This window comes from Clytia hemisphaerica, unplaced genomic scaffold (assembly GCF_902728285.1).
Source record: "Clytia hemisphaerica strain Z4C2 unplaced genomic scaffold, Clytia hemisphaerica genome assembly, whole genome shotgun sequence".
In the NCBI taxonomy this organism is placed as follows: domain Eukaryota; kingdom Metazoa; phylum Cnidaria; class Hydrozoa; order Leptothecata; family Clytiidae; genus Clytia; species Clytia hemisphaerica.
This window is the reverse complement of record NW_027104189.1, coordinates 587,667-655,891: the sequence shown is the minus strand read 5'-3', so window position 1 is coordinate 655,891 and position 68,225 is coordinate 587,667. Positions and strand designations below refer to the sequence as shown.

Here is a 68,225-nt window from a genome sequence, read left to right as displayed (position 1 = left end):
GGATTTGATTTGGCGATAAATCAATTTCGTAAAATTTGGGTGGATTTAATTTGGAATTGGAAATTTTGTCACACGGAAATGGGTGAAAATTACTCAAATACTAAAAAGTTGTGATTTTTCACATAATTCTCTTTTTTTAATTGGCGGGATTTATTTGGCGAAGCCGAATTTGGAATTTTGGCGAGAATTTAATTTGGCATTTATCCACTTAAGGTAATATCTCACTTTGGCTGCTGCGTCATCGTCATCGTATTCAGATTCCCTTTGTTAAAAGTGATTATTGGTCGTAAAAAAAGAGTTTCTCAAAATCTGATGCGTGGATGGAAATCTCTTTATAAGGGTATGTTTGCACGGTATTTTTTTCAGTTACGAAATTTTTAGTTTTGGAAAACGATTGATATTTACAAATCTATTTTAGCTTACAATCTGGAATTTTAGGAGCTGAAATTTAGTGATTCCATCGATTATAACTCCTAAAATTAAAAAATCAATTTTAGTCTATAAGGGAAAATAACTTTTAGGTGAAAACTTGACACCCAAATTTCTTTTCTTAGAAGTGCGTTTTCAAATAGTTTTCAACACTGGTGAATCTATAAAATGAGCTGATTTCAAATATGTAACTCTTTTTGCATTGAGGGGACCGAAGTGCCCGAAATTTCCAGTTGACAATAATCAAATTATGTGCATAATATTTTGAGATTTCAAATGAATCCAATCAAGCATGAGAAAATATGCAATTAAAATACGATAAGATCAAAGAAATGACATTATTATTGCACACGTGCAATTGAATTGCCATTGCCAGACACGCTTCATTTTGAGGGAAAAAGCATGAATTCATTCTATCTGATAATAATTCTATGATCCAAATACTCAAAATTTGCTATGGACCTGGAGGAGTTGGAGAGGAAAAATTTTTAGATTGGATTCCAAATAACTTTCACACTTACAGTTTGCGATGAAAAAGTAATAATAAGTGAAAGTGATCATTTTTGGCTTGCTTCCTGTATTTGTCAGGAACAAAGAAGTCTTGCGAAAAATGGTAAGTGTTTTAATATTTTAGATAGTCACCTTGCACGAATGAACAAAATAACCCAGTTTTTTTATCTTGAAGAACTTCTATGAGCCCCATTTTCGCAGGGAATAAAATTCTCAATAAACGTCCCATAGGAAAACTACCAAAGAGTTTGTTTGGCGATGGTTGTTTCAATTTGACTCATCTATAAAACATATAAAGACAAGGTGAAGCGTGACGTTGCAGATCAAATTTGTGTTTTGACTGAACTCACCAACTAAACCTTTTAAAGGTACAGTCTGTTTATCGCAACAACTCTTGCTAAATTCAAAATCCAATGAGTGTGTTATTTTTTCCATCTTACTTCATGTAAAATTGTCCCTTCAAACTTTTGCTGTTCATTTTTGAAAATGAAAAGTAGGGATGGCATCTTCATTCTTGAAAGATTATCTACAAATACAATTTTATGAAGAGAAAAGAGCATATTGTTTTCTCTTTTGTCGTTTGAAAGGGCCAGGCATCTCGGGGTGTTTTGTCTAAAGTATTAAGTATGAAAATGTTATCAAAAGGGACGAAAAGTTCCTCATGATCTGTTCGTACGTCGTTCGGCAAAGTTGCAACGAAAATCTAGTTGAGTTAGCAAGCTTTCGCAAGTTCCCTACTGACAAAATCGGCGTTCCACCTTTCATTTTCTCGAAATTTTTCTGAAAAAGCAAATCAGACATGATCTGCAACCTCATCTAAGCCAAAAACTAAAATATATCTAAAGTACTTTGTGAGTGTTTAATACAAGATCTTGTATTTAAAAAAACCTATCTTCACAGCTCGATATTCACAGGAAAAAATTTTCGATTTCCAAGGTTGGAAATTCAATATTTTTGGGTTGGAAATTTTGGTTTTATAATTGAAGGTTGGAAATTTGAGCGATTACTTTAAGCTGATTTGGAAAACGTAAATTACCCATAGGTTTTGTAGAATAAACAATGCCTTGAAAAATCAGTGAAAAACCATTGAAATGACATTTTCCAAGCTGGTGAAAACTGACTTTTTGGGTGGGATTTTTATTTCCAAACAGTTGGAATTGAAAAAAAAGGTCATAACGATCTGAAAATACATGTTTTTGTAATTGATACCGTCAGTTGAAAACTAGACTTTTTCGGTTGGAAATTTGTTTTCTCGAAACAGAGTTGAAAACGTTAAATCCTGTGGAAAATACATTTGTGAATGAACGCTTTTGATTGGAAACGAGACTTTTGTTGAAATTGTGTTTCTCCAACAGTTTGGAAACGTTAAAATCCATGTGGAAAATACATTTTTGAAATTGAAACTCTTTCGATTGGAAAACTAGACTTTTTGGGTTGGAAATTTGTGTTTTTTCCAAACAGTTTGGCAAACGTTAAAATCCATGTGGAAATTACGTTTTTTCTAACCATTTTCTGCATGTCCTGGGAAAACCACAAGCGATTTTTCGCTCAAAACTGTTTTGATGTATAGCTAGCCTAGATACTAGGCTATAATGTGAGCAGTCAAGCTGTAAGTTTCCGTCAGGTGAGGCGTCTCTTCGGAGCGGCCTCGGTCAATCGAAGTGAGTTCGCACAGTGAAGCACATAGGGTACTTGTGTCATAGTTTCAAATAGCGCCCTGCTGAGCTGTGTGAGTGATCGAAGATCAACCACGTATATGTGCGAACAATAACGAGAGATTGACCGGGAGCCATCGAGCCTAGGCTAGCGAGTGACTGTTCACAAAAACAAAACCTTGTTTAAGATCTTCAACCTGAATTTTCGAAATTTCCAACCTTGTTTAGCTTGGATTTTGGCTTTTTTCAAACTGAATTTTAAAAAATTCCAACCTTGTTAAAGTTGGATTTTGGCTTTTTTCAACCTCGATTTTGGAAAGTTCCAACCTTCTTTAAGCTTGGATTTTGGCTTTTTTCCAACTGAATTTTCGAAAATTCCAACCTTGTTAAATTTGGATTTTGGCTTTTTTCCAACTGAATTTTCGAAAATTCCAACCTTGTTAAAGTTGGATTTTGGCTTTTTTCAACCGCGATTTTCGAAAATTCCAAGCCATGGAAAATGCAACATTTCCAACCTTGGACAATGTCCCACATTTTCAGGGTGGATTTTCCATTGGATTTTATGTTTTTTCCAACTAAGAAAACTTGAAATTTCCAACCTTGGAAATCGAAAATTTTTTCCTGTGATTATATCGAGGTTAAGCATACCAGGATAATCACGACGACGGACGAAAAATGTAATAGACTAGTGAAAATACGAAATTTGATTGGTTGAAACTCACTAGCTTGTTAGATTTTCCTTCGTCGTCGTGATTTTACCGATTTACCTAACTTCACTATTAACGAGATTTGTATGTAAATTCGAATCATATAGCGCTAAGGCGAGTGACGACGTCACGAAAGCACGATCCAAAGGTCACATTGAGTCCTCGAGTAAGCGCGATGTTGTTTTTGCCGTCTGTGTTTTCTAGTGCTAGTGCTAGTGCTAGGGTTTGTTTATTTCAAGTTCAAGTGTTACCAATGTCAAAAGAATAAAGAATTCCTCTAAGCTTCTTAAGACTTTATTCTTTCGACATTGAAAGCAGTAAGTCAAAAGTTTTGATTCGTTTTAATTGTTATCATGGTTGGAAGAGATGTTGGCACTGAACTGGCGAATGCCTATGTCAATGGAGTTGTTTCTGATGAAAATGCGTGATGCGCTGGCTGATGTTACAGGGGTAAATTTTGTAGGTGCAGTTGGTAATGGCTATTGTGCTAGGTGGGGAAACTTCAATTTCGACTTGTGGAGTGTTAAAGAATGCTTGGTGGACTGCAGATTCCGAAAGAGGGATGTGCTGAGGATTGCTGCCATGTTGGGGCTTGCCAATGATATTACACACGTTACCTACATTCACACTTATAGTGTTGAATCTCTTTTGCCTGTTGTGTCGAAGACTTGCATTTCCATGCAGGTACTCCGATCTGTTACCAAAGTTTGGCAGGTCAGAGCTTCACCTTTGTAACATGTTTAATTTCATACTGAGTCATTTTTACGATCGCTACAGTTGGCTGCTTCAATCATTTGAGCAACCATGGTTGTCCAGGGAAAAAAAGCAATTTATAAAGACAATTATTTTTTTAAAAGTGTTAAAGAACCTAAAACAAAATTTTTATGCTCAAATACTAAAATCAATTTTTCGACTATGGTCAGAGCCCTTAAGCAATTTATATATTGTAACGTTTAAAAATAAAAACAAAAAAAAACTCTGGAACCCGTGTATGGGGCTTGAAATGCTACAAAAGAGAATTGACGTCAATGCATTATGATGTCCTTGCATTGGGTTTATATTTAGCAATGCGAACAGTAGAATTTGTCACAAACTTTTTTCTTTGACCTTCTTCTCCATCATGCAGGGCAGATCTTCAACAATATGATCCTAGAAAGGTAATAAAAACATGTTTTTTGTTCGTGTTCTTTCATATTCCCGGGTTCAAGGGCTGTTGGACGCATTCATACCTACACCCCCTTATCACAGACCCACTGAGACTCATTCCCACTGGAAAATTGGCCAAAATATCGTGCTTGATCGTCCCCAGTGGAAAATTATACTCCGATTTTTATCCCTGCTGAACATAATCAGATAAGCAAATCCTGCGAAATGTCATGCTAATTTTTCCATCCCCACTTAATTTTCTGGCTTGAAAACAATGCTATAAAAAACATGGGGCTATCAATTCCAATCAAGTTTTTGTCCGGGTCTGTTAGAGTGGGTGTATACTTTATTAAGAAAGTGTCTTTCAGTAGATTCATAAATTTTAAAAATCTAAAAAGGTGGCAATTTATTGCAAGAAAAATTCTCTCCCTTTACTGTATATATTGGAAACAAGTTTGTCACAGTAAAATCTTCTTCACATAATATTGATTAAAATGTAAGTTTACTAAAATGTACTTTTAACATATCGACCCCTGCTAGGTATCTTTGGTTTGTTGATTTGGGGTTATACTTTCTCTTATCAGTGATCATTTCTCAATGTCACCTTAGTTCTTTCCCAAATGTTAAGTCCATTTTTAACATTCCCCAACCCTAGTTCCCCGGGATAATACCGTGAAGGATAAATGAAAATCTGGAGACTTCATTTTTGTATTCCTTATAGGCGCTGATTTATCCAGCAACCTATAAGCTGACAAACGATGGCACACCTGCTAACCCTTTTGTTGTTGAAAGTTGCATTGTGGGAATCCTCATTTGCCATATTTTGTAATTCTGATCTAGGTGGTCTTCTGGATTGCGAAGGTAACGAAAATCAACTTGTGTAATTCCTTTATTGGGCCAGCAGTGGTTCGCGTGAATGCATGAATGGGCTTTTTTACTTGTACGTGAATGAGTGCAAACTGGAAAAAAAAGCTGCGTGAATGCGTGAATTTAAGGTTCACTGGTGGGGGGGGGGGGAGCACTTTTTATGTCAGCCTCTTTTTCAAAGGTTTGGACCCTACCATGAGTATAAAATAAAGTGTATGAGTATTATCAATAATCTGATTTCAGAGAAAGGTAAACTATGGTGCTCACAATATTTAAACCCCTCTGTCCGTATGCATGCAGTTTAAATTATAAAGCCCTTTCATTAGATACAACTCGAAATCTAACACTTTCTATGAATTTGATTTGTTTGGATAAAAGTGTTTCAAGGAAAAGCAGATAAGAATTTATACAGCGGAGTTTCCATAACTCGAACACACACGGGGAACATAAATTTGTTTGAGTTATGGAGTAAGGTTTATAAGGTATTGTTAACTGAAGGGACAATAAAATTCGTTCAAACTATTGAGTCTTTCGAGGTTCAAGTTAAGGAGACTCCACATGATAAACCAATTCTCATAGTTGCTCGATTTTTTATTTTGAAAATCAATATCTTCAACTTGAGAATTTAACTTCTTCCTTCAGACAAAGATTTTGGTGATTACCGTCAGAAATGTATGGTCACAATAGTGAAATATAGTGGAGGGACAATCACCACTCCACAATGCATGCCTAATTCAGCATCATTAGAAAGATGCGGAACAAGTTTCACCAGATTCGGTAATACCACAACGGTAATAATTTTTTTCTTTTTACAGTTACGCAAAAAAATTTATCAAAATTTGCCAGATTGCTGTGGTAGATATGCTCCAGCAAATGATGGTCAAACAATACTTATAAACGAGAGGCAAATCCTAGCACTCCTAGCGGCACCCCTATCACGCCACCGCGCAAGAAAATATTTTATGATTACGTTCGCCAATATTTGTTCATCCCACATTTTCAGTGAATGCTAGCCTGATTCAAACGGGAAAAAATACGGCAAGAAAACAAAGCCTATGAAGCCATACAGTAGACTTTCGCTAATTTGAACTTCTATCATTCAAATCTTTCTATAATTCCAAGTATATCGTTAGCCCCATCAAGAACACCCCCTTCTCACAGACTCGGTAGGAATTTTTCAGCCATGGGGGGGGGGTAAAAATAATGCTTTGAAACTCGATGCGGATTGATATTGTCATAATCTTTATGGCTGAGAATTTAAATTCCATTGTTTTAAAGTCAGCATTCATTGGGGATGGGACAAACAGCATTATATTTTGCAGTGAGGATTCTTTTATTTGATTATTTTCAGTGGGGGGCAAATATTGGAGTATAAGTTTCCACTGGGGAGGATATTTTGGCCAATTTTTCTAGTGGGATGGGGTCCCAGTCAGTCTGTGCCACTAACTCGATCATGAGTGGAAATTCCCGAAATGGGAAGATTCATCCGAAATGGAAAGAACCTTCCCGAACGGGAAATTAACTTGACACCCAAACGGGTAAGAGTTAAAAAAACGGGAAGAAGCGGGAAAACAAGGAAAACTCGATTGGGTTGGAACTTCCCGCTTGGGAAGTTTACGCAGTTTTTTCACAATTTAACAAGAATTCTACACGGTAAAGTTTACTTTTCTTTCGGTGAAAAACCTTAAAATTTGATGCTTTTTCACATCCAAAAAGTTTCAACTTTCGCCGGTCATCGTACAGCTTCGCCGAAGATTCAGTCAATTTTCAACTTCCCAAAGAGGAAGAATCTTCCCAAACGGGCAGAAAAAGTTAGAGTAAGTTCTTCCCGTTCGGAAAGGTTCTTCCCATTTCGGAAGAATCTTCCCGATCGAGTTAGTGTTGGTTAGTGGCACAGACTGCCAGTGGATCTGTGATTATTTTCCCCCGTTTGAGTTCAAATTAGCGAGAGTCATGGCGTTCCAAAGTTAGATTTAGAACGCCATGACGAGAGTCAAATGTATCTTACGTTTTGAGTACTGCTAATTTGTTTTATCGCTTTAGACGTGTTGTTGTGATACAGACAGTTGCAACAGCCCTGACTTCATTACGAACTGTGGATTTGAAGAGTATGTGGAGCAAGGCTTTAAATGTTTTCAAAATGTAACAACGAACGGGGTGGAAGAACTATCTTCAAAACAAACATGCAGCAGTAAGTTTATTGTTTGGATAGCCTTTTTCATAACTTTAAAGTCACGAACAACCGAGCTGGGGACCTCGTTTTCAAAATATTGCTATGGTAATTGATTCCCAGAGGAGCTCGTAAGCAGTTTACTCTACAGGGTGTCCCTAATAAAAGTATCGAGTTTGAACATGCGATTGAGTAAAAAAGTTTGTGTGTGTTATCGCTAAAATATAAGAACGTTCTCCATCACATAGGCTCATTACAAAAGGTAGTTACAACGTATAAATTAATCAATAGCCCTTTTTACTATTCCCCTGTTGCATAAATGTACGTCTTTAAAAATCAAAATTAATAAATTTCTACCGCTGCCTAGTTTTACTTTTTTATTGTTCCATACATTCCATTTTTATTATTTTCATAGTTTTACATACGATTCTTTACAAACATGTTTTAATTGTTGCGTTTTTCTCATGATCGTAATTTCGTTGCATTTGTAAACAGGCAGAGTATGTTTTTATTGTTACGTAATGACAAAGAAGAGGGAGAGCTTAAAATACAATTTTGTGAATACACACTTAAAACTTTCTACTCAATCGCATGTTCAAACTCGATACTTTTATTAGGGACACCCTGTATTTATAAAAGTAACATTTCAAGACTCAAGGGATATAATCATTTAAGTGGCTGCGTTTAGACCATTGAGTTTAAAGCCCAAAGGGCTAGAGTTCAATCTCTAACCTTTCCCAGGCAAGAAAAAGTGAAGCCTTAAAAAATGCGCCGCATTTTTGACAACAGATTGAATCTAGCAATTCCTTTGTTTACGATTGATATTTTTTTCGAAATTTAGCGGTAAATTTTAGTTTCAATCTGTCATTTGTGTAAAAACCAGGCGAGCCGCTCAAGGCCCCGCAACTTTGGTAGGATTTGTTGGCTTCAAATCCTCCCAAGGAGATTGACTTCTAGCCCTTCGGGCTTATATTTCATTGGTTTAGACAAGCCTGGCATTTGTAATTGCTTGCAGTATTCTTTCAAATTCTATTGTTCCGCGCAATTGTTCGGTTTGTCAAATGTCTAATGATGCCAGCGTGTTGGCATTTCGTTGGCATTTGAAATGCCATTTTGAGCAAAGGAATCCCCTTTTCTGGCATTTCAAATCAAACAAAGGAACCAAAACAAAGAGAAAAAATGACATTTTTTGATTTTTTAAGTATTTGCACGTTTTTTATTCAGTTCTTTCTATAGATTGTAAAGATTTGCAATAGCCTAGCCCTACGGCAAAAAGTTTCAGTCTTAATGACTGCAGTTTTTGAGAAATTCCATGTTTTTCATTGTTTGATCTGTCAAAGTCGAACTTGAGGGAATCACCTTTTCAGTAATGACTCTAAAAAGACGATTCCTTAAATGCCATGACATAAAATACAATGGAAAAGCTATTAAAATCGAATCCCTCATGAGCAAATGCCAAATTACAAATGCCAGATGGTCTAAACGCATCCAGTAATGGTTTCAAAACGAGGCAATCGTTTGCACTCAAAATAATTTATGAAAAGGCCTACTGTATAGTTTGAAAAACAGCTGCGGGCCGACTGGCGGATCAGGTTGTATTTCGGTGGTTAGAAGAAAATATCGGATTTTCTATTTTAGCTAGCCTTGACGTTACGGTGAATGGACTTTCATAGTGTCCTCCCCCCCTCTTTTAAAAGGAGGGGGAATTTTTTTTTCAGAAAATAGGAAAAGGGGGGGGGGGCAAAATGGTTTTCAAAAATCTAGGGGGGGTAATCAAAAGGGGGGGGGAGAAAAAATGGCCCCAAAAAGTCTAGGGGGGGGGGGAGAAAAAATCTGGGGACATTATTTTTTTCTACTGTGGAAATCTTTCTGGTGTGGCCTATCGCTTTGTAAATAAATCGATTAGAAGTTATCTTTCACTAGCAGTTCATTTTTAACTTTTCATTTCACTCTGTGGAAACTTTTTTTTCAATTCTTCATTGTATATATAACAGAGATAACGTGAATAGAAGCATCAAGAACAAATTGAAAAAAAAAATTTCTAGGGGGGGGGGATTTTTTTTCAAATCTCAGGGGGGGATTTAAAAGGGGGGGGAGAGGGATTTTTTTCCATTTTCTAGGGGGGGGACCAACCTACTAGGACACTATGACTTTTTTACTTTTTTTCGGACTTTTTTGTAAGAAATATCTACTGCTAATTCAGTGTTTGATGGCGAGTGTTAGGAGCCTCGTACGCCCCTGTAACAATCGGCGAATTAGTTCGATCCGTCTAGGTCATTAGATGGCCAAATTTACCTCGCCAAGGATAAATGAAGTAACTTCGGCCAACCTATAATAGTTTGCAGGAACCTTGTCTATGATACTTGTTGTGCGTTATTATCAAAATATTTTTTTTGAAAAATTTGATGGTTCGTTATATGATCTTAGTTTTTTGAACTGTTTACCGGTCATTTAGGACTGGGTTTTTTCTAAGGTTTCAATTTATTACTAAACGTTTTAGCGGATGCTCATAAGTCACACCCAATTTATAGTTGTTGATTTAAAACCTTGTTTTCTTCTTTAGATAGATTATTTGGAGGGTTCAAGGACAAGTGTATGTATTACAAGCTACAGAACGAAACCGTCACTACTACGACGCAATCTTGTTTTCCTGAAAATGCTGACTTTGCATGTGGTGAAACCATCACTAAGGGTAACCAAGAAGGCAAAGTTTGTTGTTGTGATGAACCATTTTGTAATGATGATGAATTCATTGCTACATGTTTTCCACCCAACTCGAGTGTTTTGACAAAAACAAATATATTCTTATTACTACTTGTTGCCGTACTTCACATCATACGCGTGATAAACTAAAAATACTTATATATACACCATCAATTTTTTAGGCATTTTGAATTCATTTAGAATAGAAAAAAGATATCGAATAAAAGCATTAACGAAAAATTGTTGTGACTCATACTCTCGGGTACCTAAAGCGCCCCCACCCCCGTTAATAACTTTTTCAGAGGATTTTCCACCAGGGGCATTTTTTATCGCAATACCCTTTACCCTTGCTTAACAACCTAACAATATTGTGAAAGTTGCCTTACTCTTAGGTTCCAAATAAACGCCCCCCCCTGCTTGTTTATTTTTCGGAAATTTTTTCCAAACCCTCCGGACCTTATTAGGACCCCCCCTTTTGTTCATTTTCAAGAATATTTTCGATATTTGCACGACTCTAGATCTGCAAAGAGTAGGATGTTTGCCTTTAGTGATATACCAGATTACACAGAGGATTGGATGCAAGATGAAATATCTGATGGAAATGTACAGAGCGAAGAAAGACTATTCAAGAATTTAGTTGTTGATCAAATTGGATTTATAATAACTTCACTTTTGGACCTGATTCTCCGTGACAGCGTTTTGGAGAGGAAGGTGACTTTGTTAACTTTGCCACTCTCTCATGAGTGCTTAAAATTTGGCGTGATTAAAAAGTTCCGCTGGAGGACCTTTAATACGTTGAACTGCATGATATAATTCAGGTGCTAGTTAATAGTTGAACTTTTTCTGCTTTATTTTAGGCATAGATTACCCATAAATCCATGATTGTTTGAAACTATGAGTTGTATTGTATGAATTTGACGCTTTCAAACATTGTTGTCCTTCATAGTTTGCACCCCTTTTTTAAAAGGGAGTGCAAACCCCTAATTTACCCCTACTTTAATCGGATTAATTTTCGCGAGATTAAATTTCGCGATTTCGCGAATTTTTGCCATTTTCGCGAAATTAAAACTCGCGAACACGCGTGAGATTCCTGATTCGCGAAATTAAATCCACCACAAAACTTTTAAAATTGTATTTTTGGCGGAGAAACTAGTTCCAAGTCTCCATTTATGGCAAAAAATGGCTATTTTCAGCTGTTTTCTGGCTTATTCGCGAAATTAAATCCACGCGAAATATTTCAAAACTCTGACTCGCGAAATTAAATCCAGAAAATTTCGCCATTTTTTTAGCTCGCGAAATTTAATCTCGCCAAATTTAATCCGGTTAAAGTAATTTGTGAGGAGCCTTTGTAGGGGGTACCAACATTTACCTGAAAAACTGGGGGAATAGGAGGAAGAGATTAAAAAAAAACTCCAATGATATTCACCCTTGTTCCTTGGGTGGATATCATTGGAGTTTTTTTTTGTTTTTTTTCTTCAATTTTCATCTTAAGGGCGCGATCACAAGGTTCAGCTCAAAACGAGGCTAAAACTCTCTTTTATCAAAGATTTTCTGTGTGCAAAATTTCAGCCGAATCATAGAAATCTCTAACCTTTCTCAGGCAAGAAAAAGTGAGGCCACTTATTTTCCATCCAGAACGCTCTGCAATCATGACGACGGGTTATATATAGCGGTTCCTTTGTTTTTGAGGACTGCATTTTTTTAAATCTAGCGATAGATTTTACTTTAAATCAGTCGTTTGTGTAAAAACCACGCGCGGGCGTACTGGATGGGAAATTAAGTAGCTTCATTTCCCATCCAAAATTCCTACTCTAGCACCTTCGGGGCTTTAACCTCAATGGTCAAGCCCCCCGTACACGCTTTTTTTATAAGAATACACTTTAGAAGAATGTCCATGATGAAAATGGCCAAAAAACTAAGAATAGTGCTAGGAATATCACAATCATGGAATTTGGCTACTCATGCTAAGAATGTCATTTTTAGAGTATTTTCAATTATAAATTGCCAATTACCCTCAAGTATAAGGCTCACTCTTTTCACAAAAATGCCATTTTATGCTTGAGACGTATGTTCTAAATGTTAAATCTAGTTTGAATTAGGATCCTAACCTAAGAATACCGTAAGAATATCTTAGGATGATTTTCCCAAAAAAATTAAGAATATCCTTGATGAAATGGATTTACACCATTCTTTTTTATAAAAAAAAGGGTGTACCTCCTTTTTCCTCAGCCCCAACCACCTCCAACTGTAGCCTGGGAATCCAGACTCAAAATTTCAGAAATAAACTCTTACCTCAACATACAAAGTTTAGATTTTAGAGTCTGGTGCAACTAAAAAAGTCTGATACAATTTGAATGACACAGTCCGTCTGTGAGTGAACCCTTGTTGACAGACTTTCAAAACTTTGGATACCCCGAAAACTAAATACCCCAAACTACTTTTAAACTACATCAAAACATCAGCCACATTTATAGAGGCTCCCTGCCATTAGCCATATCGTTGTAGAAATGAACCTGTGTTTTCATTTTCATTTGTTTTTATGAAATGTCAGCCTTTTCCATGAATTCGCAACAAATTTGATGAGAAATGAAAAGTGAAAAATATTGGGCTACGAGAAAATATATTTGACAAGGCAAAAAATTTTATATTGCATATCGGATTCGACTTTGTTCAGCTGACACACAACGTTGTTTCAACGTTCATCTAATGGAGGTTGTGGACATTGACGTTGAAACAACGTTGTGTGCCAGCTGGGTAATAGATGAAAATTGATTCCGTGTCGCATGGGCCTAGCACATGAAACAAAATTTATAAAATTAAATTTAGAACACGTGTGCGACAGTGATTCAAGATGGCCGATGATTTTAATTTGTGTTTATTCGTATAACGAATTTGATTGGTTAAATTTTAAAAATGTTGCAAAAAATCTCCTCGAGGTAAAGGGACACGAGGGTTTTTGTAAAATTCTCAATTGCAACATGAAAATGTTGTTGCTGCAACAAAAACATCTAGCGGAAAATGTTGCAAAATAGCGATATCTGATGTGGGGACACGATGAAACATATTCTTTCCGTGTCCCCTTAGCTTTCTAGATGATGCTATCGTCCGTTTAAAAGTCAGTAAACGCGGGAAAGAGTTAAGGCGTCAGGGCGGTTTACGGGAAAAAAGTGGCGGTAGAGTTTTGGAACAAAACGTACGATACTAATTTGGCGCTGTAAACATTCCCGCCAATGCTTACTCCACCCGAATTTATCACGCCTCTCCTAAACTATTCCCTTTTTTAATGTATGTTCAAAAGATTATGATTTGACCTCAGCATGTAGTCTTTATTTCTTTCTCAGGGCTTGATAAGCTTAATAATCAAAATACATAAAACAAAGATTACGAAAGGTTAGCTTATATATGAAAATCCTCATAATTAAGGTATTAAAATCCTCAAAATCTAGGTATTAAAATCCCTATTATTAGAAATAAATCAAATTGCTTAGACAGTAGAAATCAAAAACGCAGATACACTGTTTTGTCATTGGTATGACAGCATTTAGCCCATTTACTATCAAGGAAACGTAAGGAGTATCTTTGTCTCGATTTCGTTTCTCAGATCTTAGAGTTTTTGACATTGAAGATTTCAGGTTGATTATCACTTATGAGATATTTTGGTTGTTCAAATACATAAGAGAGCTGAGATTTTTAAACTATACAGAATTCTTAATTACAGTAATTCGTATAAGTTGCTTTTTTATCCGAGAATGATTTCAAAAGCTATCTATCTATTGCTCGTCCAATTATTGCTGCTCAATGGTGAATCCTTAGCAATCAAATGTTATATTGGTGAAAATGACGTAATAGACTGTTCACATGGAGGTGAGTTGTACAATATTGTATATTATTATACACTTGGTCTGGAAAAAGCAGAACCAATTGTGTATAAATAAAAATCCATACAATAGACCTTATCGGAGTTTTTGATTTTTCTAAAAAGCGATGGATTGTGGGGTTATTACTATAGAAATCTCTTAGGAATTCCTCGAGCGAATTCTATTGTAATACACTCGAAACAATCCCACAATGCATCGCTTTTTTAGAAAAATAAAAAACTTCGATAAGGTCTATTACAGGGTGTCCCGAAAAAAGTCCTGTGTTAGAACACGACTACAAGTCGTATGTATGTCAAAAATTGATATTCACGTGTTTTAATACAATGCGATCGTTAATGTTCTTTACTTTTTTTGAAAGAGATGTTCATAAAAATGCTTTATTGGGCTTTTCCAGAAAAAAATTGAATATGTGGGGTGGAAGATGTAACAATTTTCAGTGATTTACCCCCCGGACAAAGTGACTTTTGGCTCCCCGGACAACGGGTTTTACTCCCCGGACAAGCATCAGTAGTTGACCTCCAGGACAACCCAAATTACCCCCGGACAGAGTAAATTTACCCCTCAGACAAGGCAAATTTTGATGGTTTTTCGCTAACCCCCGGACAATATATCCTCCACCCCCTCCCCCCATGTACGGACATTTTCCGGAAGAGCCTATTACTGTTTTGTGTTAAAGAGAGAATCTAGACAAACACACACAAAGATTTTTCTACTTTCAGTCATATTCTGACACAGGACGTTTATCTGGGATACCCTGTATAGACCATCCTCATTACCCAATTGATAGATTTCTTAGTCAGGGTAGGTTTTTCGAAACCCTTGAAATGCACTGCTGAATTGCAATTCTGACAGTAAAAGCATAGGCGAAGCGAGATACGCTGCAAAATTTATGAGGGAGTGCAGACATTTATGACATATTCATTATCTTTTGATAAAACAAACAGTAATTACAGTGTCGTAAAAACCGCTCTCATCCATAAATTTTGCAGGGTATCTGAAAGAGCATGAAATTCTGAGCAAAAAAAGTGTATTACAACAACTCTCTGACTAAAACACACGAAGAAATACAGCCGCTTGAAGTTCAGAAACATACCGACGTCAGTACGATCAAGACAAGATTTGGACGTCAAATCACAGTAGACCTGACAGTTAGTTGGTCTTAAAGCGGCTGTATTCCTTTGTGTGTTTTAGTCAGAGAGTTGTTGTAATACATTTTTTTTCTCAGAATTTCATGCTCTTTCAGGTACCAATCATTTTCGTTTATTTTGACTTTTGAAAATAAGCTATTTCTCTACCCCTTATTTTCCCTTGCAGTTTTGCCTATGGCGTCATTATTTTGGTCATAAAAATTATTCCCGGCCCTAATCCGCGTCCTTCCTCTCAAAAAAATCCTGTAATATACTGTTTTTTGGAACAGACTAAAAATGGCTAGGTCGTTTTTTCATTAGAATATCTATTGATTGAACAGAAAAAATGTTATTTTGATAATTGTTATCATAAGCCCAGTTTTGATTATGAGTTCTTAGGATTTTACTCTGTATAAAAATTCGTCCCTTTTTTTTTGGACACCATGCATATATTTTCGTCCTTCTTGGAACTCTTCAGCACTGCGCACTGTATACTGCAGATCGAATTAGCAACTCTTCCTGTAAGACCTACTTGTGAAAGTTTTTATATAACCTTACGTATCTGATACCGAGACCATAATCTCTAAAAATAATCTACATGTCACAACAATCACTTAACCCTATTAGCCCCAAGCTACCCCCCTGGGGGGGGGGGGTAGAATCTACCACCCTCGATTATTTTCGATCTAGAAGAGCTATGGCCATGAAATCTGGTACAGATGTTCTCCATCATGATATAATTTTGACGATGACGTCATCACAAAATTTCCACCTAAAATGATTTGATAAAAAGTTTAGAAGTTATCAGCACTTTCAAATTTTGAGTTTTAAGCGATTTTAGCTGGGTTTTATGTCATGTTTTAAAAATAATTTTCTCCGAGATATAAACAAAAGAACTCCAGCGTGGTAGATTCTACCTCCCCCCCCTGGGGCTAATAGGGTTAACACTCACTAAATAGGGTAGATCCAACGTTAGATGCATTTGTGCAGGCCTTAGCAACCCCTAAGATGACTATATTTTTTGTTTGTCCTCAGGTACTTCAGATGTTTGTGGTGTTCAAACTATTGTCTACAATGGTCAAACACTCCGAACGCCAATGTGCGTTCCAATTTCAACAGAACCAATGTGTTATCAGAATCAACAGGCGACAGACTATATGAGTACCAAGGTAAGTTCGGGCAAGGGGATTTTTGCTGAATTGAGAATCTTCAAAATTTTTAATCAAATCATAAAGAAGAAACCAAACTTAGCACCTTTTTCGCTCGCCAATCTCTATGAAACCGCAGATAGTACATGATCACGAACCCATTGATGGATGCCAGAAGCCTTAGTACTCTTTAGTTGCATTATTAGGCTGCACGCATCCCTATAATCAAGTTTGATATAGGGGATGCGTATCGTGTATGAAATTCCCGTCCGAGAGTTACCCAATAACCAAAATTTGCATGAATTTACATAATTTTGTCACATCCAATCAAAGAAAGAAAAAACGAAGTTGTTGTCTTGTTGTTTTCGTAATTATAAATTTTCATTCGTTGGACAAAAAAAAATTTCGTTGTATAGGGTGTCCGAAAAAGAAGTATCGAGGCGTACCACTTCTATAAAAAGTAAGTTCGTATGCGTGTTTCACTAAATTTGCCATGTTTATCAAAGTTTATCTATATCAGGAGACATCTTTTATGAATATTAACTTTTACAAAATACAATTCTCGATAACTACTTTAACGTCATAAAAATTGCAAAGAAAGTTAATTCTTTTTAATCATAAATCATAATGACTGTTGTAACAACAATTATTGTGTTGGTATATATTTTCTCACATTTTGTTACGTAGTCGAACGTGCGCAACGCACTGGGCTTAACTTCAGTGCCTTCAAACTATTCATAAGCCAAATTGTAGACCCCCAGATATTCCCCCAAGGAACAAGTGTGCAAAATCGAACAATTTTTGAAGTCACGAGGCTGCCCCAAAGTTTTGGGACAGACAGACAGACAGACAGACAGACAGACAGACAGACAGACAGACAGACAGACAGACAGACAGACAGACAGACAGACAGACAGACAGACAGACAGACAGACAGACAGACAGACAGACAGACAGACAGACAGACAGACAGACAGACAGACAGACAGACAGACAGACAGACAGACAGACAGACAGACAGACAGACAGACAGACAGACAGACAGACAGACAGACAGACAGACAGACAGACAGACAGACAGACAGACAGACAGACAGACAGACAGACAGACAGACAGACAGACAGACAGACAGACAGACAGACAGACAGACAGACAGACAGACAGACAGACAGACAGACAGACAGACAGACAGACAGACAGACTGAAGCTGAGAACACGCAACAAAATCAAAAAAGAAAAAAGAACAATACGCATCCACTATATCAAATCATATCAGAGGGGATGCGTGCAGCCTATTGCATTATATATGGGTCTAAGATTTCGCCTGGATACATAGGTTCTGTAAAGTTCTGACTGATGCTTCTTTATCCAGATTTGTTGCTGCAAAAGTGACTTTTGTAACAATGAAGCATTTGCAAACGCCTGCAACCCTGGAACAACCTCGAGAACAACAACACTCGCACCCAGACCCTGGCCCACATCCTCGGCCAATTCATTCAAATGTCAGTACAGGATACAATCGATTGGATTCGGTGAAGGACTGGACACAAACTTAAATGCCGGTGAAATAGATTGTGACAGTAGGTTTTTTTTGCCGAAATACCTCCAGTTTTCTAAGGTTTTTAAAAGTTTTTAGCAAGAATTAATGATTCTGAGAAAACTCAAGACACGCCTTTAAATTTGGTTCTGGATTTTCATCATTTTAGTGCCGCTTAGTTTGAAGGTCAACATTGGCTATCTAAAATTTGAAAGTTTAATGTTTGTCATTAATAATTTCATAAATTCATTTTGCAAACCCCAGTAAAGTTGAGTCGATGTCCGACTTTTATAATTTCACGAAATTTAATATCAATTAAAGTTTTCAAAAATACAAATCGCGAAATTAAATACACGCGAAGAAATTCAAAATAGGCCGAAAATCGCAAAATTTTCAAAAATGAAAGACAATGAAATTTTCGAGGGATTATTGATATTTTTTTACTGTAGAAATATATTTTCAATCAAATATGTTTACACCCAAAACCTTGTGTTTCAAGCGAAATCAGTCATTTTCTTTCTCTATTCCGACTTTTTGAAAATGCCCAATCTAGTGAATCGCGAAATTTAATACACGCGAAATACGTTTCCTTGTAACACGCGAAATTTAATACCATCAATATATATATATTAGTACTAAATAGAGTATTAAATCTCGCGATTTCCACATTCTAGAATTTTCGTGCGTATTAATTGGATATTTTCAAGGGTTAAAACAAGAAAATACAAATTCTGCTTGAAACACAACATATTAGGTGCAAAAATAGTATTAAAGTTGTAACAAAATATCACTGTTCCCTTAAAGCTCTTCCTCTCTTCTATTTTCGAAAACTTTGCGATTTTCGGCCTATTTTGAATTTTTCGCGTGTATTTAATTTCGTGATTTTTTATTTTTGAAAAATTTAAACCAAAAATGTTTTATAAATGTTTCTTCTTTTATAAGCATAAAATTTGTAAGCATACTTAGGCTCAATTTTCGGTAAAAAAAGCATAATGGTAGGCATTAGCAAGAGAATAGCAAGCTGAAATGCTGAGCTTTTAAAGATTACTTTTAGAGCTGTTTGAGCTTTAGACCAAAAATTTTCGCAAATTATAAAGAAGACTTTCATTTTCCCGTCCGTATGCTTATAAAAAAGAAGAGTGAGAAAAATGAAACTTTTTGGATCTTTTAGTTTTAGGTGGATATTTTCAGAAGAAATGTATGGTATATGTTTTGAAAGAAGGCGGGTCATCAACGTTGATCACATCGTCATGCGCGATCAGATATGCTTCTTATGATTTTTGTGAGCTTGGAGGTGATTATGAAGATGTGGGATTTAAGGTAATCAATGCTTTTCAAATATTGTTGATGATTTCGGCTCAAAAGCACATTCTTTTTTACATAAGCAACCCCAAATCTCTGGTTCATTGATACAGGGGCTCATTAAAAAAAAGTTCGTCTGACTTTCTCAGAGGTATGCTGTTGCGACACAGAGAATTGCAATAACGCTCAATTTCTCCAGCAATGTACACAAGGAGTCATTGGTCCTACCAACCCGATCAATCCAACAAATAACCCGATCAATCCAACAAATAACCCGTTATTACCAACAAATAACCCGTTATTCCCAACAAAGACCCAACCGACGAAGCAGGATTTTTACTGCATCGAGAGAACAACAAAAAACGGACAAATTACAGGAGATCAAGGTTCTCGCAAGTGCAATGATGGTAAGTGCATTATCTTTTCGGTAGAACATTCGTCGGTCAAAATATATTCATCGGTCAAAAAATATTCGTTGGTAAAGATTTTCGTCGGCCAAAAAAAATTGGTCGGTAAAGAATATTCGTTGGTCAAAATATATTCGTCGGTCAGAAAAAATTCGTCGGTCAGAAAAAATTCGTCGATCAAAACATATTCGTCGGTAAAAAAAAATCATCGTTAAAGAATTTTGTCACTTTCTACCGATAAGGTAAACATTCCAAATTTCTTCTTGTTTAATAAAAAAAAAATGCACGTTTTTAATAGAGAGTAAAAGTTACTCTGGGGTACCAAGTGGAGGGGGTGCTGGGTGGAAAATTTTTGAAAAATTTATTAGCGGGAGGGGGACACGCTTATTAGGTACTTGAGAGTAGTGAGAGCTGAAATTGGTTTTAAGACAAAATTTCCATTATCCAATCGCTGTTTACTATGGGGAGCCGAACGTTTTAATAAATCAAATACAATATTACTTGACCTATTGGTAAATAACAGAACTACACCGCAATTGACGTACTCGAATCTTGATCACATCCAGGCAGGATGTCATGATGGTAGCACATATCACATATATATCACTAAATTAGGATAAACTCTCGACCTTCACTAAAGGCTTAACAACATATTTTATAGGTACTGGTCTCTATGTGGAGAATAAATGTTCTTTCTTACATGGGAAAGACTCTAAAAATGATACGCATACCTATCAGGGCTGTATTCTACATAGATATGCAGATTCATGTGGGATGACAATCACTTATCAAAAAATTAAAATGGCTTCCTGTTGTTGTCAGACATCGAATTGTAATGATGCAACGTTTGGAGCTATCTGCAGTGATGCGTACGTCACACGTGTCAGCTTACTCGTTCTGGTGCTTGTTTTTGCTTTTGGTAAATTGGTAATGGACTAGTAATTAACAACATGGAAAATATGTGGCACTCGAGAAATCAAATTTAAGAGATGAAACACTGATATTAATAATAATAGTAATAATAGTTCGTAGAGTGCGAAGGCTTGGGGATACGAGAAGTTTTTTCGCGTCGGTGCAATGCAACATGCTCTATCCCACAAACACAAGAAAAAAAATGTGTGTCGAGGTTTCTTTGTTTGTTTCATGGGACAAAAAGTGAGGGGAAATACCCAAGGGACACGCTGATTTTATCCCAGGGACAAAAATCAGATTTCACTTTTATTGGTAGAAAAAAAAATGGGGTGGATACACGAGAAAGCGTTTCAGGTTGGTGGGATGGAGCATGTTGCATTGCACCAACGCGAAAAAAACTTCTCGTGTCCCCAAGCCTTTAAAGTGTGTCAGGGAACTAGAGCTGGACTGATGAAGAATCCTCTAGGGCTTATTTTATTCAGGCCTGACTAATCTTTTCTGACATAACCTCATATAGTTATATTTTCACGCTGAGAATTAACGTAATTATCTTTTCAGGCGCACTTTTTTTTAGGGTTCAATCCTATCTGCGTTCTGAATTTCTTGAATTTTTCACTGGCGAGGCCACCTTATTTTTTCGATGTTTTCTAGAAGCGAATCTTTAACCTTTCTTGGGCAAGAAAAAGGCAAGCCTTTAAAATGTCATCCGTTTTTTTGATGACGGATTGAATCTAACGATTTCTTTGTTATCGAGTGGTACATTTTTTAAAAATCTGGCGGTATATTTTACTTTCAATCCGGTACTTGTGTGAAATCCAAGCGGACCGTGCTAGGCCGCGCAACTTAGGGAGGAGTTAATGGCTTCAAATCCTACCTAGGAGATTCCTTTCTAGCCCTTCCGGCTTCTAGAAAGTGTATGTTTGAGCTAGAAATTTTGAGTTGTTCTGATGAAGGCTTAGTAAATCAATCAATTTCAGAATAAAGGGTTTCCTAGAATATCAGAAGACAAAAAAATTGCTTCACCAGAAACTTCTACTCTTTTTCTGGGTGCACTACTGTACAATCTAATTTCTACTTTTATCAATCGCCAATGGCAATTATCAGTTACGTGGGGGGGGGGCACACTATTCAAAAACAACCGTACGTACGGCCCAAAATTTGACCCTTTAAAATCCAGTCAAATTTGAGTAAATATAGGCGAAAAATCGGCACCCTTACAGTGCACTTTTTTATCATCTTTGCTCATTTCGACCCTTACAGTGCACTTTGAGAAGCTTGTAAAAAGGACCCTTAAGGGCCGCACGTAAGGAAGGTCGTTTACCTTGAGTGCCCCCTCCCTCCGTAATCAGTAAATTGCCAAAATCAGAGAGATGCAAAACTAATCAGGTATTCCAATCTTAATGAGCTTTGATTAATTTTTATATTATTTAAGATTATATTTTTATAATATTTGATACTCAGACTCTCACGGTCCGTAACCAATGTTCGGTATATCTTTTGCTATTGACTTTATACATAAAAATTTATAAATAAGATGCATACATGTTTTTTATAAACATTGCACTTGTAAGCAAGGCTCAGATATGGGGAAAACCTAAGCGTATGCTAAGCATTACCTCGAGCCTATGAAAAAAGTATAAGCTACTTTGTAGTATGGATATAAGTAGTATTAGTAGTATAGCAGTATATAAACAGTATTAAGTATTAGGATATAAACATCCCTCAAGCATTTTTCACTCTATTAAGCTTTCGACCTAAGCATCTCTGAGCCTGTTTTCGGATTTTTGTATGTCTATAAAAAAAACATGTATAGCTGCACTAAGGATATTTAAAGCATTTCTCATGTTTGTCCGTCTGGGAGATTAGCAAAACGAGGAAGCGTAATTCATATTGAACTAAAAAACCTACCCATAGTGTTTCTATGACAACCCAGGATTAACTCTTTTTACTAAAGATTGTTTTGCATGTATTATTTTATTTTCGATTTACAAACACATTTTGTCAACCATTTATTAATGAAATTATGTCATTGTTTTTATTCTCATTTTAAATTTTTCAAACCGACCGCTGTGATGGAGTGTTGGTGAGAGAAGGGAGACGATGAGAGAAGTGTTGCTATTTTTAGATCATACTTCATCGAAGAGGTCTCCGTACGGAATTTTTTTTGCATTCATTGAAATATATCTGAAATCCTTGCTATAAAAGTTGACAAGGGTTTTTAAATCTTTTTGGACGTATAGAAAACTTAATGAGTTTCAATCAGATAATTTTTAGTTCAAAATGAAATTTAGTTCAAAAAATAAGGTGTTGCTAGTCGCAATTATTTTGTTATTTTGGAGTCAAATTTGTCACACACTAAAGTGTTACGTGGATCATGATAAAAAGTTATTGCATGAATGTCTCACAGGTAAGACTTTCTTAAGAATTTCACTTCGGCAACTCTGTAGGTAGAATATGCTATAGTCTAAGACAAATCACTATCTAAGAAAAAAGCTGAAAGCCGAAGAAAATTCGCAAACGGTTTTTTTTGCCGAAAAGAGTTTACAGTTGGTAGAGTTTGCCAGTTTTCGAAACTTCTTCGAAACTCTCCCGCCAATTTTTTTCCGTATACTGCCATAACACCCCTATATATCAAAACATATTAGAAGGGAATGCGTGCAGCCTAGGGAAAATCCTAAGCTAGAATTAGGTACGGAATGCGTTAGCTGGTTGGTAAAGAAAGGATTTGTTTTCTAAAATTCATTGAAAGAAAATACTTAAACAAGATCAAATCCGCTTTTTTCTAAAGCCTCGAAAAGATTTAAATCCTAGTTACGCGTTCTTTTTTTCCTAAAATACACGTTCTTTTTTAAGAAAATCCAAAATTTTTGAAGCCTTCGGATGTTCTTAAATGTTCTTATTTTCTCCATTTTGTGATCATTTTTACCCATTTTCCTAAAGAATCGGGCGTTTTCAAGTCCGCAAAGCCTTAAAATGTTCTTAACTTGTTTTTTAGCATTTTGGCTATCGAAGCCTTAATGTTCTTATATTATGTAGTTTGTTCTTATAAAAAAACGTATAAGGGTTTCGCAGAAAACAATATATTTAATTTGATTAATCTTTAGCTGAAAAATGTGGTATTGAAAAGTTGCTGCTGTCATTTGGAATCGCAATTTCAACACCTATTTGTGTATCTGAACAGATGGTAAACAAATGCGGACAATCTCTTAGCAAAGGACACACAAGTGCTACGGTAATTCAAAATAATTAGTAATTGGTAATTCAACCGCGAAGTAAAGGCGCACAGAAATTAGAAATGGCTTTATCGGCGAATTATTTTTGAAGGAAGATCACTTTTAATTTTCTCATTGCGACATCAAAGAAGCTCTAAGATTTCAAACCATCTGATTATCCCTTTAACCAAAATCCAGAGTTTGCATTCTTGAAAAATTCAGTCTTAAATGTTTTATTCAAAATTCAAAAGACAAATTGCCTGCAAAGTACACATTAAATTTCGGTTTTCCCTTAGTTATGTTGTTGTGATGAAGGTAATTGTAACGATGCAAAATTCTCTGAATCGTGCAAACCGAAAACCCCTCCAACCACAGCCGTTATACCCAATTCAACGCCTACGCCTACGCCAACGCCAACGCAACCGCCAATCCAACCTGATTCATTTACATGTATGCATAATGTGAGAGTTGAAGGAGCTGGCCAATTAGATTTTGGTGAAACGATCTGTGATGGTAAGGAGAATTTGAAAGTCACTTTTTGTGAAATTGTTCATTAAATGTTACAATTTTGCTTTAGTGAACTTCTTTTCCAGCGAGGAATTTAAAAATTCATTAAAACCGTCCAAAATTGAATCATATTTAAATTGATTCTCAGAACGATATTCTAATACACATTTTCGACCGTAGCCACCAATTGCCGAGCAGGCATAAAACTAAAACCATCCCAGTCCTTTTTTCGCACCTATAGACAATAGAAAAATGCGTCAAAAAAGGATTGGGACGGTTTTAGTGGGATAAAGCGGACAAAAAATGTTTATAAAGCGAAATTCATGATTACTTTTTAGATACTTTACACATCAAAGCATGTTCAGTCAACGTTCTTAGAGCAGGTGATATTATTCTCGTTACGTCACAGTGTGTAGCAAAAGACGATAGTGACGATTGCATAAACAATTCTAATGATATCACAACGGGGGTAAGAAAAAGTCATTTTTTGCTTGTTCAATTTGTAACAGCAATGGGCTCTTCCAGGTCTAGCCTGGAGATTCGTGCTATGATTTCTTTTTCCTTTATACTGATGGCAAAATATATAGCATGGTATGGGCTGAGAGTTCGAATTTCCAGATCCTAATAACGGTTGAAAACATAGCCAATCAAATTTTGTTATTTTTTCCTGTCACACTTTCTTAGAGAAAGTGCAAGTTCCAGAATTTGGTTTTTATTTAAGTAACTAGGGACAGTACTAAATTCGAATTTCCCATTGTAAATTTTTTGTCATACCCGTCCTGTATACATCAGATTATAAAAATACAGGACGGGTCTCCTGTCTATTCTAGGTCTAACAAGAAACAGTCAACCGTCCTAGAGAATGTTGGTGACGCTAAAAGGGTGTTAAGGACCCCTCTGGGTGCTTAATAGATTTCCCCATTCAATGCTTAGCCAATTTTGACTGATTTTTTTATATAGTATTCCACTCTCAATTTGGCCGCATTTAAACAGCTGAGCAACAATACTTTCGTCGAAGGGGACATAAGACTGGTTTCTGAGTTATGAAAAGCCTAGCCGGGAGATACATGCTATGATTTCTTCTTTGATTTACTGATGGCGAAATGAATAGCATGGTTTGGGCTACGAGTTTGGTCAAATTTTCTCAGAAAAAACGCAACTTCCGAAACTTGTTTTTAATTTGAGTAAGTGAGGACAGCGCTAAATTAGAGTTTACCATTGTATATTTTTTGACCGTCCTGTATATATCAGATTATAAAAGTACATGACAAGTCTCCTGTCTATGCAGAGCATGGTAAATGTGTTTCATCATCAAAAAATGATGACGCCATTCATAGGTAGTTTAAAACCTTAGCCTAAATGATAATGATATATACCCGACTTTATGTTATAAATTTCACTCAATAAAAATAAACCTTTTTTCCAGGTATGTTGCTGTACCACTAAAGATTGCAATGATGTAGATTTCATTCAACAATGTAAAAGTGGAATCGTTGCTCCTACCAATAACCCGATTAACCCTACAAATAATGCCATCCTCCAAACTGGGATAATAAAGCCACTTAACCCTTCACATAAACCAGAAACAACAGAAGATTTTTATTGTCATGATAAAGTTGTTCTCAATGGTGAAATAGTGAGAGATCGTGGTTTATATAGGTGTAACGAAGGTAAGGTGATCTACCGTAAGCTGGTCTAATGTCGACATCCCTCCTCTAATTTCGACACCCTTATTAGAGATGGGAATAATAGGAAGGTCAGAATCACTGATAGACGTATTTGGACCCCCCCCCCGTCTATTCGGGAGACAAGAGTAGTGGATGTATTCTCTTATATTTTAGATGGCGACGAGCACTTGGACAAATGTACTTTTGCCCATGGAACAGATTGGAAAGGTGGTAAAGTGACTTATCAGGGATGCCTTCCAACAACTGCAGCCAATCATTGTAACTCAAAATTTTACTACGCAGGTGCAGAAGTCACCGCATGTTGTTGTGAAACCTCGAATTGTAATGATGATGTTTTCATAGCCAAATGTAGTGGATCATATGTTATTCGATCCAACAATATTTTTCAAGCAGCGACTCTTTTAATAGTTATATTTATAGTGAACTAAGTAGACCATTCAGTTCATTACGGGACTGCTGGACGGTCTTTTCCGGGTATTTTGGCTGTGGTCCCCTCTTTTTCATTTATATTGTGATTTTTTCCTCTAATACCAGAAGTTATGGAAGTGAAATGGTTAAGCTACCACGGGGATTTGATAATCTTTTATGAAAGTGTTTTTTGAAGCATGAACTATTTTAATTGTTTATAAGTTACTGTATTTGGGTTGTTACTAAAACGAGGAACGAGAAGTAACGAGAAGTAACCAGAAGTAACGAGAAGTAACCAGAAGTAACCAGTAGGTAACCAGAAGTAACGAGAAGTAACGAGAAGTAACCAGAAGTAACCAGAAGTAACCAGTAAGTAACGAGAAGTAACCAGAAGTAACCAGTAAGTAACCAGTAGGTAACCAGAAGTAACCAGAAGTAACCAGTACTTAAATGGAAGTAACCAGTACTAGACTTAGGTAACGAGTTCTGTAGATGTGAAATTGACACTCCATTGTCTTGATATTGTCATCAGTCAATTGTTTTAAGGCTTATGACGTCATGGCTAGGTCTACTCTTCGGACACCTATATCTCGTGATTGGCTTGTCTGTTTCCCTTCAAATTTGGCAGGTAAAACCTTGACAATGATGCCTTGAAGTTAACATAATTAGTTTTTGTCAATTCTGGTGATGACGTCATCATTTGGGCCCTTTTTGGTACTGGAATCCGGACACCTATATCTCGTGATTGGCTTGTCTGTTTCCCTTCAAATTTGGCATGTGAAACCTTGACAATGATGCCTTGAAGTTGACATAATTAGTTTTTGTCAATTTTGGTGATGACGTCATCATTTGGGCCCTTTTTGGTACTGTATTTTGGATACGGGTATTTGGTTTCTTTATTCTTTATCAAATTCGTCTTAAAATATCAAGGTAAGAGATAATTGGAAAAAGGTATGACGGATGTATACGAGGCCATAAGGGTACAGTTATTACAAATCTAAAGTCTTTTAAAGTGGTACATAATCATAGGTTTTTCACCTATTTCACCAAAATCACGAAAATCACTTCAAAAAATGTTTCCTATTTTGTTCTCGTTTTAAGCGTTTTTTATAAGCATGTGTTGTGAATTCTTTTTTGTCTTATCGCATAATCGAGGAAGCCTTTATCACTATTATCCTTGATGGACTGAATAATCTTTTATTGTATTTAGTTAAAAGCTGTTAACTATTGTTTTTATTTTGACTCACTTTTTCATGTTTAAATAATATGAATATTATTTTAATCTTTTAAACAATAGAACAACACCGGTTTTTAAATTTGTACGCTACGGTCCGCAATTGGCGAAATCTTCGATAAAAAGAAAACAATATTTTTTGCTTTCTTTCGTTGCTGTTTATTTGGTTTGTGTGAAGAGTGAGAAGCAATGATGAGTACATCAAATGTTGTGGTAAGCTTTTTTCACTTTTTTAATCAACTACTTTTTAAATACTGCCAATCTTTTTAGCTTCCTAGCTTTTAATTTTAAGCTTTCTTTGGATGTGTATGTTTATATCTCGGAGAAGGCACTTAAGCAAAATTGTTTTTTAAGCTCTGGCCCCAAAATTACTAATTTTCGTGGGCCGTCAAAGTTAGTGCCAGTGCCCCCGGGGTTTTCACTTCCCTAGTTCCTGATACACTAAAGCTCTAACGGGTCTCTGAGTAACGCCCGATAAAATTTCAATTCTTGATATGCGTAAGTCTGATTACATAATGATTTAACCCCTGTGACGTAATCTTTTAACCATATTTGGTAAAGAAAATTCTGGTTTTGACCCCCGTGACGTAATCTTTTTACCGTGTATGGTTAATATTATTACATAAACCAATGTCAATTGAATAAAAGCCTGGTCAGGAAACGCAAGCAAAAGGGTTGAATTTCGGTCACGTGATCAAAATGCATGAGCGGTCAACAGTCTTTTTGTTGGGTGACGTCACAACAGTCACTCCACTGCAGTGGCTTCCAAAAATTATTGACCAATCTCTGACGTCAATATTGATCGTGTGATCAAAACGCATGGATGAAAAAATCTCGAAAAATAAGAGAACCCGACTTCCAGACTAGGTTTGTTATTCAATTGACATTGATTAAATTTACCCATATCAAGAAAATCTGGAAGACAAAATCCGAAATTTGATCTGACCAAGCAATTAAGACACACCTCCTCTCAGATTACTGAAGACTGTATCCGAATGGGGAGATACTGAGGTAAAAATGAGTGCTATGTGTGTGTGAATTTAAGACTCGGTTTTAATCTTCTTAACATTCACCGAGGGTACAAAAGCCACGAACAGTTGATTTTTGAAATTTATTAAAAAAAGTCCTACTACTAATGGCACGCTCAAAGCCTAAAGGCGGTTCTTAATGTCCTATTGGACTGAGACGTCTGCCACAACTTAGTCCCCACCCCCGTTCCACCCCCCAAATATCATAGTGGCAGGGCCACCTGGATTGCGAAAACCGCCCGTGAAAACCCTTTTTTGGCTAATCTTGACGTCCCTCAACCAGGCGGAACCAAGGCAAGAGTGAACTTCCGATTTTTAACGGATTTCGACGAACCCAGAAGACCTTCCAAGCCCCCGCTAGCCTTTGGACACCTGCCAGAGGTTTGTCCTCGGTCTTCAGACCCTATCTTGAAATTTAGGAGTAATTTAGGCAAAAAAGGCAAATTTGGGCCGGTCTGTAAAATACACGCCTATAACAGGTGGGCGAAATTGACCCTGTGCCCCATATATTTTTGTCAGGAGTATATACAAAATTTGACAAAAAAATATGGAAGTGAAAAAAAGTTAGAGGGGGGTCCTATTTTTGGAGGTGTCAAAAAATGATGACGTCATCTGGTGGCGATGACGTCATCACACTAATGACAAAATTTGGTCAGAAGGTGTCTCAATCAATGATTTAGTCACACTGCCCAAATTTCATGAAAAAATATGAAGTCTATCAAAAAGTCTTCGGCCCAGGATGCACGAAGGGTAAATTCTGGGTAGAAAATGGAACTTTAATTTTAACTTTTAACTTTGAATTTTGAATTTTGAAATCTTTTTTTCGAAGAGTTTTGGTACGTCATGATAACCAGATTTTCGAATACCTTCAGTCCTAGCTCTTAAAAACTTTGCATTATCACAGCTTAAAGCTTAGTAGTAAAGAAACCACTACGACTATTTCCTGGCCGTTCTTAGGCATGCAAAGGCAAAAAAATCTCTAAAAGACGCACCTCGATCGAATAATCGTGCCCAGATGATCACATATAACTCGACACTAGAAGTAAATTCGATAGGTGGTCACATAAAAATAACCTCGATCATGCAATCAAGCAAACCTGCTAATAGGCTTCAGAATTATTAAGCCAGATTTACACACACGCCAACTTTGTCGGCCAATTTTTGAAATTCTCTAAGCAAATTCAAGCAAAAGATCGCCTCTATGCTATGATTTTGAAAAATTGGTGAATTGTTTACAAACAAATTTTTGCCCGACTTGCTTGAAAAATTTAAAGATTTTGTGTCGGCAGACAAATTTGGCGTGTGTAACTCCGGTTTTAGACTGATACGGTTTTTCCCCTGCATCGTTCCGTCTGTGACGCCTTACCTTTTTCCATCACGGACTTGTAAGATCAAAAAATCATGTTGAATTGGTAATGTCAGTAATAGGCTACAAAATTATGCGCTAACCCGAAATGAAGAATATGAATCTTAGAGCGTTAATTTTATTTCCAGGTCATCCCTTCCTCATCTGACGAAGAAGAAGCAACCGGCAAAAAAGCATCTCGTGTTTTTGCCAAAAAAGGAACAACATGAATCTATCGTTACAAAAGAGGAGGCAGGTTCATGTTCAAAAGAATCTGACGATAACCAAGATTTTGATGCTCAAGTCATTTTTAATATGCTCTTTAACAATCCTGAAGATTACCTTATGCTCAAAAAACCATCAGGAATTCAACATAGCACTGCGTTTACAATAGACACACGACAAATTCCATTAAAATCAGTGAAAGCTGATGATAACGGTAGCTACCTAAGCAAAGGAACACCGCGCAAGTTTTTCCATTGGATCAAGGATGAACAACCTCGTGTTGCCCACCCCGATGAAAAGGAAGGTCAGTTCACAATCAATGAGAGGGATAGGTCATTGTTCTTACCCGCAGTGGTCAACGAAGATGAAGTGTATGAAATCAAGCGTACCTACAGACAGAACAAATACAACCCGTGGTTGACACAAACTATTTGTCAAGTGAAACGTGCATCAGAAAAAGCTTATCATCCTTTCATTCTTGTCATTTATAAGGCGAAAGTTCAAGATGAAGAGTTTCAGATGCCACGCCATGGTAATGCAACTAATCCGAATGCTCCACCGTACTACAGACAAGATCCTACCGTTATAGCAAAGATTGATGAGAAGATTGCAGCAAAAAGGTCGACTGAGCAAATCTACGTTTCTTTGATTGACGATGAAGAGGACACTCTCTCGGAAACGATTAGAAATCCCAAAGTTATCGAGAACCGAAAACAGAAATTGAAAGACAAAGGCGCTGAAAAGCCAAAAACTAGCGCTGAAAATCTCCTAAACTACATCAAACGTGATGATGCTTTTACTAAGTCTTTCACTTTGACCCAAAGTGAATTTGGTGCCTTCAATTATCACGAATACCAACTATCGGATATTGTTAGGTTTTGTGCCAACAACAAAGCTGTGTTATCAGTTGATACAACCTTTGAGATATGTGATGGTTTATATCTCACAGATACCTCTTACGAGAATTTGGCCTTGAAAGATGCTAAAACAAAACGAGCATCCCCATTTTCCAGGACCATCTTTCTGGCATTTTCGAAAGAATGAACAGACCTACCGACGGTTCGCAGTCGAGTTGTTGTTTGCAGAACCAGACCTAGCTGAACTCAAAACAATTGGACATGACTTGGACAAGGCTGTTGCAAAAGGTAAAACAATTTCTTGATTTTAAAAACCCTTCCCGAGGTGGAGGACAAACAGAAATAGGAATTAGGTGTGTGCTGACTTTAGGGACGGTTTTCCACCTTAAAGGCTCAAGGTATTTAAAACAAAACAAAAACTGAAATAGTCTCTTTAAGGGTCTTCCAAATTACCTTTAAGCTTATGAAAACCACGAAAACTTTCAAAGTTCTCTTTGGGGTCAGAAAAATTTTTGAAAACCGGAAAAAAGCTTTTGAATCCTGGGCATCTGAAGTATTGTCCTGGGGGGGTTACTTAGGCAAAATGGGTGCCGGGTATGTGCGAACCATTAGGGTACCTTTTCTCATTCTTCAAAAGTCTCTCAAAGGGGTACAAAGTCATAGGTTGGTCTCTGAATTGGTCCCAGAATTACGTAAATCATAATTTTTTCTTTCAAAGGGTCATAAATTTTGACCAAAATTTTGTGAAAATCAAATCAAAATTATGAAAAATCGACCAAAATTTAGTCTCTCAAAAGGTCCCAAAATTATCAAAATTTTGTCTCTCAAAGGATCGATTTTCGGCTCGGACATACCCGTCACGTCGTAAACCTAGTACCCCTAAAGTATTATTAACCTTTTTTATCGATGGTATATTGAAAAAGATTTTTCACTTTATAATGAAACTTTTTCTAATAGTTAAAGCTCCTGTGAATTTTATGCTAGTCTGTGATGTTCAATTTATATTTTAGCATTTAAAGATATGTTTCGGAAATCAAAGACACAGTGGTGTACCCGGCATATGGAAACAAACGATGTCGAAGCTTTGAAAAAGTCAACTGAGAATGCCGATGCAACGGAAAGGATCATGTCTGATATCTACGGATTCCATAAAGACAAAATACTTCAGGATTGTCTTGCAGATTCGTATGATGAAAATGAGTTCGAGTCACGATTAAACTCATTGAAGGAGATTTGGGACGAAATTGCTCCAGGCTTTCATGACTGGTTCAAGAAGAACCGCTCCAAAACCTTTAAAGAATGTCTAGTCCTCAGTTCCCGTGAAAAACTTGGTATTTCGAAACGTTTCACGACAAACGGTCTCGAGTCAAAACACCGACTTCAGAAGAAACATCTCAGAGAAGAAGAAATCGAAAAGGAAGTTGTTGCTGTATCAGAGGCTTTGCAAGAATGGGTCAAGGGGTACTTCAAAGAAGCACGCAGAGCACTCAGAGGAATCGGGAAGTATCGTTTAACTACCGCCTTTGAACATCACTACGTACCTCCCGCTCGCTGGGTTTCCTACTCAAAAGAAACCAGAGATAAGAAATTCAACGATTTCATGAAGGAAGTTGGAACGCCTTTTAACTTCGATGTACCAACAGAGGCGGGAAGAAAAGGTCGCCCGAAAACCTTCTCGTAGAACAAATCAACCGGAACCTGAAATCTTTATCAATCCTTTTGACCAACTAGCTGCAGAAAACTCAATCCAATCTATCCAGCAAGCGGCAGTAAACTCAATCCAATCTATCCAGCAAGCGGCAGTAAACTCAACCCAACCTCAACCTGTCCAGCAAGCTGCAGTAAATTCAATCCAACCTGTCCAGCAAGCTGCAGTAAACTCAATCCAACCTGTCCAGCAAGCTGCAGTAAATTCAATCCAACCTGTCCAGCAAGCTACCAGAAACTCCATTGCACCTGACCAAAGGGTATGTATGAAAAAGTTTTAGAAGACGTATTTATGTATTTAATCATTAGACTGTTTTAAATGCTTAATTACGCAAGAGTATCTGTTTTTTGAAGAAGATTTTTTCACCAAGCTCTCAAAACTGTTTACAAGCGTCGTTTTTTTTTTGTTTTTCGATATTTTAAACATAAACAGGGGAATGTCACTTTGAACACTGAATACGTGAGATAACCTGCTAAACATTAAACGATGATTTCTTCATGATTCCTTCTCCCTCATTCTCATATTACCCCTTTCGTGAATTCAGAATTTCATAATTGCTTTTGCTTCATCATCAAATTCGTCATTATAATATTTCATTTCATTTTTTTCCAGGTGACAGATGGAAATGTAACCCAGTCAACCTCTCAAGCCAATAATGATTCGAATACCAATCACGACGACGTACCGGCAGAACTTGCTTTTCTTGATCCTGACAGGGAACAAAACGGGCAGTACATGCTGGTATTGAGGAACGATCACAAGCTATGTCCAAAGAGAGTCACTCGCTGCCAGCAGTGTCAAATTGCTTTCACAGACGAAACTGATAGATTTGTTCTAAAAACAAGAGGGATGAGAGAGAGACCACCCGATAAAGATAAAGGTGGAAGAAAACTGTACGAAGGGAATGTTTACCTACATTTTCTAACTGATTGTTTAAAGAAATGGGACAAAAAGTTTAAGTATGAAACTGTTATTGTGCCAAATTCAACTAAAGAAAAAACACAAGACAAATGGAAACCCTATTTACGGAAAAAAGGCATCAAAATCTAAGTTCAGAACTTGTTACGGACTTATAAGCATACAGTAGACAAAACATTCTTTTGTTAATTTTAGCACCTTGCTATTCTCAGCACTGTACTGAAGGTTTTATTTTACTTATCTCTTTTTGTTAAAAAACAAATTATATGATATTTTTCAAAATATCTGATGTAATACTTTTGTCAAAATATTTGTTTTGATTTTGTGTCAGATAATGCACAACTAAATTTGAGAAGAAAGCCGATTACAATCTCTTGTGTCAATTTTAATAAGCTTTCATGTTCAACTAACTTTTGTTCATTCTATTTTTCTTACCAAGACCAAGTGCTTTTTCTAGTCAAAACACAGAACTCAAATAATCAAAAGCTATTTGATGGTGATGATCAAGATTTAGTGACTAGGATTAAAATAGTAAATTAGTATTGATTTTACAGTTACATTTATTTTATCAAGCTATTATAACCGGAATACTGTAAGCAAACATCTTTAACCAATAGATTTACTGATTTCAAAGAATAATCTTCTTTTTTACTGTGATAATCAACCAAATTTGAAGGGAAACGGACAAGCCAATCACGAGATATAGGTGTCCGGATTCCAGTACCAAAAAGGGCCCAAATGATGACGTCATCACCAGAATTGACAAAAACTAATTATGTTAACTTCAAGGCATCATTGTCAAGGTTTTACCTGCCAAATTTGAAGGGAAACAGACAAGCCAATCACGAGATATAGGTGTCCGAAGAGTAGACCTAGCCATGACGTCATAAGCCTTAAAACAATTGACTGATGACAATATCAAGACAATGGAGTGTCAATTTCACATCTACAGAACTCGTTACCTAAGTCTAGTACTGGTTACTTCCATTTAAGTACTGGTTACTTCTGGTTACTTCTGGTTACCTACTGGTTACTTACTGGTTACTTCTGGTTACTTCTGGTTACTTCTGGTTACTTCTGGTTACTTCTGGTTACTTCTCGTTACTTCTGGTTACTTACTCGTTACTTCTCGTTACTTCTGGTTACTTCTCGTTACTTCTCGTTCCTCGTTTTAGTAACAACCTGTATTTGGCTTTAATTAAAAGTTTGAAGAGACAGATCAGTCAAAAGTGGCATTTAATTAACTCTACCTCCTAAAATATCGAAATAAGTTCTACCAAAGACAAGGCTAGCATCTAGACAACCTCGTGGGTCCTTTTTACGCCAGCCCTTATTAACCAACCAGAAATTCGCTTCAAATTTGAACTATATTTCAGATGCCATCTATATTGTAAGCTATAAATCCAATTAGCCGAATTCCTTTTCAATCAAAAGCATCTCTAGATAATTAATGAGTTATCAAAATTGATTTGGATAGAGCTTGAATAGGCAAATACAGGAACATTTTGCACAAAATCTGTTTTGTCTTTATAGCGAGTTGTATACATAGTATGTTTTGGCGTTGTATTTATTCATTATTTGGACGTTTTGGCTTTCTCTAATTGGAGCTTCTTACCCAGTGGGATAAAAATGAAGAGGTTATATAAGTATGGGATTTTGAATTCTTTTTTCAGTGGGGGTTCTGAAAATTATTGTCGTTCCCAACTGAGGAGATGCAATTTCAGAGTACTCTTGTGTGCTTAATTGTAGGGGGTGTAATAAGCAGGGGGTAGGTACTCCAGATAAAAATCAACAAAATGGGGGGGGGGGGTCATAATTAAGTGCTATTGACCTGATTTTGCCAAAAATTCCTCGGAAAATGAAGGTTTTTGGCCAATTTTAGCACTTCGTAGCATAAAGGTCATAAAATGGGGGGGGGGGGGGGTCATTATAAAGTGATATGGGGGTGATTTTTTTCCAAAAATTGCAAAATGACCCCCCCTATAATTAAGCATACAAGAGTAAACGAATCGGTCTTGAAGGCTAAATCTTGTTGAAAGTGGGTCATTAAGATACGCTAGATTTTTGTAGAAAACGCAAATTATTTCTGAGTATCCACATTTTTTTAGGCTACTACTTCATTATCACGAAAGAACATAAAAATATATACACGTTTTTTCATAAAAACATCTAAAATTTTTAAAGCCTTTGGATATGTTCTTAACTTTTTGTTCTAATTTTCACCATTTTGTGAGTATTTTTGCTCATTTGTCTAAGAAATTGGGTGTTTTAAAGTCCGTTAAGCCTTAAAATGTTCTCAACTTGATCTAATATTACGGCCATCAATATTAAAATGGGATAAACTTATCAATTGAAAAGTTCATATTAATGGGATAAACTTTCGCAGGGATTAAATTTCGCGGATCGAGATTAAATCTAATTTTTCCAAAGTGAATTCAAATTTTGCAAAATCGGTATAGAAAACAGAACTTCTCTCAAAATTTAAAGTTTATGTCCCATTAAAGTAATTTACAAAAAAAAAAAAACTCGTAAAGGCATTACAAATCGGTCTACCGTAGCTTTTTATATTTAATTTTTGGATACTTATCTTTAGATTAATAAAGCTGAAACAAATATTATGGATATTGTATTGGCTTCTACACTTGTGCTTGGTGCGGCAACAATCTTATTGATTCTTTGGTGGAAATATGTTTTCACCCGTAGCAACAACAAAGTCACTGTGCCATTTGTAGACGGCCATTGGCCTCTTATTGGGCATATTCCTTATCTGATCGATTTGAAGAAGATCCGAAATCTCTGTGACAAATGGGCAATTGATTATGACGGGACTTTTGGGTTATACTTGTTAACGGACAAACTAGTTATAACATCAAACATCAAAGTCATTGAAGATTTTATGAGTAACCCTAAGTATAATACAAAATCAAATTCATATCGCTTTGTCAGAACACTCATAGGTGACGGACTAGCCTGTAGTAGTGGGAATTTATGGAAAACAAGACGTAGACTAGTGGTCCCAACTTTTCATTACGACCTTTTATGTAATTTCATGCCGGCTGTTGAGAAAATTTCGGTGGAATTTGTTAACCTGCTTCAAAAGTACGCTGAAGATGGGCGTGAATTTGACATTGTTGACTTTTCAAAGCAGTTTACGATGGCAGTTATTTGTGACACTGCTATGAGAAAACACGTGCCTTTAACAATAGATTCTACAACGAAAAACAATGGGCCAAATATCAAGGTTATATTTGATAAAGCTTCTGTTTACTTTATGAATCGCTTTAAAAGACCCTGGCTATGGAATGAAAAAATATACGCTTTATCATCAGAAGGAAAAATGCAATTAAGTCAGCGAGATGCATTACGTAATTTGGTCCAAATCATCATCGAGGATAGAGTAAAATTTCGCAAAGAAGGATTAGAGGTTAATAGTGTAGAGAAGCAGAAGATTTTTATTGATGTGTTGTTAGATTCTTTTGAGAAAGGTGAGATTGACGTGCAAGGGATTGTAGATGAGGTTGGGACAATGATATTTGCAGGGTATGAAACGACGGCCTCTACCCTTTCATTTGCTTTGTATTGTTTAGGGCGGAATCGAGACCGCCAAGAGAAACTTTTTGAGGAAATCAACCGCTTTGATGGTTCGTTCGAAGCATTTGAAAATTTGAGAAATCTGAAGTATCTTGATTGGGTGATTAAAGAGACGTTACGGCTCCACGTTATTGCTAATTCTTTTCAAAGGGCTATCCCAGAAGGCTCTGTTCTTGGTGGCAAAGTCTTCCCAAAATGCTCATTGATGGTCGACTTGAAAGCTGTAAATCATAATCCAGAGAATTGGGAAAACCCGAAAAAGTTTTACCCGGAAAGGTTTGAAGGTTTTGATGAACGGAAGAAAGGTAGAAGTCAGTGTTTTTTACACTTTTGGCAAAAACGTGAAAACTAATTTTCGTCAAAAACGGTTTTTTCAGTCTAAAATCACGATTCTTGAGTATTTTGAGATGAAATCTTCCAATAAGTTGCGAATTATCATTTCAAATCTGTTTAAATTTTTTCCTCGAGCAATACTGGATGAGATATTCTAAAAAATTAGATTTTGTGTTTTTCTCATTTGAAATTGTTATATACAAATTTTAAAGTTCTAAATACGATTTCCTTACACCTTCATCCCTGAATTTCGAAAAACACAAGCGAAGAGCACTTTTTTATTGCTTATTCCGTCACAAAAGTTAGTTAAAGCTAAACATAAATTTTTAAGGTTTTATCAAATGATTTTGAGTTCTATAACATCTAAACTTGGTGTAAAATCTGCTGAGTCGTACAAGATTACCATAGAAAGTTTTTAGAATGATATTACAACCTTTACAGAGTCAATAAGTATTTGAAATTCCTTTTAACTTGGACTATATGGAAGCAAAATTGTTTAACCATATTGATTATCGAACAAAGAAAGAATTTTTAGCATGAACTCATAATACATATCAAGATAAAGTTAACGAACTTTAACAATGAATACTAATGAAATAATCTAAAAGAGCTGAGAAGGATTAATATTCCAACAAGAAATATCAGAAAAACCTAACCATAGTAACCTCTTTGAGCTTCTTCTGACTATTCCCAGTTTGAAAAGCTTAGAAACATAATAAGTATCAAGAACTCGATTAATGGTAGAAGTAAGATATTTCTAGAGTTCAGAAGGATGAAATATTCCGTTTTTAAAGGGTTACCTTGTTCTAATAATGTGAAGTCTACCAAGCAATGTAACATTTTGAATTCCAACAAAAAAAAAATATTTTCTGGCATTTTTTAAAGTTTCATGGAGTAAATAATCCTTGAACGCTCTAAACTACAATATACTTTCGATGAAAAGTTTCTTTGTCATAATACGAAACAAGTCTGTAAAAAAGAGCACTTTTGAATGAGATTCAAGGCTCAGATTATGGCTAGTAACTTGACATGAACGTAAAGATGCTCCTGGGCCACTTATTTCGCATTTCTTTTACACAAGAACTAGTTAGGAATATATCAATCTTAGAAGGCTCTCTATCACAAGTAACGCTTTATCAAGTGATTATCTAACCTTTTCTTCGAAAGGATTTGATGAAAACATTCGAATGTAGCAAGTAATTTAGGATGAATCATTCCATCCGTGACATACATGATTTTTTGTAAATTTGGAATATCTCATTCTAGAGAGCTCCAAATTAATTTATATCTTACCCTACGGATAAAGCAGGCTTTTTACTATCAGGAGGTGTAAAATTATTCTTTAAAAAAAGATACTTCTGAAATATGAGACCTTTTCTACCAAACTAATAAAAAAAGAGTACCATTGATGAGGGGTTATGCAAAAAGTGAAAATATGGAATCCCTGCATGCTCCATTTCTAACAAAATGTTAACTTTTCAATTCTAGGGGTGCTTGAGATTGAACAAATGCTTGCTTGAACATAATTTCTCAAATATTACCCAATAAAATTTTGAATGAAGTTAGTGATTTATCCAACGAAAAAGTGGAATAACTCCTCCAGAATTTCTATAAATGGAACAATTCTTCCTTTTATGGATTGCTAACGCTTAAAGGCTTCTGCCTGCCAAATTTTAGCCCAAAAGCTTAAAAACTCTATGAGTTATTACCGATGGAATATTTCTTCCATTTCCCAATGGAATAAATTTATGATTAACTGCTCCAAACTTTGAAAGATCGTTACTTTTAGTATAATAACGCTATATAGTTCATTTAAAAAGGAATGGAATCTTCGATCTTTTCTCTCTCTAATAGAACCAATAAATTTGAAAATGAACGAAAACTTGCACTCTAAAATTTGGTTTCAAAGAAGTGCCAAAACTTTCACGTTTTTGCCAAAAGTGTAAAAAACACTGACAGAACCAGTTTTCTGTTTACGCCGTTTTCTGCCGGACCCCGAAATTGTGTCGGGCAACGTTTCGCAATGATGGAATTGAAAATCGCATTATACCATTTGGTAAAGAAATATGGGATTAGTTCGAGTCAAAATGAAAGTGAAGTAATGCAAACGTTTGAAACAATTAATACTTCGTTGAATGGTTTGAAAATCAAATTGACGAGACGACAGAATACATCATAAACAGCTTGGTAATGTCACGACTACCCAGTCAAACGAACTAAAAAACTCAAAAAGATATACGTATTGTCTAAAATCAAAAGTTGTACGCAACCTTGTCATGTAATATATCAATGGATGAGAAAAATTGAGGAGATTTGGAATTTTCAAGAGAAAATGTCATAAAGAAGAACTTAAAACTTTTTAGGATTTGATGCAAATTTTCAGCTTAAATAAGATTGTGTGGGTATAAATGGTCCGAACAAATTTCTAGCTTTAGCTCTAACGCTAATGCTTTTCATGAGGGAAACCCATACTAAAAGTAGTTTTAATTAAGACCAATTGACCAAATAGATTCGGTAATAATGGATATGGTTAAAATATTTTCGGTGATTTTTTTGTTATCACAATTATTTTAATACTAGCCGGTACCCGGCGTCGCACGCCGGTTAAGCTGTAGCTGAACGCACTAAAAGTCCTTTGGATGTTGAAGCTGGCTTAAAAAGCGATCAAATAAAAAAAAGAAATCTCTACAACGTTTAACTCTAACCTTCCACGGGTGTCTTATCTTTTAACCATATTTGGATCGTGTACTGCCCCCCCCCCGTGACATAATTTTTTGTTTAAGTCAAAAGTTATCAGCATCGTTTACTGTGTACCAGTGTCGTTTGAAACGACTCTGCAGGTAGTTATTTCAATTATTTTTCTCGCTTCGCTCGCGTTAAATATGCCGTCCAGTTTAAATGACAATTTTTCAGAAAAAAGTGGGAAGGTCACAAAGAATAGTGCAACTCTTTGTTTTTATCAGATTGAAATAAAATAAGACAATTCTAAGTTGCTTTTTTAAACCCTTGTCGTAACTTAAACGAATTTAAACATAAAAAATGACGTACATACTTTTAACAGTAACGACGACTTGAATATTTTAAGAAGAAAGAACCAGTGAACTATTTTTTCTAGCTTATATCGCCCTTTGAATGCTGTTGTTGTCCACAAACTTTTTGATTTTTACTCTTGTCTCCCGAATAGACGTCCCCCCTTTATTGTGGAGAGAACAAAAATCCACCCCCCCCCGCCAATTAAACTCGAATAATTCAATATTTATTACAGTATATAGATAAACCTTAAACTTGTTAAAATTTTCCTTTTTGTTAGTATTGGTTCTTATTTTACGTGTTTATTATTTGTTAAAGTTTCTTTTTTGTTGTTAAAATTGATATCAGTTTTAAAAAATTCTGTCTTCAAATTACCCCCTCTATTCCATCCCGCTTATTAGAATTTAGAAAATTTTTCTACCCCCTGCTATTCGGACCCCCCCCCCCCCCGTCTATTCGGGAGACAAGTATGTTTTGGATTTACTTTGAAATTTTCCTTTCTATGAAATGAAATGTTTGGTTTTAAAAAAAAGCGATGTCATTAATAAATACGATCGTCAAATACATTCGAAAACATTTAAAACAAAAGAAGAGAGAAAAAGGCATGTCTGGGCAGAAATTAAAATTACTAAATGTAGATGGGCCTTAAATTTCAAAACAAACTCTAAACCAAGCTCTATCCGATCTTTTGCAAATGGCGCGAATCCAATAGAACAAATTTGTGGAGCAAGAGACTAAAAGTCATAATTTTAAAACACAAACAAAGCGAAAACGAAAGTGGTGACACACAGACACACAAAGCACCGCTATTAATATATAGATAACTTTCGCATAAATGACGTAAAAGTTGACAATGTAGTTTTTAGAATAGATATTTGGTTATTATTTTCTTTAAAAAATAATTTTGAAAAAAATATTAGTTACCTAAATAATGATGCGTGCTTTTTAGTGTTAGTGATTCAACGATTGACAGGTTGGCTCCAGTCCTTTTTTTATTGGGAGAATAACTTGTTGTTCCATGCTGTGTTTTCACGTGAAAGATCACGAAATTCAATGTATATCCTGTATGTAATTAAGAAACAAAAAAGGTGGGTTTTTTAATGTTAAAGTCAAGGGGATTGAGTTTTATGAAAATTCCAGACACTCAGAATCACAGGGGTACAAAAACCATAAACCAACAATCTGACAGGGTCCCAAAATTACGAAATATAAAAAAATAGACTCCCCAGGTGGTCAGGGTCATCAATGCTCGTAGTTTCTACAGAAGTTTAAAAATGTTGACTAAAATTCGAAAAGCCTCTCACACGGTCGTAAAACATCAAAACAATTCAAAATTTTTTCGAGATTCAGTCTCTCGCTTCTCACAGGCTCTTTGGCTCGGACATACCCGTCACCTTCCAAACCAAGTACGCCCCCCTCTGCTCAGACACCATCTTGATAGTTATGCAGTAATGTGATTCCCGGACATTTAGAAAAATAGTCGAAAATGATAAATGACATTTTTGAAGTGAGATAACCAGATAAAAAAGAAAGAAAATTTGTCAAAACATTCTTGTGGCCTCCAAACTGCTTCAAAGTTAAAACACTTTTAATTTTCAAATCATGCTCAATATAATTTCAATGTGTGAAACAGTGTAATTCTAGCGTATTTTAATTATTAAGAAAAGCGCTTTTTTTATCTTTGTGAGTGAGTCCATCTTTAGAATATTGGCCGTAGTACGCCCGCAGCCAAACACCCACGCCATAATCCCCCAATGTACGGAATACTATAGATACGGGCTAGCCGTGTACGACAAAAAAAAAAAAAAAAAAAAAAGACGGCGAAAATTTTTACCATCTGCACAACCTCGTGAAGCTATGAAGCCACCTATGCTCGCTGTGCTCGCTCGGTGGCAATAAGTTATTTGGCTTTAATTAAAAGTTTGAAGAGACAGATTTCGACAAATTTTCAAATCATGCTCAATATAATTTCAATGTGTGAAACAGTGTAATTCTACATATAATAAAGGTGATTCCATTTTAGTCCCCCCCCCCCTGTGCTTAGACTTCATTATTATTATGGTCCAGACTAAAACTTGCCTATCACTGGGAACTCCTTTTGCATTCAACGATTTAAAGATGGCGGTTGCACACTTGGCGTTCATTTCGGCGTTGATTTTACCGATCGACGAAAATGTCACGTGGGCAACCTTCCCCATTGTGCCACCAAAAGACATCTTTTGATCACCTTTTAAATCGATCAAAAAGTACTGAAAAAGAAAAAGTAAAAACACTGATTATTGTAAGTTAAGCGGGATTTTCTTCAAAATCTAACACCTAACGTCTAACGTTTATGACAATTTCTTCAAAGTTGACACGGATGTGGAGCAAGATTGGTCAGAAAGAGGAAAATAAAAATAATTTTTGTTTTTATTCAGCACAATATAAATACACCATTGCCCTGATATGAAATATCCTTTATGAAACTCATGTAAAAGTAAAGCTTTTAAAAGTAAGAAATTATATGTTGCGTCATAAAAGTTTTCGAAATGAAAGCATTGGACAAAATGTATTTTTTTAGGAATTTTAATCAAAGTCAATTGTGGTATGTCGTGAGACAAATAAGTTATTAGCCAGAGGTTGAATGGAAATTGGAAGGCTTCAAAATAACAACGAACTTACACTTTTAGGTTTGTTATTAACAGCTGCGATTGCATCTGTGATTTGATCAAAGAATTCCTGATCGAAATCTGAAGCAGGTTGTGTGGTTCTGATCTTTAAGTGTGGCATTGTGTTGATCTATTTAGTTATTTTTATTGTATTAGTACACTAAAGAAAGAAATTTAAAAACTAGATTTACGAGGTAGCTTTACAAAACCGATCAGTTGGTACAGAACTTCAAAGCCAAAAGTCCATCAAACGTTCAGATAACATTCAGATCCCGGGGGATGGAGGTACTTCGTCAAAAAGGGGTACGGGGATGTGCCGCTGGTCAAGGTACCTTTTTTCATCTCAATGAGTCCGGGTAGGGTGGCAAAAACAACAAAATAAAGAAAATCAGTCCCTCGTAGGGTACTATTTTGCTGGAATTTGAAAAAAAAATGGACGATTTTGAGAAAATTTTTGCAATTTTTGTTCCGTTTGGGACACTTTTTTCATAAAAACGAGTCCCGTGTACGGTCCATTTTTTGAACTTTAACTGAAACCCCGTCGGATGGCAAGGGTGGTACCCCCGCATCCAGATATAAAATGAGATGAACATATTTTCCAAAAGAACAACCTGTTTTATGACTAGGTGGGGACTGGGTGAGCCCCATTCACACACTTACAATTTAATAAAAAGAAAATCTTAGAATATCAAGATAGGTATAACTTAATATCTCCAAAGGATCCACTCAGCAGAGTTTGATATAGATAGATAGATATGCCCTCCGATGCATCGGAATGGGTCCTACCCACGATGGAGTAGGAATCACAGCGCAAGCAGACATTGCAACCCTGCCGAGCCATGATGTATACCACGACACTCGAACTACACGGGAGAACAGATGTCCTCGCTGGTGTAGAACCTCTTAAGTGTCTCAGCACACCACAATGTCTGGAATATCTACCCATACTCTTTGTATCAGAGTTATGGTAACCAATTCCCCTCACATGGCATGGGCTGACCCGGGCGAAGGAGCATTCACTTGCCAAGTGAATCGTAGTGCCACAGTGGGTGTCAAGTGTTGTCAAGCACGACAACCACTATACCACTACGCCAGAGTTTGATATGATTTTTGATAAATAAAGCCTGGCACATGAGAAATCTCTACCAGAAGTTACATATAACATAAGGAGATATTCTATAAGATATGTGCAAAGCGAGCATATGTTTGATGTAACAACTTGAGGCTACTTAGTCAAAATAAAAAGGCATTTTTTGTCCGCTTTATCCCACTAAAACCGTCCCAATCCTTTTTGACACATTTTTTTATTGTCTATACTGAAAAGATGTATTAGATGTACAAAGCGAGCATATGTTTGATGTGATAACTGAGGCTACTTAGTCAAAATAAAAAAAGATGACAATCACCTGAAGATACCTTCTATGGAGAGCCAAAAACATTTTTCAAACTAACATTCTCAAGATAGTTTAGTATAGGTAAATCTATTAAATGCAGTAGAAAATAATTTCAAAAATTTTCGATAAAATCCTATTAAAATGGTTAAACAGTTTCTATTTCTTAAAATGTTCTCCTAAATAAAATGACAAATTACAAGCAAAACTAATCAAATTTCCATTTCGAGAAAAGTTTCCCATCCATGGCAACACAGCTCTTGGGATAAACATTGAAGACAATATCAATCCTGAAAATGGTGTAAGAAACAAGAAAATCTTTAAAAGTTCTATCTATTATTCAGTAAGTCTGTGACCGCAGTTGGAGGCGACCCGAAGGCTCCTCTTTCGATAGCTATCTACCCGAAGGTAGGGGAGGGCGTCACTCTTTCTCCCTGGATTTCCCCACTTAACCTTGATACCTCTCTCAATTGCTGAGCATCAAGCAGAGAGGCATCAAGTATGGAAATCTTTGGTATGAGTCGGCTGGGGGTTAAGCCCACAACCTTGCGCACCGTAGCCGGATGCTCCACCACTGCACTACGGTCGCTGATATTATTATTACTACTGAAAATTATAGAAAGAATTTTTAAAGATTTTCTTGAGGTAGCTCCTTGATTTCAGAAGTTAGAATTGATAAAAGGTGTTGTGATGGGTGCCTATTAAAATCAATTAGTGGTGATTATGAAAAATCATTAAAGGTCCTTAACTTCTATGTCAATGTCAATTCAAAGTAGAATGTGTATAAAACATTGACTTCCAAGTCCGAAGAGCTAAACTCGAGACTCCTGGATTGGAAATGAAGCCACTTATTTCCCATACAGAACACCAGCGTGTGGTTTTTACACAAACGCCAGAGTAATAGTAAAACCTATCGCTAGATTAAAAAAAAAAGCAGTCCTCAAAAACAAAGGAACCGCTAGATACAATCCGTCGTCATGATTGCGGCGCGTTCTAGGGACATTCTTGATGGGAAATAAGTGGCTTCACTTTTTCTTGCCTGAGAAAGGTTAGAGATTCTACTCTAGCCCTTCGGGCTTTAAACTCAAAGGTGCAAAGTTTTCTAGACATTCAATTATTTATTACGGTAGTATTGACTTCAATATTGAACTTACCTGATTTAGCGTCCCAGTTGTTACTCACATCAATGCGTGATCAGTATCCCAGTTATTAGGAAAACGACTGTTTTAGGCATTGAGTTGTTTTTTGTAATTTTGCATAGAAAAATTTTTACTTTTTCGACAAAAAGCCATGGAGTGTGTGGGGAGGGGGGGGTCAAAATTCATTGATTTGTTAAACCGAAAGTAGCAATAAACCTCCTACATGAAGGAGAGTTCTAAAGAAATTTTGAATCCACTTCACCTTATACGCTTTTTTTAAGAACAAACTATATAAGAACAAAAGGCTTCGATGGCAAAAATGTTAAAAACAAGCTAAGGCTTTGAAACCTCAAAAACTCTTATTTGAAAATTGCAAAATTTTCAAAAAATGGTGTAATTGAGAACACTTTAAGAACATTTAGAGGCTAAAACTAAAAAGTTAAGAACATCGGAAGGCTTCAAAGATTTTGGACGTTCTTATAAAACAAACGTGTACCTGTTTTGTGGTACCCCAATGTCTTTCATTGCTTCGAAGATGACTTCAGCGCATTGTTGGTTCATTTCTTCTTTTGGCGAGTCACCCAGCGTTGCAAAGGTGATAAATGCTGAAGGTTCATAGCTGCCCATGTAGTACATTGTTTCGCCAACACTTAATGAAAATACAGGTGCCTAAAAAAGAACATTGGGATATGAAATAATGAGGCTCAAAATTAAGAAAATTTCAAGAAAATTGGGGCAAATTTGTTAAAATAGACTATATAACTTTAATTGCTCTAGCCGCAGGTGAGCATTAAAATGGGTGTTGGGGGGGACGGCGTTAAGATTCCAAAAAAGTATTTCCCGATTCGGTTTCTATCGATGTTCGGGAGAGCGGGAAATCCGCTGAAGAAAACGAAAGCGCGAGATATTATCTCCTTTATTGTGTTGTTTATCTCCCTTATTGTGCGCTCCTGCTTGAGCAATCATAGAGAGAAAAGTTGATGAAAATGAAGTTAGCTTCCTAATAAACTGCCAGTACAAATCAGTTAGTGAAGTAAACATTGGCTGGTCACGAGAAAACCTAATCGATATTCTTGCCAAATTTTCTGCTAGAGAAGGGTGAGAATTTGCTTTCATTGTTTTTGATTACCATATTTTTAGTGTAAAAAGATAGCTGCAAGTGTAAATACTGGTATTAATTTATCTCACTTGCTAGTTATCACTAAAAGAACTTGTCTGTGTCTTGTCAAGCGAATTCAAATACGTGTGTTTCTCATGATTTTATGCTGTAAAGATGATCTATTTTGGACTTTTGGTCATTTTTCATGATGATATATAATTGGTGGTTGTCCCTTTTGGATTTTCAAACTTGACAATGAAACTTTCAAACACACAGCCATTGATACACAGTATTTTTTGTGGTGTTATGTATGGCTGAAAATGATCCTGTTTTGGACTTTGTTATTGTCGTATTCATCATCGGCTGGCGACCGTTCCTTTTGATTTTTCAAACCCCACACAGATTTTTTACAAACATATCACTATGAGAATTCAATAAAGGATACTGAAACACAGTTCCTGTGTAAATTTTAACAAGATTGGAGAAATTTTCACAGTCAGACAGTGTTAGGGCTGAAAATTATCATTTTTGGACTTTGTTGTAATTTCATCGCGGCTGGCGACCGTTCCTTTTGATTTTTCAAACCCGACACAGATTTTTTACAAACATATCACTATGAGAATTCAGTAAAGGATACTAAAAACACAATTCCTGTGTAAATTTGAACAAGATCGGAGAAATTTTCACAGTTAGTATGGCTGAAAATGATCGTTTTGGACTTTTGTCGTAATTTTGTCGCGGCTGGCAACCATTCCTTTTGATTTTTCAAACCCGACACAGATTTTTTACCATATCACTATGAGAATTCAGTAAAGGATACTAAAACACATTCCTGTGTAAATTTGAACAAGATCGGAGAAATTTTCACAGTATTATGGCTGAAAATGATCGTTTTGGACTTTGTCGTAATTTGCGTCGCGGCTGGCAAACCATTCCTTTTGATTTTCAAACCCGACACAGATTTTTTACAACAATCACTATGAGAATTCAGTAAAGGATACTAAAACACAATTCCTGTGTAAATTTTGAACAAGATCGGAGAAATTTTCACAGTATTATGGCTGAAAATGATCGTTTTGGACTTTGTCGTAATTTTGTCGCGGCTGGCAACCATTCCTTTTGATTTTTCAAACCTGACACAGATTTTTTACAAACATATCACTATGAGAATTCAGTAAAGGATACTAAAACACAATTCCTGTGTAAATTTGAACAAGATTGGAGAAATTTTCACAGTATTATGGCTGAAAATGATCGTTTTTGGACTTTGTCGTAATTTGCGTCGCAGCTGGCGACCGTTCCTTTTGATTTTTCAAACCCGACACAGATTTTTTACAAACATATCACTATCAGAATTCAGTAAAGGATACTAAAACACAATTCCTGTGTAAATTTGAACAAGATCGGAAATTTTTTCACAGTATTATGGCTGAAAATGATCGTTTTGGACTTTGTCGTAATTTTGTCGCGGCTGGCAACCATTCCTTTTGATTTTTCAAACCTGACACAGATTTTTTACAAACATATCACTATGAGAATTCAGTAAAGGATACTAAAACACAATTCCTGTGTAAATTTGAACAAGATCGGAGAAATTTTCACAGTGTTATAACTGAAAATGATATTTTTTGGACTTTGTCGTAATTTCATTGGCTGGGGCGACCGTTCCTTTTGAACATTTTTCAAACGCGAAACAGGTTTTTTCCAAATATAACACTATTTATTACATACACACTATTGAACCATTTTATTTGGTTTATCCTACTCTTCTCCAAGTATTATCCCAGCAGAAAAAATAGTGCTTAGCTAAAAACCCGTGGCTTAATGGGATAAACTTTTGCGGGGATTAAATTTTGCTGATTTCGCTTCTTTAGGTGCCATTCGCACAAACAAATTTTACCCTTAGGAAAATCACCCCTAAAGTTAATTAGTTCGTTTTTTTTCTTTATGTGCTAATTTTGGCCCCCGTGACACTCATATGACGCGCAATAGAGAGAAAATTTCGGGGTATGTCCGAAGAATATAACAGTTATTATGCATATTATGAATCCCCTTTTTGCATTCCATTTCCGACCTGTTTATTTTATCTAATCCTTGCATCTTTCTCAGCTTACGGCTAGAGCTTCCAGCGCAGCTGGTTTATTTAGGGCTGAAATAAGAATGGAAAGAATAAACGATTGATTAAAAAAAATACTTTCACTCTCCCACCCAAGGTAGATTTTAAGAAAACTATCGCTAAATTAAAATTATCGTCAAATTAAAATTGTTAAATAAATAAACCTGTAAGGTAAAATGTGGATTTATATCGCTTATGATTATTAGACCTCTCTCTTTAATTCGATCTATAAGGGAAGAAAATTTTTCTTCTCGAATTAGAGCAGGATTCAAATTACAAAAAGTATTTTATATGAATTTCTAGCTGAGGGGATCAATATTTTAGTTCGAATTATAGAAAGGTTCGAAAAGTAGAGGTTCGAACTAGAGAGAGTTGACTGTAGATATAACAATAGAATACTTCCTGATCCACTTATATTATAAGTTTAAATTTGAAAATTTTAGAATACCAATAAAAACAGTTGTACTAACATGTGCTGGAGGTAGTGACATGACACTGGCAAGTTTTTGAGTGACATTTTTGATGAATTCTTCAGTGAAGGGATCTTTAGTGAGATTAGTGTGGATCCGAAGGTGTGGCATGTTGAAAAATCCTTGTATTCCTAAAGAGATATAAATAAGAACTATTATATTGACAAAATGGCCTGAGGCTTCACATTTTTAAATACAAAGTAACGTACACGTGAGACATAGGACAAGCTGGAGTTGTTACAAGCTCTTATTTATTTGATTTGGTTGGTCGTTAACCAGTAATAAAACAATTTTGTTACTTTTTCTAAAGAACGCATCATCTCTATAGTGACACTACACTTCAAATGACCAATTAGTGAATTATCTTGTAAAAACTCAGGGATGAGACATAGCCCGAATGCCACCCGGAGGGATTTTGATAGACTGAATGGCACACTAGATTCAGCGTCAGCAAAATCAAAAAATCATCAAAACTTAAAATAAAGCAGTTCAGCAAAGTTCAAGCAAAGTCCATCCAGGAGTATACACTAGTCTGGTGAGACAAAGACGCAAATATAGTGTAATGCACGGTAGAATATCCTATTCAATAACAGAGACAAAGTAAATGGGGAAAAAATAACTCTTTAAGAAAGGTGAAAGTAATTTTAAAAGTAAAACTTCATACCAATACACTAATGTCAATCCAAAAGCCCGACAGTCACAACAAATGCCACTGTTGAGGATATCAAACGAAATGAATGTGGTTTTATTACCATACTTTGTTTGCAATAGGAACTGTAACTTGATCACAACAACAAACACTGACATGCAGAAACTCGACATCTTTGAACTTGAATGTAAGTTTCAGTGTAGTAAATTGCTTTTTAAAATAACAACGCAACTTTTAAGCTTTCTCCTACCTGATAAGATTGTTTAAAGAGAAACTTCGTTGGAAAGATATTTTTTATTAATCAAAGAAAGAGCACAACTTCCAAGTGTTATTTTAGTTAAAAAGTGAAAACACACCACAAATATCAAATCACAATTTTTTTATAAGAACAATGAGCTTTAAAATTGCCAAAAAATAAGAACAATTCAAGAACAATGCTGAGCCTGGATACTCAATTTCAAGCAATTTAGAGGCCAAAGCAGTAAAAATTGGGTATGAAGCCTAAATAACTCAATTTTATCCTATAAATAAAAACAGGATAAGAACAATTTGAGGCTCAAAGTGTAAAACAAATAAGAATAGCCGAGGCTCATCAAAAATTTACTGGTTCTTATAAAAAAAGTGTACATTGTAAGTAAGAATTTTAGTAAGAAATAAGAACCTAAATTTTTACATTCTAAATCATGATGGTTTACCCATTGACATAATGTTTAGCGGCGTATCAGTATTATTTCAAAACAAATTACTATAAAGCTAGCTTCTTTAAGTTCTTATTTTTTGGGTCCAATGCTTCTTTTCCAGCCATTTTAATCAACTTTGTTGATAACGCTTCCATTTCGAGAAAACTTTTCCGTCCATAGCAACACATGTTTTTGGGTATAAATTGAATGCAATATCAATCCTAAAAATTGAAAGAAATGAATCTGTTGGTAAAAATTCGTGAAATACACAAGATAAACTGATAAACCATTTGAGACGATTTAATAGAAGAAAAGGTATAGTTGAAAAATGTCATATTTTTGGCTGTAAAAAAAGAGTATATTCATTAGTTGGCTTAGGAGGGAAAGCAGCATTGTAGTATTTAATGATGAATTGAATTGAAGGGTTTACACTACTGACCATTATATATACCTTACCCGGGCCTGCTATTGGTAAAAATGTAACAATTGTAACTTTTTTATTATTAAAGAAGTTCAATGTTGTTTTCATTGTTCGATTTTCTTCAAATGGTTAGTTTTATCCATAAGAAAATAAAAAATCAATAGAGGGCAATAGTGTAACAGGGTCTACATCTACGGCTAAGAAAAAGATAAAATAGTAACAGTATTAGCAAATAGCAAAAAAAGTACCTAAAGTCACTTTAATCATGTCAATCTCACCAAAAAAGGCCCTCCTTTGGGGGAAATATTAACGAGGCTTATGACCTTTAAAAATATGTCTTTAATTTCAAAAAACGCTGCATTTGGGTAAAAATGTAACACCACAAACTTGTTTAGTACCGGACAAGGCGCGCACTTGTTGTTGAAAGACCATTAAAGAAATTTAACTGGTGACAAGAAGGATATTTCTTTAATCTAAATTGACCCTAAGACCAATATCATGTCTTTTGTATTGTCATGTTTTCTTTGTCTGTTTTAAAATGGTAAATCTGTAACAAACAGGGTGTCTATACTACAATTTTAGACTTATGTTTGTTTGTACTCTTGAATTCCTGTTACATATTTATCAAATTGAGACTCTTTTGAGGACATGGAGGGTCACTATTTCCATTCATTGACCCTATGGCTAGTTAAAACCATCCAATGCCTATTTAAAAGTCGATAAAAACATGATAAATTTGTAACAAAACTTGGAAAAATTGCGAAAAAAAAACAATTTTGTTACTTTATTACCACTAAATGACCCAGTACTGTTGACTTATTAACATGAAAACTAGTGCTTTAGTACGTTACTTTCCTTCTGAAGAAATAAAATTCATCTCTGAAACCTCTTTAATGTCAATCATGTAAAAATGTAACATATATAAAAAAGATGCCAATATTATGAAAGAGTTGAAATTGATGTTACAAAATTACCCTATTTAGGCCTTCTACAATTTAAAAAAATATATAAAGCACAATTCCAACCTATTTTGTTCAATAAACCACGAAAGAAAAATAATTTTACTTGGATTTTGTTTGGTTCAAGGGCTCTTAAAAGTATCAATTTCAAGGATTTAAAATGTTACTTTTTTATCAGATGAGCAGCCATTGATGCATGAAACTCAAAATGAAGGTCCGTGTATGTATAACCTGTGATGTGTAACATTTTCACATCTTCACAATACATATTTCATGAGTTATGGCCATTTTTATCATCTTATTTATTTCTTGCTTGTTACTTTTTTATCATTTCACTGACTCTGAAACAAACCTTCATAGCTCCAATTCAATCAAGTCTCTTTTTGATACAAGATTATCTTAAGAAACCTCAGCGATATAGCTTAACCACTGCAGCAGCTAGGACCTCTGAAATTTTGTTACATTTTTATCATGAGTAAAATTGTAACAGTCATTTCAAATGTCTCCAAAAGGCCGATATTTACTCATCATTTATGAACATGTCCATACCACTAGATCCAGTCCCCTTTTGGAGAAAAACAAATGGAATCTATGATCAATTGAGCATTTCTTTTTAATTTGGGAGGTAGTTTTGTGATTTCATTATAATTTCATAAATTTTGATGGAGTTTTAGATTGTTTCTGTGTTTGATATGATTTTTGAAAACAAAAATGAAAAAATTCCAAGATGGTCATATCCTCTAAACTATTTCAATACGCCAACGAAAACTATCAGAGCAGAAAGCAAAGTTCAGTCAGAAGTAAACTCTAGTCTATTAAATGAATTAAATTCGATCCCGGGTAAGCAAAATCTTTGATCGGAGATTTTTTGAAGTGGTACTCTGATTGGTAGCACTTTTCAGTGTTGGTGAAAAACATTCCGGGTAGTGCTGCCGTTAAGCCTACCACTTTTCTAGGAACTCCAATCAAAGACGGTGGATATAGCTTGGTATATAAAGATCCATGAACCTAAAGGTAACTATAATTCAAGTTGCACTTACAGGATAATAGAAAAAATTCAAACCTGTTCTGCGGTACTCCAACTTCTTTCATTGCTTCAAAGATGATTTCAGCACATTGTTGATTCTGCTCTTCATCTGGTGCATCGGCAAGGTTACCAAGTACAATGAATGCTGCAGGATCGAAACTATCCACATAGTAAAACGTCTCGTTGGCACTCAATGAAAACAAAACAGCCTGTGTAAAAATTGTTAAAAGTTTTTTAGAAAATTTTGAAGTTAATAAAGATTTATATACTTTCACAAAATGATAAATCAAGGAGAATCAGCAATAGACCTTTTCATAAATTACGTCACCAACATTTTTTGCCTTTATAAATAGAAAGTAAATAAAATGCGTTGGGAGTTATTCACCATGGCAATAATTTCAAAACGAGGCAAGTGATGTTTGTGACGTAATTTATGAAAAGGTCTATTACACTTAAAATTCTCTCATTAAAATGACTGTAAACGTCAACAAAAAGGCTACTACAGAACTTGCCTATCTTGCATTTTTCATCTTCATTTTCCAAATTTATTTTTCTTTTTTTTCTTTTTGATCGATATTCCACTCAAGACTATGTTTCCAACAAGCACGAAGTCGATATTTAACCCTTTAAGTGCCACGGTCATTTTTTTCTAAGTTTTTGAAAGAAAATCGCTAAAGTCTGTCCAGATATAATTGGCAGTGGAAACAAGAATGCCTGTAACTTTTGATAGTCCAATATAATTGCAAAAAATGTTTTTGCTTCTTTTAGAAAATCAAAAGGGCTATATTTGAATGTATTTTTTGTTGAGAAATTCGCGAGTTTTATCGGTTTAATTTGCGATTGCAAAAATTGAGCTTTTTTTCTTTTAATGCTACAACGGTCATTTTTACACCAGTGGTAGTTCAACCTTAGGTCAAGAAGATTGTTAAATTTCAAGGCAAACGGATAAGTCGTTCGGAAGATATGGGACCCGAAATACCCCTTGGTAGCATTTTTCTGTGAAATATCAAATCTCCAAATTTTTAATAAAAACGGGGGTAGTGATGATAAAACAGTTTTTCAATCATATATTATAACATTCATTTCATGACCTCATTGTCAAACTGTGCAAAGTGTTTTGGGAAGTAGCAAAGTTCTATAATTACTTAAAAATAACAAAGGCAATGTAAGTTCAATGTGCTTATCGTTTCAATAAAAACAAGACGACTTAAAGTCGAAAATTTCGCATAATACTTGAACATCAACGATGAAGACGCGTGAAACGTGACTCCTGCAGCATTATGCATTTTGAACAAAATATAGAGAATGTATTGTACACACAGGTCATAGATACCCTGTTTTTTTTATGAAAAATCTCAATCCATTAAAAAAAGATTCCTTAAATAATGCGACTAAAGAATTCCATTCTATAAAGCGTAAACAAATTCTTTCAATTCAGAATAATTCAGAGAACTGCAATATACTTGAGAAAAATAATTTTAAATTTTTTTGAAAATGAAGAAGAAAAAATGAACTTTTCATTCTTTGATGCCAGAAATCTCATTTTGTGCTTTGAAGGAACTTGTGATAAAGACTTCTTTCACTTGCGCAAAGTTTATATAAACTTATCTAAAATTGAGAAAAATGGCTAGTCAGAAAAATCTGTTGTATACTATATTCGCTTTCTGATATGAATGATGGCCCACCACCATCAAAATCATTGGACTTTTCCAGAAAAAAATTGAATATGGGGGGGGGGTGAAGGATATAACATTTTTTGAAAATTTACCCCCCCTTGGACACAAGCATCAGTTGACCCCATCGAGAGCAAGTTTAACCCCCCCCCCCAGGACAAGGCAAATTTTGTAGATTGTGGGAGATTGTTCACTACCCCCCCCTCCGGACACTATATCCTCCACCCCCATGTACGGACATTTTCTGGAAGAGCCCATTAAACGCAAAAAGCAGTTGAGTAGTTGAGCTCCAGCTTCTGGACTAGAAAATGGCAGGGTAAAAACTAGCCAACTAGCCAAAAGAAATGATACTCCTTGAGATTAAACTTTGACTCCTTTATAACTGCTTTAAACTGCATCTCATTAAACAAACCCTCCCCAATCTCTTGCTGTTTATCCCGTGAAAAATATAGGGGAAAGATTCCAGAAAAGTAACAAGAATCTTAGTGCGGAAATGGGAATCTTATACAAACAATGGTACCATGATTCAAAATAAAATTCCTAATTAGCAAAAGGTGTATCAAGATCGGTGAAGTTTGATTGAAGCTCGATTAGTTTGATTTATTACCTTGTTGTCCATTTTTTTTACATTCCAACGGCTTATTAGCAGACGCCCACGCTAAAGCTTAAAGAGCGAGCCAATATCTATCATCCCATCGGGAAGGAAAAGCTGGAACTTTTACTAACCAAACTCTTCGAACACCAATCAAACTTAATCGAATAGAAAACTGTCATCATTAACGAGGGACCGCTGACGACCGCTGTACATTGTGCTGGATCTAAATGTCCTTTGTACGGCGGTGGAAATAGGTTAATTTTAAATCTGCTGTACACCCACTGTACCCACCGTACAATAATGTACGGCAGTGTCTAGGCAGGGTCGTTTCGATTATACAAAAATGATTGCTGAATTTCAATTGACATTATCTCCAAGAAATACTTGCTAAAACTGACTGTTTGTCACAACTGGTTTCACTATTAACACATAACTATCTGTTGAAAAAAGGAAAAAAAGATCATACCTGTGCTGTTTGTAGTTTTGGTGAAGAAGAGAAGAAAGGGGAGGTTATAATGATGTTGTTGTTGTGGAAAATTAACTCTTTTTGTACTACTTACTGAGCATGGTCAATTTATTGGTGCATTCACTAACTACACAAACATAAAATACTTAGTAGTAAACACTCTACAAAAGACCAGAAAACATGATAAAAATTTATACAGCAGCAAGTTTCCAAGTTTCAAAAGTATGTGCAACTGTGCAATCAAGCAGCCATTAAAAAGTATTCACGATGAATGTTTACAAAGGCTTGGTTACACTTCTTGCACTAGCGTATTTTATTTATTTAGAAAAGCCCTGTTTTTTAATCACTTTTTATCTTTGTGAGTGAGTCCACCTTTAGAATATTGGCCGTAGTACGCCCGCAGCCAAACGCCCACGCCATAATTTGCGCCCCAAAAATTTTCTCGATACATACATACATACATAGAAAGACTATCGTAATACTTTCGCTATGCGAAATTAACAATCAAATTGTGTATTCACTTTGTTTCGAAATGATCAATGATACCAATAACGCCAATGCGTTATTCAAAAAAAGATAACATAACCCCCGTTTTTAGTAAAAATTTGGAGATTTGATATTTCACAGAAAAGTGCTACCAAGGGGTATTTCGGGTCCCATATCTTCCGAAGGACTTTTCAGTTTGCCTTGAAATTCAAAAACCTTCTTTACCTAAGGTTAAACTACCACTAGTTTAAAAATGAACGTTATAGCATAAAAAGAAAGAAGCTCAATTTTTGCAATCGCAGATTTAACCGCTAAAACTCGCGAATTTTTCAACAAAAAATACATTCAAATATAGCGCTTTTGATTTTCTAAAACAAGCAAAAAAAAATTTTGGAATTATATTTCACTATTAAAAGTTACAGGCATTCTTGTTTCCACTGCCAATTATATCTGGACAGACGATTTCTTTGCCGATGTTGGGATTTGCCGACATGGGCACTTTCCATTTCTTTGCCGATGTCGGGATTTGCCGACATGGGTACTTTCCATTCCTTTGCCGCAAAATTTAACACTTCTACAAAGATTTTGTATTAGATGGTTTGAAATGAAAAAAGATAATAGTTAACAGCTTTTCTATGTTGAAAAATAAATATTCAACTATGTTCAACTCAAAATTATAGTCCTTGGCTGATACTTCATATATTATTCAGAAAATGAAGTCAAAATCGCTACCTTTTGCCCATGTCGGCATATGCCGACATCTGGCAAATAGGTCGAACCTTAAAAAATACGAACAGCAGTTAAAGGGCTAAGGGGGGTAGGTAAGGGAAATTAACACTGCGCGGACCTGCCTGAATGATAGAAAGATGCCCAATGGTAAAACTTAATTCGCTAGAGGACAGAATCAAGTATTACAGGGCCGAAAGTGGGTTTTTGTCAATTTTTTACATTTTTTTGAATTTTGGCTTAAAATCTTTCTGGAAAGACTCACTTTTGATTTTTTTTTTGCTTGATCATGAACCCAATCCAATTACTACGAGTTAGACCAAAAATGACGATTTTAATAATAATAATAATAATAATAATGTTTTACAGATTTCCAGGCCACCGTTCATGCACATGGGCCTCTATAAATCGCTCATACATTGGTTTGGTTTATTACAAAGGTTACTAAACCGATCTTGTTTTACAAAATATCTTTTTTAAATATAATCCTCCTTGAGGACTTCCTCGCACTCTCCATTTGTAATCGCTCTGCGGCATTGCTCGATTTCTCTCGTTTGCTTTACTTCTCCATTCTTTTACTTGGTCTCTTTCCATTATTGTTAAATCGTCTGTGATGCTCATGTTGGTGTACTTGTCGTACTGCTTCAATTCCCTTAAGTTTCTCATAAATTTGTATTTTACATGCCCGCCATTAAATACAACTTTGATTGGTCGTGTACGATTTGATTCTTTACCAATACGGGAGACGTAAGTTGGCTCTGTGTTTATTTTAACGTCGTTTAGGAGTTCGTTTACGAAATCATTTTCATCTCTATTGCCATTCTCTTCCACTCCATGGATGATGATGTTAGCTTCCCTTGATTGCTTTCTCTGTTCTTCCATTTGTTCTTCAACCTTTTCGCTGCGAAGTATTTGTTTCATATTTAACTCGTCATTGGTTTTCGTGATTTCGGCAAAACTTTTCTTTGAATTTGTTTTCGTTTTGTTATCTGTAGGTTTCGCATTCATTGTATCTTCGATTTTAGTGGTAAGTTTAGTTTCCAGCGCTAAAAATTGAGCTTGAATAGTATCGGCAACATGGTTCCTTTCTTTAACGTATCCCTGACATCTAGCTTGTAATTCTTTAACCGCAACATTCAACTTCCTTTCATTCTCGTTTTTCACCTTGATAATATTTTCGCACGCTTCAATTTCTTTACGGCTATGTGTGCAGCTTTTGATTTTCTCTGATTGGTCCAAGATTTTTCGGTGTAGCTCTTGATCAATGGAACAGCAATTTATGCATTGGTATTTTCGATAGCCTTTATTCAGGAACATTTGTATTTGGTAAGATGGTAGTCCTGTGCATGCATAATGCAGTGTTCGTTGACATTTATGACATTCTAATCTCATTTTGTCGTCATCTTTTATGCAATTTTGTTCTGTACATCGATTTGCAACATTTTCGATTTCATCTCTTGTTGAAATTCTGCTAGGCGATACCGTTTTTTGTTGAAATTTGGTCGTTTTTTTCATGTTTTTGTATTTTATTAAAAATTCTCCATTAAAAAAAAAAAAAAAAAAAAAAAAAAAAAAAAAAAAAAAAAAAAAAGAACATCCAAAATTTTTGAAGCCTTTGGATGTTCTTAACTTTTTGAATTTTAAGCCTAAAAATGTTTTTAACATGTTCACCTTTTTTTGATTATTTTTGTCCATTTTCCTAAGAAATTGGGTGTTTTAGAGTCCACAAAGCCTTAAAATGCTCTTAACTAGGCGTAACATTTTGGCCATCAAAGCCTTATGTTCTTATAAAGTTTGTTCTTATAAAAAAACGTGTACCTTAAGGGAAGAAATTTTCGCGGAATTTAATTTCGCGAATTCGGGCGTAATTCGCGAAATTAAATTCCGCGAAATTCGATTTTTTTTTATTTTATTTTGTTGTTATTATTGACCAGGTATTACCAAAAAACATGGACACAATTGATTTTTAAGCATGTAACGTGTATTTTATCAAATATAAACAAATATAAACAACTCCGTGATGCTTAAAAGTTCATCTGAATCTATAACTTCTGACTCAAATTCCGCGAAATTTGCCATTTTGAAACTCTGATTCTTGAAATTGAATTCCGCGAAAATTTCTTCTCGCGAAAACTTTTCCCTTAAGGTATGCCCTATCAAACAAAATATTCACTTACAAAAGGCGGCAATGAAAATACTGTGGCAAGTTTTTGAGTGACATTTTTGATGAATTCTTCAGTGAAAAGATCTTTGGTGAGGTTAGTGTGGATCCGAAGGTGTGGCATGTTGTGATCTGTTGGAAGTCGAATTTTTAACTGAAAATCAAAGTTGGTAAATAATCCGCGTAGATATTATCCGTGTAAATTCTACCGAGAGATCGGGTAACTTGCATAGCCCTCAAATGAATGACCTGTCTGGTCATTAAAATACAAAGTTAAATCAAAACAAAAATGATAGAGTAGAGCTGCGATCGGAACTGCGTAGATCATTTGTTTTAAAATTTTGCTGGTATGATTGGTCAGCCATTTGATGGCTATGCAAGTTTCCCTTCATTGATGCAAGTTACCCGACTTCACGGTATTTATTCTGAATATTCAATATAATATGAGTGTCGATCTCATACAAGATACGGTATCAACTGCAAAATAGAGATCTCCACCCCAAACCCTTTATAAACATAAATGAATCTTCAGTTTCTGATGATGCTACATATTGATTTACATATTGGATAATTTTATCTTTCTATCCTTTTTCAAATTTCCTATCACTCTATCTTTGTTGTAAATGAATATTGCAGTAGATGTCTCTGTCCTAAATCAGCTACTTTTATAACGAAAATAAAACCTTGATCACTCGCTCTTAGCCTATTACTGAAAAAACTTACCCTAGAGACTGGATATAATAACACTAAACTAATGACTAAATAAACAAATCATTACAAAGTGCAAGAATAATAAAATTTGTAATTATTGTGCTTTGAAATGAGCAAAAACACAATTTTTTTACAAAGTATGTTTTTACAAGGTTCAACTGCTTTGAGCAAGGCACAAAAGCTAACCAAAAAAGTATGGATGGGACTTTCTAGATTTAACTTTCAGGATTAACCTCGCATTGGACAGTTGAGGATTTACTGTGGCAGAGGAAAAAATGACACTTCTTAAAAGACATTGCAATGTTGTTTTAATCTGATTAATTGTTGTCGAGAGATTCAATTTCGCGCAGTTGAGCATTTCCTCAAATTTATTTTTACCTTTTTCACGAAAATGAATTTAACGAAATCGTTTTCAATCGTGATTGTTAGGTCGCGAAAATAAATCAACGCCAAAAATTTTTACTAAATTATCTTCTTTTTTTTTCGGTGCTAAAAAACAATCACAAGTTTCCTATTTTAGACAAAAAATGGCATTTATAAGGTTAGTTTTCAACTTGTTTCAGGCTTATTCGCGAAACTAAATTCACGCGATACAGTATAAATCCAAACAACTTCGAGACTTTTTGGGCTCGTGAAAGTTAATCCGATTCAAGCACGAGAAGCTGTAAAAATTTAAAGGTTTCTTTGAAAAACCACCATCTTTATTTCAAAATTTGATACTACACAACATATCCTTGTCTATAATACAAATAGGCTTCAAGAATGCAAAAGAAATCTGACCTACATGTAAAGTGAAATATTGCACCCGTTTCAAAGTGTTTTACTTTGGTTGGCCACGACATCATACAAAGAAATAGTTTAACTTAAAAAGCCGGCTCCGACCAAAAATCACGTTGGCCAACAAGGGAAAATTTTTTACTTCTTTTGTATTTCTGTGAGAATCGTTCTTAATTAGTGGAATCTTTCCTTTTTTGAAAATGATTTCATCTTGACTTGACTTGAAAATATTGCCCTTGTCGCCGCAGCAAAAAGTCGTTAGAAAAATATCAAAATTTAGAACATCAATCGAAAACTTTTATAGTAAGAAAATAATAAATCTTTACCATACCTGAAATAGATTTAACCAGGCTCTAATTCATAGTTAATCATTTCAATAAGAGAAATCATTTTTCTCGCATATGGAACACCAACCATGATGGCAGTAATGGTCATTCTTTTCTTCCAAAGAACTCTGTTGTTAAACCAATTTCCAAAGATATATAATAATTTATTTTTGAATCATTTCTCTTTCTAGAGATACAAAAATATGTAATACAATAATGATTTTGTTCCACATGGTTTTCTTCACAAACTTCATTTATTCTGATATCAAATCGAATGTAAGTGTGGACAAAAACAGAAAATAAAAACTTCGTTATATTTGAGCAAATTCAAGCAAATGATCGACCCTTATGGTGCAATTATTTTGAATATTTATTTCTGATTTTTTTTTTGATTTTCCTGAAATCGTGTTTTACACCCGATGTACTGTATAAACCTAACGACCTAGATCGACCTATCGTATTTTGGGACGCTTAAAGATTACCATTACCATCTCCGAAGTCTTTTATTTGTATCTAAAACGTTAAAAAATCGGGTTTGAATGATATGCTGAATTCGAATTATAAATATTTTAAGGAATAAGCTAAAATTCAAGCTAAAATCACTGAACAACTTCAGGGGCTCACAAAATAATATTCTTAACTTTCAATTTTTTCCTCCTACAATAATATTAATTCCCCTACTAATTTTTACAATATAAATCCAAAAAGTTAGAAAATATAGGGTATAATTTAGTAATACCTTAGTTTTAAACAATATGCAATTTTCGAAAATTTCTATTTAACAAAAATAAAATTCAAAAAGCTGATTGGATCAAATCTACAGCTGGTTAATATGTGTCCAAGAATATTGTTATCAAAATGATTTTTTTAACTTGAGTCAGCTTGAGTGTAAGAAAAGAGAAACGTCTTTGCGAATTACAGCCATTGTAGAAATAATTGAAACTTTTGCAATAACATATGGTGGATCAACCAAAATTTGGGATAAATGGGGGAAGCAATTTTCCGAAATAGGTATTTTGAGAGCACCCCTCCAATTTTTGTGAAATATATGTTTTGAAAGGTTACGCGATTGAGGCGAACAGAAAATTTTTAGATAACATTCCTCTTCTTGGGTAAAGATAACTAACTTTAGGGCAATAAATAGCAAAGGGACCCCTGAATTAGCGATTAGAGGCGCTTTGGGTGCCCAAAGTTTTTTGCCCGTCATCAAAAACTTGGCCGCATAAGAGGGAAGTTACTCCTCTGTCTTCACGCTGCTACTGCGTTAATGTTAAATAAAAATGTTTAGCTAGAAATAAAAAAAATAAAGGTTTAAATTTAGAACAATCTCTAAAAACAATAAAAATAACTCTATCAATAATTTTATCAACAAATAATTGTGAAACATACCTGAAAGACCAGCCCTCAGAATACCCAAAGCGATAAAGTCACCCTTTTTAGTTTTATAAAATACAAAAAATCCCTTCATTTGACATGAATGTCCAAGTCAATAGAATTTTAAACTTCCCTGTTGGTTGTACCAAAAATGTAGCAAAAACAGACAAAATTCATTAGAAAGTTTAGTTAAAACTGTTTAAAATATCATAATTGAATGCTAAAAAATGCTACATAGTATAGAAATAATATGTGTACCATGATCATTTTATATGACATTACTATGGTAACCTTTCTCCATATAATATCGATCATTTTTCACTTGCTGTAAATACTTCTCTTTCAATGAGAAAAATTTCCAAACCAGTAACTGCAGCAAACCACAAATAATCGATACCATGACCATAACGAAAAAACAACCATTTGAAAAATCACTTGACTCTTCATAAACGGCATCAGGTTCAGATTGTTTTAAGAAAAGTGATTTCCCCGTTTGAGCATATAATAAGTATGAACCTAAAACTGGTGCCAGTGTTTGGCCGGGTTTTGATAAGAAAGCTGCGGTACCAAATACCAAAGCTGATACTGGCGAACTCCTTTTAAATTTCACATAATCCTCATCCACTAGGTCTGAGATGACCAAATTTAACAATTTACAAGTTCCTTCAGTAAATATACGGTTACTCATTATGAAAAGACATAAGAGATACCAATGCGATACGCCAAGATGCCACATACAAAGGGCAAGACTTACTTTCACCATAAATAAAACTTTGATGATAAAATATACTCCATAGCGTTTGCATAGTTGAAGGAAATAAAGATTGTTAATGTGTGGTACTAAGAATGATAAGCCAAGGAGGGCAGCACCACCTTCTTGGCTAATTTTATGTCCCAATAAATTTTGTATAAATAAAGGGAAGAAATTGCTGTTAAAATGACAATGGAACACTTGTAAAAAGTTCATAACTGAGAATACCAGGAAATTATGATGCCTGTATAGTTGGCATGTGTACTTTTTCATAGCTGTAAAACTAGTTTTATATTGCTTGCTAACTGGTTGAGCATCATCTCGCTTTTTTATAGATGTTGTTAAATAATATTGTTTCATAGATTTACAGCAAACATGAAATCCCACGGCAACAACCAATGCCAATGCAACACAAAATAGTTGAAACGGGAACAAATTGTCTTTTCTCCATAATGAAAAGGATAAGAATACAGACACCGAGCCAATTGCACTAAACATTGAACAATAACTATTCAATTTGACACGATCTTTTGCTTCAATTGCTAGATCTGCTAATAATGCTTGGTGATGTAAATCTACCAGTGTTAAAAAACTGTCATAAAGACAAAGTGCCACTGAAAATTGAATCCAAACCGGTAAAAATCGAAACCAAAATAAAAGAAAACATGCTGAGTAAATGGGTCCGACTTTTGATAAAATGTTGATACGTTTTAATACAGTTGTAGTGGTTACATCTTTGGAAGCATCTGATTTATTTTCCAAAACATTGTGATCACTAAGCCATCCAAATAATGGATCATTAATTGAATTCCAAACTAAGAATATAGTCTCTCCAATATAAAATGACGTACTATCAATTTCAAAGACTGTCAAGAAAGTTGTTACATAAAATAAAAGGAACACATTGTTTAGTAGACTGATGAACAGTGCTAATCCACCATAAGCTATGTGCACTGGTACCATTTTGGATTTTACATAATTCCTGTAAATTGAAAAAATAATACATATTGAAACAATTTCATTACAATTTTTTTTTGGGGTTGCTATATCATGGATCTTATCTGATTGTGCTAACCATAGTTTGCAGATGGGTTTAAACTCCCCATGTTTGTTTTACCCCTTATATACCCATCCCCCTTTTTTAAAAATAAAACTCAACATTCATCACATCCATCTTGTTACCCCTACAAAGGCCTCTAAAAATTTGCACCCCCTATTAAAAGAGGGAGGGGTGTAAACTATAAGTATTCAAGTACCATTTTATCTGATATTTGCTACTTGTTTTGATAAAAGATCTAACATTAGCATCTAAATCACTGTTGACAAATCAAAAGGTCCAATCTCAAAATTATTGTCTGAAAAAACTAAGTATTTTTATGTTTGTCTGAGCATAAATTTTGAGATTCACCCTGCTTCTGTTTCATGCAAAATGGGCCAATCTCAAATTTAAGGCTAGCTAGACAGAAAGACTCTTAGCTTTCTTAGACACTAATTTTGTGATTAGCCCTTTTGATTTGTCAACAGCGAAATCTCATGTAAAAAAATTGGCACCCAAGTTATTTTGATTCCCCTACCCCTTAGCTTTCCAAAAATGTATAACAAGTGCTTTGACTAAAAAAATTGAGCGATTTTACAAATTTCCCCCTTCTATTTCCCTCCTTTTCTTACATATCCTTTTAAATGTTTAATTTCAAGCCAGTTGGATTACCCTCTTGCATTGAAAAGCTTTTAACAATAAGCGATCACTTTAGATAAAAAAATTTCCAATACCTCTTCCAAGTTTGTAAATTTGTGAAGAAAATTTTGAGGAAAACGATTTTTTGCTAACAAGCATATCGAGGATTTGACCTTTTTCGAGGGTTGTGTGCCCTCATGTAGAAAAAAAATAAAAAAACGATAAAAATAGAAATTTCGCGGATTGCAAAAAAAATTCAAATTTTTCGCGGAAACTAATTTTCACGGATGGGCCAGCTGTTTTTTAACGCCTACGGCATTTGAACACCTTTGGCATGAACTTTTGGCACCCACCACGTGCGTTTGCGTAGGGTAAAATGGCGAAATGCGAAAATCGATTTTGGCAAATATTTTTTGAAAAATGACCCTGATTGTGATTTGACTATATCTTTTTATTCCATGAAGAGATTACTTTCAAATAAAAAATATATTGACAATGAATGGGTAAGCTTTCTAGAAATCCAAACATAAGTTGCATAACATTTACCAAAAAATAGCACTTCAGGATCAGAAACAGTCAAAAACCAGCTTTTTCCAATTTTCTTTGAGTTACAGGAATTAATTCCTTGTTTGTTTTGATCTGAAATTTTCAGTAGGGGTGGCCAACATGGTTCCCTTGCTCATATCAGGGGGGTGAGACGGGGGTAAGAGAATTAAAGTTTCTAAGTAAAATCTTAATTATCACCCAAAAAAGTGCCTTTTTTTGTCCATATCTTTTAAATAGATTGTCCCAGCCTTATCCCTCTTTCAGTAAAGCTTCCTATATCTTTTGTCTTTCAGAAAAACCAAAAATTTTGGCCTTAATTGCTTGCTTTCAGTTCCTGTAGCCAGTAGTGTGACCCCCTGTATTTCTACAGTCAAGACTTTTTGCCAAATTAGGAAATTTTTTCAAAATTCTTGCGACTTTCCTAATTTGGAAAGACTTTCCAAATTAGGAAAGTAATGCTTGTTTTACTGTTTTTCTCCAGGTCAAAACAATATTCGCACACTCCTAACGGCGATAACACAACTGGTGACGATAGACCGAACTGAAATCGAAAGAAATAAAGTCAACAAAAGTGACCGCGCGTCCGAGATATACCCTTATGAAAAACTTAACTTTTCCCGCGTCAAAACGCAGGCGAAACGCGTTTCGAAAAATGTAATGAAACCCTATCTACACTAAAATTTGATATGTAGACGGGCCCTTATATTGTAAATATCAAAATTAAAGATGGCGTATTATATCCCTAATCAGAAACAGTTTTTAAAAAAGTCCATCCATCGTATTCACGCATGGCTGAATATAAAAGCGCGCGAAAAAAAACTTTCCTTTTTAGGAACTTAGTTTTTATTTATGGCGGCGTCTACGAAAGTGGCGGTCACCATTTCTTTTGATATTTAAGAAAGTTTTATTTCCTAATTTGGAAAGTCTTTCCAAATAGACCTTTTTGCCTTTCCGTCCGCCATCTTGAATTGTATGCAAAAATACAGGAACGAAAATGCCGTGGTTGGATTTAGTTGGAATGTATACAAAACATATGCAAGTTTACACAGAGATTAAAAAGACAACAACGCATCTTATAAATAAATTTTATAATCATTAGAACAATAAAAGATGGAATTTCTTAATCCAAAAGGAAATATTTACAGAACAACAAAAGCCTTTTAGGAATTTGTTCTTAAAGACATTGCATATTCTGTTTTCATGCCATAAAAAAATTCCACGAAGACGGAGTACACACATCAAACTTTCAAAACACGCAAACTGAAAGCAGTAATTATGACGTCACACTTTCTCAATGTTTTGATTTGATCATTTGGCGGCTCTATTCCCAGGAGAATAATTTGCCGTCAGCCGAATAAGGATTGTTTTTTACCTTCGCGGGTGATTTTTCGGTTTGTGTAAACCGCAGGTTACAGGTTACAGGTCGCAGGTTACAGGTTACAGGTCACAGGTTACAGGTTACAGGTCAACAAAGTGCAGACCGGAAAAAAGATAATAAGATCATAACATATACATTTTTTACAAAAAAGTAATACATGTTATTTAGATATTATATGACAATTGAATAGAATAACAACCTAGTGACACTTACAAAAATAATGACAAAATCATAAAATATGATGCCTAACAAGACAAAAGCACGAAAAATATTTATCATGCAAAATGTGATGTGGATGGTGTGAATGGATAAAAAAATGGCACCAAACAGAAGCTTGCAAGGTCCCCCCTAAGAGAGTGGTTTTAGAAGGATGGAACTTATTAATTATTCAGTTATTATTTTAATGTCTTAATAACAATTTTTGACAAAAATATTGACAGAATCACAAAATATAATGTCTTAAGGCCCCATTACACCTAAGAATATAAAGGAAGAATAATGTGAAATTTACTGCACACCTGACACTTGTGGTTGTGAGCAATTTTATTAAATTCTCCTGTGTAATCAGTTGAAAGAATAGTATAAAGAATTCGCTGAAAAAATTTTCTCCCTAATCTCAGTTTCTATTGTTTAATTAATTTCATAATTTTCTGAATGGAAAATTATAAAAAATATTCAATAATAGCAGCCTATTGAAAGTGGGGATTAGTGTGGAATTTTGGCTATTGTGTAGACTGTGCAAACAAACTTTACAAAGGATTTTCCCTCTCGAAAGTTGGGGGGGGGGTTTTGAAAAAAGGGAAAAATATCGAATTAAAGCAGATTAAAGAACTTCCGTTTTGCCTTTTGCAATAAAATTAATCTGATAAAATTTTTACATTCTTTCGTGTAATTTTACGGCAGAATTTACAAAAATTAACTGATGGCAAATTTGGAAAAACTCTGAGATTTTCCATTTTTGAATATTTTTACGTGTATCTAGAACAAGAATTTACGAATCGTAACAGCTGCAGAGATATATTCTTCCCCCTTATTCTTAGGTGTAATGGGGCCTTTACAAGAGAAAAACACCAAAAATATTTAACATACCGAATGTGATGATAACAATATGGCTGGGATAAAATTACACCAATCAGCAGCTCGTGAGTTCTCTGTGAAGGTAGTTTTAGAGCGATGTGTTTTATTATATGTAACCATCATATACTATTACAAACATTACAATATGTAATATACCTGTTATACGTATAATATGGTTTCAAATATTTTCTGGTCAGCGTTATACACGGCGCAAACTGCGAAAGATTGATAAAAGCACATGGTTAAATTTTGATGTTTGAAATGGTTTTATATGGATGAAATTGCTTGAGAATTATGTTTTTGATAATTCTTTGTGTTTTC

General features: G+C 35.2%; 9 protein-coding genes and 1 long non-coding RNA gene across 11 annotated transcripts; 6 read left to right on the top strand and 4 right to left on the bottom strand.

The window, feature by feature from the left end:
• The first annotated feature begins 4,331 nt into the window (after nucleotides 1–4,331).
• Nucleotides 4,332–10,416, top strand: LOC136815003 (uncharacterized). Of its 2 annotated transcripts, XM_067071437.1 has the most exons (5): nucleotides 4,335–4,458; nucleotides 5,169–5,308; nucleotides 5,957–6,105; nucleotides 7,358–7,505; nucleotides 10,048–10,416. In XM_067071437.1, exons 2-5 carry the CDS (start codon nucleotides 5,206–5,208, stop codon nucleotides 10,335–10,337), a joined length of 690 nt encoding a protein of 229 aa, XP_066927538.1. In that variant the 5' UTR covers nucleotides 4,335–4,458; nucleotides 5,169–5,205; the 3' UTR covers nucleotides 10,338–10,416. The 2 variants fall into 2 exon arrangements, with proteins under 2 accessions (XP_066927539.1, XP_066927538.1); XM_067071438.1 differs by lacking the exon at nucleotides 5,169–5,308 and having other exon boundaries at nucleotides 4,332–4,458.
• Nucleotides 10,417–13,725: 3,309 nt separating this feature from the next.
• LOC136815001 (uncharacterized) lies at nucleotides 13,726–22,520 on the top strand. The gene is made up of 6 exons (XM_067071434.1): nucleotides 13,726–14,051; nucleotides 16,228–16,361; nucleotides 17,714–17,921; nucleotides 19,050–19,198; nucleotides 19,332–19,587; nucleotides 20,249–22,520. Exons 1-6 carry the CDS (start codon nucleotides 13,937–13,939, stop codon nucleotides 20,524–20,526), a joined length of 1,140 nt encoding a protein of 379 aa, XP_066927535.1. The 5' UTR covers nucleotides 13,726–13,936; the 3' UTR covers nucleotides 20,527–22,520.
• An 82-nt stretch (nucleotides 22,521–22,602) lies between these two features.
• LOC136815002 (uncharacterized) lies at nucleotides 22,603–27,425 on the top strand. The gene is made up of 6 exons (XM_067071436.1): nucleotides 22,603–22,906; nucleotides 23,604–23,731; nucleotides 24,008–24,224; nucleotides 24,557–24,687; nucleotides 25,645–25,888; nucleotides 26,060–27,425. The coding sequence occupies exons 1-6, from the start codon at nucleotides 22,780–22,782 to the stop codon at nucleotides 26,332–26,334; spliced, it is 1,122 nt and encodes a 373-aa protein (XP_066927537.1). The 5' UTR covers nucleotides 22,603–22,779; the 3' UTR covers nucleotides 26,335–27,425.
• Nucleotides 27,426–27,614: 189 nt separating this feature from the next.
• On the top strand, nucleotides 27,615–31,190 carry LOC136815017 (uncharacterized). Its single transcript, XM_067071452.1, has 2 exons — nucleotides 27,615–27,761; nucleotides 30,071–31,190. The coding sequence occupies exons 1-2, from the start codon at nucleotides 27,754–27,756 to the stop codon at nucleotides 31,188–31,190; spliced, it is 1,128 nt and encodes a 375-aa protein (XP_066927553.1). The 5' UTR covers nucleotides 27,615–27,753.
• An 834-nt stretch (nucleotides 31,191–32,024) lies between these two features.
• LOC136815016 (uncharacterized) lies at nucleotides 32,025–33,884 on the top strand. The gene is made up of 3 exons (XM_067071451.1): nucleotides 32,025–32,540; nucleotides 32,647–32,970; nucleotides 33,324–33,884. Exons 1-3 carry the CDS (start codon nucleotides 32,025–32,027, stop codon nucleotides 33,759–33,761), a joined length of 1,278 nt encoding a protein of 425 aa, XP_066927552.1. The 3' UTR covers nucleotides 33,762–33,884.
• A 2,342-nt stretch (nucleotides 33,885–36,226) lies between these two features.
• LOC136815000 (cytochrome P450 4V2-like) lies at nucleotides 36,227–37,690 on the top strand. The gene has a single exon (XM_067071433.1). It carries the CDS (start codon nucleotides 36,247–36,249, stop codon nucleotides 37,570–37,572), a length of 1,326 nt encoding a protein of 441 aa, XP_066927534.1. The 5' UTR covers nucleotides 36,227–36,246; the 3' UTR covers nucleotides 37,573–37,690.
• Nucleotides 37,691–41,439: 3,749 nt separating this feature from the next.
• Nucleotides 41,440–43,390, bottom strand: LOC136814999 (macrophage migration inhibitory factor homolog). Its single transcript, XM_067071432.1, has 3 exons — nucleotides 43,245–43,390; nucleotides 42,663–42,832; nucleotides 41,440–41,645 (listed from the first exon to the last, which is right to left on the bottom strand). Exons 1-3 carry the CDS (start codon nucleotides 43,350–43,352, stop codon nucleotides 41,576–41,578), a joined length of 348 nt encoding a protein of 115 aa, XP_066927533.1. The 5' UTR covers nucleotides 43,353–43,390; the 3' UTR covers nucleotides 41,440–41,575.
• A 2,835-nt stretch (nucleotides 43,391–46,225) lies between these two features.
• LOC136814997 (uncharacterized) lies at nucleotides 46,226–50,225 on the bottom strand. Its single transcript, XR_010847666.1, has 3 exons — nucleotides 50,111–50,225; nucleotides 49,447–49,577; nucleotides 46,226–46,430 (listed from the first exon to the last, which is right to left on the bottom strand). It is a non-coding gene; the product is annotated as an uncharacterized lncRNA (long non-coding RNA).
• Nucleotides 50,226–50,687: 462 nt separating this feature from the next.
• Nucleotides 50,688–61,286, bottom strand: LOC136814996 (macrophage migration inhibitory factor homolog). The gene is made up of 4 exons (XM_067071431.1): nucleotides 61,109–61,286; nucleotides 59,306–59,443; nucleotides 53,219–53,391; nucleotides 50,688–50,996 (listed from the first exon to the last, which is right to left on the bottom strand). The coding sequence occupies exons 2-4, from the start codon at nucleotides 59,411–59,413 to the stop codon at nucleotides 50,906–50,908; spliced, it is 372 nt and encodes a 123-aa protein (XP_066927532.1). The 5' UTR covers nucleotides 59,414–59,443; nucleotides 61,109–61,286; the 3' UTR covers nucleotides 50,688–50,905.
• Nucleotides 61,287–61,843: 557 nt separating this feature from the next.
• On the bottom strand, nucleotides 61,844–64,208 carry LOC136814995 (transmembrane protein 180-like). Its single transcript, XM_067071430.1, has one exon. It carries the CDS (start codon nucleotides 64,189–64,191, stop codon nucleotides 62,746–62,748), a length of 1,446 nt encoding a protein of 481 aa, XP_066927531.1. The 5' UTR covers nucleotides 64,192–64,208; the 3' UTR covers nucleotides 61,844–62,745.
• Between the last annotated feature and the right edge of the window lie 4,017 nt (nucleotides 64,209–68,225).

Coding starts and splice junctions, on each gene's coding strand:
- LOC136815003 (XM_067071437.1), top strand. CDS start 5,206: ATGGCACACCTGCTAACCCTTTTGTTGTTGAAAGTTGCATTGTGGGAA. Junction 5,309..5,956: donor TGGTCTTCTGGATTGCGAAG/GTAACGAAAATC, acceptor TTCTTCCTTCAG/ACAAAGATTTTGGTGATTAC. Junction 7,506..10,047: donor TTCAAAACAAACATGCAGCA/GTAAGTTTATTG, acceptor TTTCTTCTTTAG/ATAGATTATTTGGAGGGTTC.
- LOC136815001 (XM_067071434.1), top strand. CDS start 13,937: ATGATTTCAAAAGCTATCTATCTATTGCTCGTCCAATTATTGCTGCTC. Junction 14,052..16,227: donor AATAGACTGTTCACATGGAG/GTGAGTTGTACA, acceptor GTTTGTCCTCAG/GTACTTCAGATGTTTGTGGT. Junction 19,199..19,331: donor ATGAAGATGTGGGATTTAAG/GTAATCAATGCT, acceptor ACTTTCTCAGAG/GTATGCTGTTGCGACACAGA.
- LOC136815002 (XM_067071436.1), top strand. CDS start 22,780: ATGAAATTTAGTTCAAAAAATAAGGTGTTGCTAGTCGCAATTATTTTG. Junction 23,732..24,007: donor AAGGACACACAAGTGCTACG/GTAATTCAAAAT, acceptor GTTTTCCCTTAG/TTATGTTGTTGTGATGAAGG. Junction 24,225..24,556: donor TGGTGAAACGATCTGTGATG/GTAAGGAGAATT, acceptor ATTACTTTTTAG/ATACTTTACACATCAAAGCA.
- LOC136815016 (XM_067071451.1), top strand. CDS start 32,025: ATGTTTCGGAAATCAAAGACACAGTGGTGTACCCGGCATATGGAAACA. Junction 32,541..32,646: donor CCGCCTTTGAACATCACTAC/GTACCTCCCGCT, acceptor ATGTACCAACAG/AGGCGGGAAGAAAAGGTCGC. Junction 32,971..33,323: donor CCATTGCACCTGACCAAAGG/GTATGTATGAAA, acceptor ATTTTTTTCCAG/GTGACAGATGGAAATGTAAC.
- LOC136815000 (XM_067071433.1), top strand. CDS start 36,247: ATGGATATTGTATTGGCTTCTACACTTGTGCTTGGTGCGGCAACAATC.
- LOC136814999 (XM_067071432.1), bottom strand. CDS start 43,352: ATGCCACACTTAAAGATCAGAACCACACAACCTGCTTCAGATTTCGAT. Junction 42,833..43,244: donor TTAATAACAAACCTAAAAGT/GTAAGTTCGTTG, acceptor TTTCTTTTTCAG/TACTTTTTGATCGATTTAAA. Junction 41,646..42,662: donor AAAGGAGTTCCCAGTGATAG/GCAAGTTTTAGT, acceptor AATTACATACAG/GATATACATTGAATTTCGTG.
- LOC136814996 (XM_067071431.1), bottom strand. CDS start 59,413: ATGCCACACCTTCGGATCCACACTAACCTCACCAAAGATCTTTTCACT. Junction 53,392..59,305: donor TATTTTCATTGCCGCCTTTT/GTAAGTGAATAT, acceptor ATTTTTACACAG/GCTGTTTTGTTTTCATTGAG. Junction 50,997..53,218: donor GTTGGAGTACCGCAGAACAG/GTTTGAATTTTT, acceptor TTCAATTTTTAG/GATTGATATTGCATTCAATT.
- LOC136814995 (XM_067071430.1), bottom strand. CDS start 64,191: ATGGTACCAGTGCACATAGCTTATGGTGGATTAGCACTGTTCATCAGT.